Source organism: Macrobrachium rosenbergii, chromosome 8 (assembly GCF_040412425.1).
Source record: "Macrobrachium rosenbergii isolate ZJJX-2024 chromosome 8, ASM4041242v1, whole genome shotgun sequence".
Lineage (NCBI taxonomy): Eukaryota > Metazoa > Arthropoda > Malacostraca > Decapoda > Palaemonidae > Macrobrachium > Macrobrachium rosenbergii.
In genome coordinates, this window is record NC_089748.1 from 57,133,471 (window position 1) to 57,193,628 (window position 60,158).

At 40.8% G+C, this 60,158-nt stretch overlaps 1 protein-coding gene and 2 non-coding genes across 3 annotated transcripts; all 3 read right to left on the reverse strand.

Annotated features, from left to right (window-relative positions):
• Window positions 1-5,593: 5,593 nt before the first annotated feature.
• Tom70 (translocase of outer membrane 70) lies at window positions 5,594-59,325 on the reverse strand. The gene is made up of 10 exons (XM_067107861.1): window positions 59,068-59,325; window positions 52,326-52,499; window positions 40,209-40,416; window positions 18,663-18,840; window positions 16,280-16,487; window positions 15,693-15,827; window positions 15,288-15,400; window positions 15,032-15,143; window positions 10,773-10,993; window positions 5,594-7,725 (listed from the first exon to the last, which is right to left on the reverse strand). Exons 1-10 carry the CDS (start codon window positions 59,296-59,298, stop codon window positions 7,563-7,565), a joined length of 1,743 nt encoding a protein of 580 aa, XP_066963962.1. The 5' UTR covers window positions 59,299-59,325; the 3' UTR covers window positions 5,594-7,562.
• LOC136841316 (5S ribosomal RNA) lies at window positions 36,209-36,327 on the reverse strand. The gene has a single exon (XR_010853880.1). It is a non-coding gene; the product is annotated as a 5S ribosomal RNA (ribosomal RNA).
• On the reverse strand, window positions 37,834-37,941 carry LOC136841330 (U6 spliceosomal RNA). Its single transcript, XR_010853884.1, has one exon. It is a non-coding gene; the product is annotated as a U6 spliceosomal RNA (small nuclear RNA).
• Window positions 59,326-60,158: the final 833 nt, after the last annotated feature.

Here is a 60,158-nt window from a genome sequence, read left to right on the forward strand (position 1 = left end):
TTGATTGTGAAGTCTACATGCATTGTGGCCTGTCCAGCACATACTCATCCTGACTGCTGCCTGGCAGAGGAAGGAAGAAAGGGAAGAGATCTAGTTACTCACCTTTGTACCCTAGGTGAGGTACTTTTTTGTCAGAGAGAAGCTTGGAGATTACACAACCTGTTGGGCAGCCACCAGAGGACTTAAGGCCTCTGCTCTGAAGTTGAATGAGGTAATGGTAGTCTGGTGCCACGAGACAACTTACCCTTCATTACCTGTGGACTTGAAAGATCTCCGAACAGCTAGGGACGGGCAAAGACCCAGGACTTCATGAACTTGTATCCATACTATACCGATTGTTTGTCTGCTTGATTGCTCAAAAAAAAAAAAAAAAAAAAAAAAAAGGGTTTCTGGATGCCATTACCTTGTATCAGCTGGTACTACCAAGAAACCCAATTTTTGCCCAAGAGATGGGGCTCATAGTGCTACAGGGCTGGCACTCGGCACAAAAGAATTTCGCCCAGCTCCCCATTAACAAAATCTCAGATGGAGAGGACCCATTCTCAAGTCTCTTGTCAGAAACTGAGGGTGTGTGCTGCAAAGTCATGAATGAGAACAACAGGAATCACCAGGTCTATGTGGGACAGACAGGGGATAATGCAGTTTGGCAACATACCTTGGCTAGCAGAACAAGTCTTGAGGGTGAGGTCTTGGTTTGAGGCTTCTCCAAAGGGCTCTGTAGTCACCAAGTTAGACTGCATAGAATTGTATCCCACTTTGTAGGCTAAAGCTAATGAGGTAGGCAAGACTGATCTAATCAAAACTCCTCTGAGCATGGACAACTCTTCAGAGGAAAAGAGGTCCATACCCTTCAATCAAGACATGGCTTGAGGCAGAGCATTATTGTAGGGACTAAGAACAGCTTGTCCAGACAAAGTTGGATGAGTGATCTGTGATCTGCTGTGAAGTAGTTTCAACTGTAGAGACTTGTCTACTTAAAATGAAGATGGTCCACTTAATGGTAGATGGTAGTTGAGACTACCTCAGCTTGTTCTAACAAAGAAGAGTGGGCCAAAGGGGAATCTTGGGTCCCTTGACCATAAGGGCAGACTGATAGGAGCAAGCAAAGATATTCAGGTGTCCTAAGGCTGCAGGAAGGTATTTTCCAAGACAGCTTGGGGTCTGGACTGGAAGGGTCCAGGAAAGTCCTTGTGTTTTGAAAGTGACCAGTGAAACTGGTTTATGAGCTTACTCAGATAACCCTGTGTCAACTGTACCTAGAGTAAACATTCCACTTGCAGGTGAGCAAATACCATCACCAGCCCCCAAAGAAAGAGGGCACTCATTTGATGTCTGACAGAACTTCATGTGAGGGGCCCTCTGACACCTCCTCCATCTCTTATGAAGGGGGAAGAAAATATGGTCTCTCATTTGTTCACTTTATTCCATCTGCTTGTCATACTCTCCTCAAGGAGTAGTTTCAGAGAAGTACAGCCTGTACTTGATACAGTGCACTTGCACGTAGGTTAGCACTAGCAGAGAGTTCAAGCTGGTCACCTACCCTGACAAATGTAACCCCCTATTGAGAACAGAGGGAGGAAGAGAGAAAAGAAAGTTCGAGAGGAGGGAATTGAGAAGATTCAGCAGCACCAGAGACTGACTAAGCCCCTTCAGAGGAATGGATGAACATCTTTTGGCCTTCCTTCTATTGCTGCCAAATCTCTCCACTGCAAGGAGACCAGCTAGCAATCTCCTAGCACCAGTGCAGAACAAAAAAATTAATTCCACCACAGCAAGGACATAAAGCAGCAGAACACCTGTTTACAGCCTTCACACTTTTCATTGTTCACTATTCTTGTTCAGATATATGTTAAAAAACACTTGCACACACACAAATGCAGTTCAAGCAATGAGAAAAGTTCCAACTTGGTTGGTCAGAGCAAGATGTCTTAACTCAGCCATGTCCAAAGAAAAGGACCTTTGTGACAGCCGGTGATGGAGGTTTTTGCCCCTACTCACTCACCTCCCTCCATAAGTTAACTGTACCAAGTATGTGTAATTTGAGCAGCATTCTTCCTTGTTAGCAGAAGTGGGCAGAGATCAAGGGTAACAGTAAAAAAATTATTTCATGTTGTCCAAAAATTGACAGCATTAAAATAGCAATAAAAATGAAAATGATAAAAGAGCAAGGTAACATTGAAACAATCACAGCTAACACATAGAAGGAAAAATTCATTTTCAAAAGACTTGAAGATTATTCTCTGAAGGCCCAAACATACACTTAAGTTCAGCAAGCATAAAGAAAGGTAACATTCTTTACTAAAGCATGTTGTAGACACTGGAAAAGTTACAGTAACATGATCACAGCCATTCTATGCATAGGCTATAGTGTACTACACTTTGACTTTGTGAAGACTGGTTGCTGTTTATTCATTTTGTGGATTGTCATTATTAGTAGTCACCACTCTACTTACGAACATGCATAAATATGAATAGACAGGGTCACAAGTTAAAATTTTGTTCTGCACACCTATTCTGCCAGTAGGAATTTTTGCAAAGACAAGAACACGAGGAAGAAGGAGAACTTGTTCCTTTAACTCCTTCCCTGATTATCCCAAGTATTCTCATGATTAACTACTGTGTATTCTCACCATCATGAGAATAGTCACTCATACTCATAAAATATTCCTATTTACAGGCAGTCCCTGGTTTATGACGGGGTTCCGTTCCTACACCGCGTCGTAAGCCGAAAATAATCGTAAGCTGAAAAATCGTCAAGAATCCTAAGAAAATCTTACTTTTAATGCTTTGGTTGTATTGAAAACGATGTAAACTGCATTTTTATTGAGTTTTTCATGAAAAAATCTGCAAATTTTGGTTATTCTGCCATTTTATAGCCATATTTCTTCCGTCGGATCGGCGTTGTAACCCAAGAATATGCGTCGTAAACTGGGAAATAATTTCTGATGTATATATTTGAAAAGCGTCCTAACCTCGGAATGTCGTAAGCGAGACCCGTCGTAACCCGGGGACTGCCTGTATTTCTATCATCCCTATTGAAAAAATCCTAAATATTGAATGTTGCACGAATGTAAATTTTATTTTCTTTTATCTTTCTGGCATCCAGAGTAATTCTTTATAATACTGCAATACTGCATGATTTAAAATCCAGTGAAAATAGTATAATCTATGAATTTCAAGGTAACTTGGGAATGTAAACGTCAACAAAAATTATGCGCTACATATTAAAAACCAACTTACTAACAGTTCAAGATATGAACAGCCATCTGGAACATAATCTTTTGTAAGTAGGGTGGTGTCTGTATTAGATAATGTCAGCTAGGCTCCTGTGGGCACCAGAGGGGTTGGAAGACCAAGGGAGGCTGGAGATAGGGGAGATTTGTGGAAGGCCAAGCACTGGAAAGACACCTGATGATGACAAGAACATTTTTGTAATGTATGGTGCTTTTTTAATTTTGGCCAGCAACTGTCAAGCATTTCTATGGCATTATTTTGTACCAGACCACTGCCACCTTCATGTCTGATCTCACTCCCACTGCTGTAGCACTGTTGTCACATGACAACATGGTGTGATGTAGGCCATTGTTGACCGTTTTTGTTTTTGCTCTGTCAGCTCTGCATGCAAGAGGCCAACAAATCTGGTTTGACTTCTCAACCAGAACTTGCTCTCACTCAGCCCAGGTCCCCTCATATTCATAGCTTTGTCAACTTTTCCTTCTTCCAATTGCCCATGTGCAATATTGATACAAATAATTTTTATAGTGAGTAGTTTATAATATTTTTCTCTTGTTCTTTCTTTTCAAATCTTTTTCTCCTGTCCATATATTTTTATTATAATTTTTCTTTACTTTCCAAGATCTTACATTATTTACAGGAAACAGTTAGGTACTACTGGTAATCTTGTCGATCTAAGTTGTTAATCCAAGATTTTGAATTTTGTTGATGCCATCAACTTTGTTCACTATAAGGCTCTGTGCATTAACTTTCTACCCTACAAATCTATTTCAGTACTGTATAGCTCTTCCATTACTGCTTGCATCCTAAAACTTGCTTTCCACTTACTGTTGAGGTGTTGTTTTGCCACTTATGGGTAGATCAAAATCCATGTTACTTTTGTTGTGAAAACTTTGGAATGGCCTTTGCTGTGTTGTAGATGCCAGTACTCATGTTTTTAATGAAAGATATATGTATCGTTTATAAGACTGTGAATCAATACCAAAGTTTTATTATCATTGCTATTTACGCAAACATTTGTTAATATCTTTTTTTGGTTTTTCTTTTTTTCACACGTGGGTAATTCATTATGTGGGAGCAAATCAGTGGTCAGATAGGCTTTTCCCATATGAATGTCTGGCTATTTTGAATAATTGTAAATATCATTTATATGGTAAACCCATTCAACAGTTATAAATGTAACGTTTAAAATTTTAATGTACCCATTATATAGCAAAGTCAGTTGCTTCGAAGAGAAAGAGAACTCGAATGTATCTATGTTCTAGTTCATCCCATAGATCCTGCTGTCCTGATTGAGGCTAAGGGTAGCTTAATTTCTCCACTTACGAGAAATGAAGCTGCCCTTAGTCTCATTCGGGACATTGAGCGGATTAGTGAATGGTGTAGTAGTCAGTGGGGTATGAGGCTGAACTCCATTGAAACGAAAATACTGTTGATTAGCAAGTTGTTGGGACTCTTCAGAAAGAGTCTGAAGTGGTAACTATTGTAGGTGTAAGTTTTGATTCACACCTTACTTTTGAGAAACTTCTAAATGAAAGTTTCAGCAAATGCCACGAGTTAGGTATTGTAAGAAAGGCCTCATGTATGTGTGATAAAATGAGTGCAACAAGAGAACTTTCATTTCTCAGTTGATCCCTGATCCCCTTTTTCTGCCAAGAGCAACCAGACTTGCTGATCAGCAACAGTAAATGTGCCTCACTGCAGAACTATTCGGTTCCAGATGGACTGTGGAAGTGTCTCTGAGGATATCATGCAATTGGAACTTCAAAGATTCAAACAAAGATGCAATGCACTACTACCCTAACACTGCTGTTCTTGCGGTTAATACTTAATATAGATAAATTTATTTCTTTTTTAATGAGAGAGAGCTCCTTCTGGTATTTCCCTTAATTTCCTCTTACATCTTCCTAATGAACACCATATTCTTTGGAAGCTTGAATTTCAAGTCAGTGGCCCCTGTAGGCATGTTCCATATAAATAGGATTCATCTATCTACTAGTAACTTACTGGCAATAGTTAGGTATTTTTCATTCATGAGTTTTGACCATTTTAGTATTTTTATTCATGAGTTTACTCCATTTTTGGATTTTTGTGTGTATTTTAGTAAATTGTTGACATTTATTCCAGGAAGCAACTCTGAACACACTTGTAGCAGCTGAGGTTTTGTGTTGGTTCTTCATTGGAGAGTGTCTTGGCAAAGGAACGATTGTTGCCTACCAGGTTTAAGGTCTGGATTTTCATCAGACAATATATATACATGATATATGTTAACTCTTGTACAAACTGATTGATTAAAATAGTTTAATGTAACAATAGTTTCATTCTACTGTAGACTGAGCAGGTGATGGAAATACTACAATTATCTACTGTTATAAATTTAATTGGTCCTAAAAACAATTCACTGAACATTCTAGGACTAGACAAATGCAAGCATGACTTTAAAAATATTACAGCTCATGCTTGTATATAGTACAATAATATAACCCCTCAAGATTGTCCTAGGCCAGAGAACAGTAAAGTATGAGACAGTATTCAAGGAATTGCCAAAATACTTGAAATATGACATGAATAGCTATAAAAGGAAGGCTTATATTTACAATTAACAGCCCTAAAAACTTATCTACATTAAACCTGCTTAATCATGTCATACTGAAACATCCAGGTATCTGTCATTAACAGAGAATGGGGAATAAGAAGACATCATGAAATATAAATATACAAATAAAGGTTACATAAACAAAGATAACAGTAAGCCCACAATAAAAGCAGCCTTAATAAATGACTGCTAAAGACACTTTTTCAAAATCACAGCTAATAATGCCCGTATAACAGCCATCGTTTCTTTACAGAACAGACATTTACAACAACTGTATCTTGAATCACAAAATGTGCTGTAACCTAAAATTAAAATAAAAATTCACCCTATTTAACAGCAGTACAATACCATGTACAATTTGCAAACTTAGTTTCAGCACTAGGACCTCAATAGTCCAAAAATTCATGAAAACAAATACAGTCTTGTACAATCATGTCAGGACTACTAATAGACAATTTAATTTCTGTATAAACAAAAATTTCAGTTCAAGTCAACCTCCAAACTGACAATGAAAGATCACTGGTTTAAACATTCTAATGATCTTCACATTTTCTGCTACAAACTGCCTGTAGTTTTTACAAACTAAGCAATTCACTGTAATTCCACATACTGTACTGTACTTTGATGTAACAAAAGCTGCAATGCATTAATGTACATCATGTATGTATAACATTGGCACTACCTGTCTTGAATTTACTACAAGCTTTTAATGATAAAAAAACATGAATGCTGAGCCTATATGCACAAAGAACTTAACCTAACTGAGACTAGTAGTGTATGTGTGGATGCTTAAAACTATTTATGCAAATAATCATTGATGGAGTACTAATACTGTTACTTGGGAGAAAAACAGTTAAATAAAAGCTTGGGCACTCATAATGGACCTTAAGGTATCAAAATGAAAATGGGGCAAATCTAAGCTACTGCACTATTTATGATTCCATCAAATGAAAGAAATAAAAAGCACCTGAAACTTAATTTTAAAATTTGGACATATATAAAACAACAAAAATCTTTTAAGTTCACTTGTAAATACTCAAAATTTCAAACAAACTCTTATGATAACTACTTCAGCTTTTGTTTGCAACTTATTTGGAGATACTGTACATTTATCTTGCTTCCATTAAAATTCATACCTCAATGCAATTGTTATAGTGTAGAAAATAGTGAACTTCATTAAACTGGGAGGTCAAGAGCATACAGTTTAAATACAGCAATTGCACAGCAAACTTCAGTTAGCCATAATCTATATGTGAAAAACTGACAGACTTTTACTCTATTAGTCATATGAAAGGAAATGATCTCGAAAGTTGCCTGAACTATCTCCTTCAACTATGTACATTACTAACTTTAATATATACAAGTCTCCATTTACCTACTACAGTATCACACAACACTTTTAATGACATCATTTACATATTCTGTACATTTCTGTACCACAGCATTAAGGTAAATATAGATTGTATGGCTATAAAAGTGAAACCATCCTGAAAACATTATTACATGGGAATGACTTCCAAACAGCTATCTGCCAGTATTTTAACATTTTTTTTTTTATCGTATATGCCACGCATGCTTAGAAAATGTGACTCTAACATCATGAAAGTAATTGACTGTATACATTACATTTCACCTTGCAGTATAATCTGGAACAAACACAGCATACTGTATTACGATGGGATAACGTAGAAACATCAATGCACAGGTTAAAATTCCAATTTATTCCAAATCCTTAAAGCGAGCCTAAATTTGGGATATTTATTCCCATTTTTTCTACAATCTTTAACTGGGCAACAGCAGCATCTCGAAGTGAAAATAGGTGTGCCATCTCCATTTCTGTCTTGGCAAGAGGTATTGCTTTGTCAAATAACTCAACACCTCTTTTCAGGTTTCCACTGAAATTGAAAGAAAACTTGTTTTATAAAATACATATATTTCCTATTACATTATAACGTAACCTAACCCAGCATTTACATTTTTAATATTGATCACGTAAATTTTTCAATGCTGGTTATTTGATTTTCTAAATTCTCTCTCCATCTAATATCTTAGTATCTTACCTGCCTATCATCTAATTACCTTAACATCTTATTACTATATATTTACTTTTTCATTTTTCTTCTTTGTCCATTTCCCATACCTTGGGAACACTACTCAGTAAATCTGATAAATTATGAGAAAAGCTTCAGTCAATGATACTGAACATATTATGTTAAATATCAAATCATTCCTGTATGTAAAATACCTGAGGTCATGAGTAATATTAAGTATTTTTGACAAAACAAACTGTTTTACCTGTAAAGCTCAGAATTAATAATAATAGACAATCGTGCATTAACATCAACACCCTACGGGGTGCTGTCCTAAATTACAGATAAGGATTTGCTGCTTATCCTTACGGATTGAAGAGTGAATTAATTCTGTTTATGCCATAAAAAACAATACATATACGGTAATGTTGTGTTCTTTACTAATAGAAATGGTACAATGAGGAAAAAAGTATTAACATGAAAATGTTTGTTGATTTAAATAAATTTTCATAAAATATTAATGAAATAGTTTTGAGTAAATGCATAGTAATTAATCATGTCAAAATTTGTGAATTAAAAAGGGGTAAAGTCAATGTGTTCATAAACTATGTACAAACATTTAAATTTAAATAGTTTAGTACAAGATCTGGTAATCAATCTACTAATATATAAATTAAAAATAAGACTGGTTACTTGAAGAAACAAATATTAACAACTTTAAATCTTATCTTGTCACTGAATTTGAAATTACCTATTTTGATTCCTTAAACATCTACAAATATAAATGAACATAGCCTAATTTCTAGTTTCCCAACTATCTCGGTTAAAAACACCTTTCCTACAGTATGTTGAATATTAAAAAACATCTGGATCAATCATTTTAAATTACACTAAATTACCAAAGCACTGATAATTCTGACAAATCACAAACAAAATTTCATATAATCATGTTATTACTGGTAACCATGTTGTTTTGCAAGGTAACACGATTATTTACATTTGGCTCTAAATTTAGACCTGTTTCTAGACTGAATTCAGATAATATAATGAAAAGTAATACTGATGAATATTTATATAAAATGTCACTCACTCTTATACATACTGGGCAATTTACTAAATATACCTTCACTCAGCATCCCAACAAAAGGGACACCTGCACCCTAGACCTTGGGCAAGGTGCCATGGACATCAGGTGTAGAAATGATAGGAAAACAATATTCTTCAGTAGTTACTCTGATACTACAAGAAGCAGGATTGCAAAGTACGGCTCCTGAGGGAGATATACAGATGAACAGACCCCAAGGTACAAAGTGAACTGGAAGTAGCAAGCAAACCCAAAAGCCACAGCCAAGTATCAGCTTCCCCTAAATCCTTAAGGACAGGACATATCTTATGATATCCAAAAATTGCATATGAAAACTACAGGCATATACAACAGTCCTTATTGCACGCCTTGATATCTGAATGAATATTGCAGGAAAATATTCAATAGTCCCTATTGCACGCCTTGATATCTGAACGAACTTTGCAGGAAAATATTCAAAATCACTTGATTGGGCCATAAATGACTTCACGGCAACACTCACACCTCAGCTCAGTGATAAGAGGGAGAATAAGTTTCCCATGAGATTTCATGGGGGAAGGTACTACATATCCTCATCCCAGTAGATCTCAATATATTTGTCCATAAATATACTCTGGGACTGTTGCTGGATTTAGTTCTTATCTCTTATGATATTTAGTAAGCTGTAGTTGTAACTTTGTAAAATATAGTACAAAAAATTATTAGAAAGAACATGAAAGAAACTTGCTAAAATTAGTGTATTTTTACAAGTGACTTGGAAAAGAGGCCATGCACAAGGTTAGAAATGTTCACTTTCAACTTCCTGTGGCAGGTACAGAGAATTTTTGAGCATTTTTTTTTTATAATATGAGCATTTGCTATCTTCCTCTTTCCAATGATGTCATTTTTTTTTAAGTGGCAGATCTTAAAGCGTGCCTGGTTGTGGGTTTTGTTAATGTATACATAGGCAGGCCCATAAGGATTAAGGGAATCCAGTAAAACAAACTTTAAAAGCCATGGAAAAAGAATGAAGGCACTGAAGCAAAGCCCAGAGAGAATCTAGGGGTGATGGGGCCCTTTCCCCAAAAGCAGAATAACTGTTAGGCCATGGGCCTGCATCATCACCTACTTCAAGAATGGCCAGGTCAAACTTTAACTAGTAGTACCATAGATCGAAAAGCCTCGCATGAATAAAATGCCAATACCCAGGGAAAAGAATGTTAGTGCAAAAATCAGGTCCAACACCAAGGGCCAAATTCTACATTATTCCTTTGCTGTGCTCAAACATGACAGCTGTTAAAATTAATGTATGCCTTGTGCTTTACGATATGAAAAACCATATCTAGGTATCTAAAGCCAGTCTAAGTTTGTCAGCCCTGAAACCATGAAAAACACAAAATGGAGTAAGGAAATAACTGAGGTAAGTACCTGTCTAATTGTTAACTAAACTACACAAATATGAGTGTAGCAGCACCCCAATTTGACAGACGATTTGGGGGTCTGGAGTAACAAACTCTGTTGTAATAAAGACCCTATAATATAGACTGCACTTGAATATTTTCTATATATCTTAGAGAATAGATATTTAACATAGTTCCTAACCTAAACTAACCTGTGCTTTAATTCAACGTTCAATTTGAGAGATTTATCTAAAAATGTATCAAATCTAAAATGGTAACAACAAATAATACACATAATAATGTAGCTGATAATTACAAAAGTCTGCTAAGCTGAGATGTTACTTTTTGGTAGTTGATTTTTTATCTACAACATTGGGCGTGTGGACTGTGTACAGTAAAACAAATTTCTGATTAATCTAGAATTCTTTAAAACTTAAAAAGATACTTACGTCTGGACTTCAATAGTGGCTAAATTTTCATATGCTAATTCACATTTGTCATCAATTTCTAATGCTTGTGTGATGTAACTTCGTGCTTGTGGCAAGTCTCCTTTCCACTGAAGAATGAGTAATGCACGATGAACCAGTGTAGAAGGGTTGTCAGGGTCTACTTCCAGAGCCTTCGCATAATAACTATCTGCTTGCTCGTGTTCACCCTGATCACACAGCACCTACAATAGATTGTCAAGGTTAAATTTAATAAATTCTAATACCTTGGGAACTCTATAAAGCTTAAAAGAAATCTTTATTTTTTGTACTTTATGGAAGTAATACTTGATAATTCATTAAATAATGAGAACAGATGTAATGAGAACAGATGAATAACTGTAAGGCTGGGTTATCAAAAACAAAAAGCAGTTTGCTGAAAGCAGCTGGAAAACCAGTTACTAGAGAGTAAATCATAATACTTTATATTAAAATACCATCAGTAAGACAACGGAGCCCCAGACAGGGTAGAAGATCACAACAAAAATTAACAAAAAAACAGGCAATGCACTACAATGGAGAAAGTATAATTAGATTACTACAGCACAATATGGAAGTCTTCAAAGAAGTCTTAAAAGAATGGGTACGACAAAATGTTAAAATCAACATATTTCTACTTGTCTTTGTACCACAGAAGCAGACAACATGTGAAAAGGAGTGTTACACATAGTACATGTGAATCCTGTGACAGTACAAAGAGAAACAATTTAATGGGACATGCAAGAAAATGATACTCAAGGAGTAAATGTTGTCACTATATTATGATACACAATCTAGAATGAAGACTGGTGCAAAATTATATCAAAATCTGCACACATAAGCACTACAGTCTCAAACTAACTCCTTTCAGCTCCCTCCATTAACACATCGTAAGTGAGCCTCCTCACATCACTGCAACCGCCAGTACCCAAAACAAGGAGCAAATGTGGAGTTCCAAGACACACCCAAAGAGGAGGAAATCACCAAATATTATATTTATGTGTATCATTATTATTCAGTTGAAACCTATTCATATGGAACAAGCCCACACGGGCCATTGACTTGAAATTCAAGCTTCCAAAGAATATGGTGTTCATTACGAAGAAGTAAGAGGAAGTAAAGGGAAATACAGAAGGAATTAAAGGGAAATACAGAAAGAGGAGATCCCACTTATTAAAAAAAAAAATTTAATAAATAAATAGATAAAAATGTATTCAAATGAAAGAAGAACAGTATCAGAGTAGTAATGCATTGCATTTTTGCTTTAACTTAGTATTAGAGTAGCAATGCATTGCATTCTCACTTGAACTTCTGAAGTTCCAACTGCACGACATCCTCTGGGAGGCTATTCCACAGACCAACAGTGTGAGGAATAAAGGACCTCTGGAACTAAGAAGTTCGACAGCTAGGCACATTTACTGCATATTGGTGCTGTTATTCAGTGAATCTGGTCGCTCTCGGCAGATAAAGGGAATCAGGGATCAATTGTGAATGTGAAAGATCTCTGTTGAAATACAACTCATGAAAAAGTGACAAACAAGAGACCATTCGTCGATACTCCAAGTCATAACTGCTATTAGGAAACAGAAACCTACCACCACGAACCACTCCTTCTAAAAGAGATAAATCTCTGACAGAAGCAGACATCCATACCCGAGAACAGTATTCCAGTAAGGTAAGTACAAATGACTTAAAACAGGTTGCACTGATTTTATCACTGTTATAAATATATGAGGCCTTACGAACAATAACTAACTTTTGTGTGGCATTTGCTGAAACTTTCATTTGATGTTTCTCAAAAGTTAGACGAGAGTCAAAAGTTACACCTAGAATAGTTAAAGCTTCAGACTAAAGTTACACCTAGAATAGTTAAAGCTTCAGACTCAATCAGCAAAGTTCCATCCACCTGAAGGGGAGGATGGGGTGGGAAATCTGTATGACATCTGCTAATCAATAATGTTTTTGTTTTACTGGGTCCAGCCTCATACCCGACTGACTACACCACCTGATCCGGTCCATGTCCCGACTGAGGCTGGGGGGAGCTTCATTTCTCATAAGTGGAAACTTTACCACACCCACAAGTATTGCATCATCATCATACAGGACAATCTTGTTTTCCAGGCCAACAACCATATAACTTGTATAGAGTAAACCACCTGTATCTGCACTCTCATGGTTTGCGGACTTACTGATTCACGAAAAATTCACCCATTCGAGGTATTTTTCATTGAGAAATATTCACTAATTATTGTATTTTCATATTTTCATGACTAAAAGCACTTTTTATGATAAAACTATTAAAATACTTGGGTATAAGCATTTTTAGAGGTTTTTTGTGTTTGAACTATCAAAATACACAGTTCTAAGTGTTTTTTGAGGGGTTTTATGCATTCATGGGTTTTAGCTATTTGCATGGGGGGGGGGAAGATATGCATCCCCACGAAAATGGTGGGTTTACTGTACACTAAAAATAACTGTGAACCAAGAACACTGGCCTGTGTAACTCCAGACACAATAGCTCTTGGTTCACTAAAGATCCTGTCCACAGCAACTTGCTGTAAGGAAATCTTGAAGTAATCCTAAAATATATCCACCCAATCCAAGGTTCTGAAGTTTATAAATAAGTGCCTCATGATTTAGTAAAGCGAAAGCAGCACTAAAATATAACCCTGGCTGTAACAATTGCTGAAGGCAAAATACCAATCAGAAAGTAACCAGTTAATCCTAGCCCCAATCAAGCCACTTTAATCAGGGGGAAACAACATAGAATGTTTGCACTGAGCCAACCTCACAACAGACCAGCAATCAAACTAACTGTCAGAGAGAAGTGCAACATATTCAAACCTTCTTGGTGAAGGAAAGAGCCAACCTGGTGACAGCTCCATATCAAAGAAAACCTCTCAAAATGAAGAGTGATTAGAAAAGGACTGGTGCCACAAGTTAACAAAAATACTGCTGAAAACCCAATCTTCAGAAAAAAAAAGTGCCAAGACCCATCCTTGCTAGAGATAGGCCAGTCAAGGTACCTACTGAGTAACTGGAGGAGCAATAAATATACAAAAGTGAACCATTTCAAAATATTGCTTTAGGTGAAAAAGTACAATAGAAAGAAATGAATGACAGTTCAATACGAGGAAAAAACTTGATGCAGATCCTGGGAAGCACAGCACACCTCTGAGGAATTAGAATCACTCACTCTCAGCCAGTGGAGAGCAAATGAACAAGTGTGGTAGGACTTTTGTAAACTCTGAGGTCAGTGTGACTGTCCAATCACAGAGTAAAAGTACATTTTCAATACATTTATACATTTGGCATATGGAATTTTCGTGTTTTCTTAATTTATCTATTTAACTGCATACTTTTGTAGCAATTCCATGAAAAACAGAGGGTATTCAATTGTATCTTATACAAAAAAAAAAAACAAGTGGGGTGGGTTAGTGGATGGCAATGACTAAACAAATCCCTCTTTTCTTTCCACATGAGTTAATACTTGTATAGAATGCTTCCTTTTACAACTGGTTATGATGGAACACATCATTTAGTCAGGGCAGACTGTACTACTCCATTCCACTTCAAACAATACATTTCAATCAAGTTTAGAAACAGGTTTATTTGAAGAGACTTGAAAGCATAATAGTAGAATACACACTGGAATGGATGAAAACTAATAAAAAGGTAAAATGAGCAATGTAACTGGAATTCTAAGGATACTACTCCAAATCATTTAGTAATGCCTATCATGGACTGTATGATGCAAATTACAGGTACTCCTTCCCCAACCCATTCTTAAGAAAAGATCAGTGTGACAAAGCTGGACAACAAAATGCCAAGATTCATTAGCTGGAGTTTACTGAAGAGGCAATACCAAAAATCAAGAAGTTGAGAGATGTGATGTTCAGAAGCTGGAAAACAGATTTCAGGTAGTGCGGGTAAGTAATAAGAAAGAGAGAGAAACAATTAGCTCTAGAGATGGTAGATGTAAGTATGCAGGACAATCTTCAGTGGAAAGGTTACAAATAATTACACAAACTGTAAGGATGAGGACTTAGATCTGATGGAAATACATATAAAAAACTGTTAAATCTGATGTAAGTGGAGAGAATTCATCAGGTGTCTAACTCCATGCACAACAATAATCTTCACAATGATGATGGTGCATGTATAATATAGACTGTGAAACCTTACCTCTGACAACATATGAATTTAATACAAAATACATGATATATTACCAACCTTACACTTACCTGTGCATAAAGAACATAGCATTCCACACATTTAGGGAAATTCTTAATAGCTTCATCAAACTTCTTCATTACTTCATCAACTTTTGCCTTATCTCCAAGCTGGAAAGCATACCTGCAATTTTCAAAATAAAATAATCTCTTAAGTGGACACAATGTAAACTTTATATTATGAAAATTTTTTTGCACTGCCTTAACCTATCACTATTTCGTGATATACACATCTTTATCGTGACTCTTGACAAATATTTTAATTTACCTATAATCTGTGTAGCATTTCTGAACAAATGCAATAGGGAAATTAGAGTTAAGATCTACAGCTTTCTTGAAGTCTGCCATGGCAGTGTCCACTCTCCCTATGAGTAGGTTTATCTGAAATAAAGAAAAATAATTTAAAATATAAACATTTTCATATTCATTTACGTTTAACCAACATATACTCCTTACCAAGCAGGTACTATTATAAAGAGAGAAATCATTGAAAAGATCAAACAACAAGTTAATATCAACCTAAGATTATAATATCACTCACTACATGAATAAACATGGCAAATTGTATCTATTGTATGAATATGTATACTACTCATAACTCACACTGAAGACATCAATTTCTGAAATGAAATTCATACAAATAAACTTCTTGAAGAAAGTGTTAACTACATACTTGGCCTCTGTGATGGAAAACATCTGAATTAGAAGGGTCAAGAAGAGCAGCTTTGTCAAAGTCCCTCAGGCTCTCATCTACTTTCTCATGCTGCATATACAGGGAGCCTCGCTTCACTAGTGCATTTACTCTCATCTGTGGATACATTGGGATTATCAAACTATACACAAAAATATCAATGGAAATAAATATATATACAGAATAATTCTCACTATGCATTAAAAATTAAGATTTTCAGTTTTTCTCCATGGGATTCTTTCTATGTTAGAGCCTTCATGTTCATACAAGATTACTACCATGAGCCTTGCATGGAGCAATGTAAGGAGTAATCAGACTTCTTTCCAATGATCCACCGGGCCAAACTACACTGTTAGCTTATCAATTCCCTTACTCTTTTTCATTTGAATGGAAACCTTGGCTTCACCTACTCATTTTGACCTTGAATTTCACAATTAATCCTTAACAGTATACACCAATTACCTTACCTACTACTGAATGGTATTACAGCGCCATATTTCAAGAATACAAGAGTTCATACACAAACATGTGCAATATACTTTCATATGAAAAATTCTGTGTATTCTTACCTTTAGAGGAGCAGATTCAATGTTAATTAAGTCTGTTAGATCAGCCATAGCCTTCTTTGATTCACCTCGGAGCTGGTACAATGTTGCTCGCAACAAAAGGCTCTCCACTTTGTATGGGGTGAGTGGATTGGCCAACTCATTTGTACAGCAATCAATTATTGCACCATAATTTCCTTCTTGTAAGTGCTGTCTGGCTTTAAGATATCCACTGAAGATAAAAAAAAAAATGTAACTTCAGTATTAATCACTATAATTTCCCACATTTGCACAGGATAGAGTTCAATGCAGCAGACTTCCAGTTTAAAATATGAAAACCTTCAAGTTCAATTATGAAATGTAATTTTAACTTTTAACATATGAAACTAATTCCACTGTAACCTCAAGATCACAGCAATAAAAAGCAAATAATATGAAAACTAGGCTATATTCACATAAAATAAGGTATTACCTCTGTACTTTTAGTTAGCTTGTTCCAATACTAACCTAAGATCATGCAATTATCATATTTAGATTGAGATGGCTAATGTTAACAGGTCCAAAAGTGAATTTATGTTCATTTCCCAGCTGATATGCACGTACAAGTTAATTCTCAATTTTGTATAAAAACTGAAACAAAGTATTTTTCTAAAACAAATTTGATTTTCTGATTGAAACCCACCATCTGTATAACTACCTCATTTGTAAGTTTGGAATTCCTAAAACTCCATTCCTGAATAGCAATTAGACAGTCCACTAGGTAGGTGGCAGCAGACCTCAGGTTCCATGAAGGTTACAACCCTGCTCTTTGAATATTTCAAGTGTAACTCCAAGAAGCAAGTAGGGTGTGTAGTGAGATATCTTTTGTAAATGATGGGTTTGCCATAAAAAAATTTAATGACATTTCTTTGCTGTACAAACCCAGAATTTATACAATTGCATGAAAAGCAATTAAATAATGAAGTCCAGGGTTCAAGATAAACCCTACATTAGCTGACCAGAACAATAGGTCATGAAGAGAACTCATGGGCTTGATGATGGCAAAGAACCCAGTATTCTGAAGGACAAGAAGCTGAAAATCTACAGTCAAAACCTAATATACAAAGGCTGATTAAGCCTCCTTATCCACAATGCCACCTCCCCATCAAGAGTGTGCAGCATAAAATGCACCAACCATCTTTTATCTTTATGACCTCCATCTTTCTACCAAAGTTTCTCCTAAATGCATTTTCTCTCTCTCCTGACAATCTTCCTGACAACCCTCGCAGGGATATTCCAGTCTCCTTATCTGCTGCTCCTTCTTTTTCTCGTATTCCTTCCTCATCACTGACGATTATACATTCAACAGATGTCCCTTTCCTGGTCAGAACCATAATGAAGGTTTCATGTTTCCTCCAATACAGTTTCTTGCTATAGTTAATGCATCTATTAATGAGTAAATCATGAGCTCACAATCCGCCACTCTACCTGAGCCCTTCTGCTTCAGGTCATATGTTGAAGTCCCTATTCTTTTTTGTTTTTGATGACTTCTGTTTAAACTACAGTACTCCTGTATACACTGCCTTCCATGTGCATTGAGCGTCTTCATGAATACTATTGGTCTTCAGCACCATCCTTCCCCATGTACTTGACTATCATGTGTACCCAGCTGCCCCCTACATTAACAGCTGAATCTATATACTATACTCAGCTTTAGCATGCTTGGGATCCACTCAAAATCTAACTGGGTGAAGGGTTATTGCTCCACCCTTTGTTCAGTCTTCCTTCAACATGGTGTGACTAGATTTGATTCACATGGAGTGACGTTGTTTATGATTAATGAGTTCGTACAAAAATGTATGTGAATATAAAAATACCGTATATAAAACTTTGACCCCTGCTGTAGCACTTTTGACTCCTGGGACCATGATGTGGAAAAAAATATGCATCCACACGATATAATGATGATTTCCCATCTGTTCAACACTCTTTAGCTCTGGTCTTCTTAAGAAAAGTATCGAATATTCCTCCAACATATTTCCTACTTAAAACTTTGGAGCCCTACTGTAGCTCCATCCTAGCCATGTAGGTAATTTACTGAACTTACATGAATCTGCATGGTTTTCAAGAAAGTTTTATGCTCAATCTCAAAACTTCTTTAATAAAACTTTTTAAATGACGTAGCCTTATTTTTTTATATTTCCTAATGACTTCCAACTGGAAGGCAGTGTGATCTCCTTTTAAACAAACTTGAATTCCCTTTACCTCAAAATGTTGTGTTAAGTTTGCTGTAACTGATTCAGTGGTTCTGGAAAAGTAACTGAAACTGTGAACAGTGTACACCAGACATACAGTACATACAGACAAACAAACAAATGCTGGACAAATACTTTAATGGAAAGACTCATGCCACCCGTTCGGTACTTACTTGTTAGAAATATTTTTCTCTGGTGGATGTTCAGCTTCATCAACATCTCCCTCCTTCTCCTTATCCACAGAATTGAATATGGGATCTTCTGCGAAAGACTCAAAGAACGTCTTAATGAAATGCTTCGAGGGCATAACTGGTTCTCGTTTCTCCATGGCTTCCTTTGCGTGTATTCGGCCTATAAAATTCAAATACATTGCAATAATTACTCATCATATGTCAGCCAACATTCAAAACTCTATATCAAACTTCACCTCTAATCACATATGCTGAACCATGCACTCTTAAGGAAAAGTGACAGCCCATCAGAGACTTTGAAATGAATATGTAAGTTCATTTACTTTACTAACAAAACTTTCACCTAATATAACTACTTCATACAATAATCTTACAATTTAATAACCATAAAAAAATAATTTATAAAAATGCCATCAGGCTTGATTCGCTACCCATGAAATGTATTGATAATGACTGAATATACGAGTTACACAGGTTTTCATTTCAAGGATATAATCGCAGCACATAACTTTTATGAAAATGTAAATTCAAACTTTATTTGGAAATATGAAGAGATGGCATCCAATGAAAAACAGGACTCAAACTGAAATTGAAAAAAAAAAGGGGGGGCACTTTACATGGTTATCTGCTCAAAAATTCTTGTTGCACATCTGGGAATTAATAATGTAACTGTATGATACTAAAGGCTGTCATTAATGCAAAAGCTACTGTATTCCTAACAAATGTTCTAAATTTAAGTGTGATTTGAACCTTGTCAGTTCTAGTTTCCTTCCACTAGATCTAGTTTGGTTATTACTCAAGGTAAATATATACCTGTAGTCTACAGTATTTGTACTTTGAATAAATATTTTTTGAATAATTCTAGCAGCTGACCTCTTATTCAACACTTTCCTAGACAGTACAAGTTTAAGTATTCTAGAGTCCTTTGATATCCATTGTGTCTAATTAATGGTATTAGTTTAGTTACCCATTTGTACAGCATCTAATCTTCTGAGGTCTTTCCTGTTGGATGTTGCTCCAAATCACAGTGCAGCAGATCTAACTAGGCTATTATACAATTAGTAAGGTCTCCTTATTCATAGTGGTAACTGATCCAATGAACCCTAGTGTTTCTAAGGATTTCTAGTGATATGACGCCTAATTCCTCCTCGATGACATTTTCATTTTCTTACAAAGTAGTTCATATTCTTGTTTGAATGACCTATTTATATAATAGTTGGTTTCTAATTGGCATGCCATTTACCATTTACTGACCATTTCCCTATTATCTCCTGCCTTCTTGTAACTGTTATGCTGCTGACTCATTATCATGACTGATACCCATTTTTGTGTCATCAGCAAAATTACTCATTTTGCTAATCAGCTCTATATCCAGATCCTTTATACAGATAATGAAGAGCAAAGAACCCCAAAAAAACTAGGAGGAAAGCAACTCATGACTTTTTGACATCTAGATGTCCTATTGACAACAGCTCTCTTGTCTCCAGTTACTTAGCCAGTCATCTATCAAAAATTATATTTCATCTGTGATACTTTTGCCATTAGTCTCCTATGTGGTACCTTATATCATATATAATAAAAGTGTCCTGGAAGAAGTCTCACAGGGTTTTGGCCCTCCCATACAAGATAGTATAGTACTAGCTTTACAGTATTAGACAGTCTGATTCTAAATGTTGTCTTTTATAATAACTTCCAGTATCACTCCCACAAATGAAATCAGGATAACGAGCCTAAAATTCACTGGTTTCGAGCCATTCTTGAATGCTTGAGTAACGTTTTTCAGTATGACAGGGAAAATGATGTTTTTATAATAAAATAAAGTTTTATATATACTTACCAAATAATTACATAGCTATAGTTTCTACTTTACACGGAAGCTCAAAATTCAAAAATCGTGGTAGCGCTCTTTTGTTTTGGGTGTAGGTAGACTGCCCCACCCACTTTCGGGCAAGAACAGGTACAACATAGGTAAAGACCTCAATTTGTTTATGCTCTATATCTATGAGAGGGGAGGAGGGAGGGCTCTGATCATGTAATTATTTGGTAAGTATATATAAAACTTTATTTTACTATAAAAATGTCATTTTTATATAAGTAACTTACAAAATGCAGTAATTACATAGCTGAGTCCCACACTGAATGGAGGTGGGATGAATGGACATTACAGGTAACTATAAAACTTTATTTTACTATAAAATGTCATTAACTTACAAAATGGTTCTGACCACACTGAATGGAGGTGGGATCGACATTAGAAAGTCGATCTCGTCATTAGGTAAGTTGACCAACCACATATGTACATATATTCTGTACCTACCATATATTATCCATCATATATTATATCCGAAGTATGTACTGTATACTGTACTGTCTTTTTTTTAGCATACTGAATAAATTTAATCATGTTTGAGCTGTCTTTTTATCCTTTTTACCATATTCAAACACACATACATGTACATGTACGTATTTTTTGTTTACATTTTCAGACAACTGACTAGCCTACATATACATTTTGTATTATCCCAAAAATGTGCATGTATAGTACCTATTATTAAGTTTAAAATATGAAATCTTATCATGCTTGAACTCCTTGATTAATACTTACTTTTATTACTGTATTTAACATTTTTATTGTAGGCATTCAAACCATCTGTCTGGTCTGTTTACATTTTCTTATCCGCCATTTGCATTGCCAATCGGCTACACGTATGACATATTATTTACTTTTATTTATTTATAGGTTTGAATTCAATATATAATTTGTTTCTTTTTGAAGACATCTTTGATTGGGGTTTGGAGCAAACAAACAATGTCTTTTGGTAATAATGTATGCGGCCGTAACGAAACAAACACACTGAACGCTGCCAAAAGCTGAGCATCTCTCGGATATGAGCGCGCTGCCGGTAGTGGGAAAAAGTATCGTACGCGCGCTCAACGTATTTTAGCAAAATATAAAATTAAATATTATTATATATTATTATATTGTCGTAGCCGTCGTAAAGTCGGTCGGTCGTAAGTCGCATAGGTCGTAAGTCGACGACTACCTGTATACTACCCAAAACATAACTCTGATATGGAGAAGGATCTGGAATAGAAAATTAGCTAGCATCCTGAAATGCTTGTTGTAACCTTAGCTGGAGAAGGAGCAACGGCAGACAGGTACTGCCTCTGGTCGAAGCTCCTCTCGACCTGTAGCGGTGTGCCAGTAGAACCAAGGGTCGCCCCTACTTGAGTGGATGCTTTGCAACGTAGGAGTTTATCGCAGGTTGCCAAAGCTTACAATCCAAAAAACACATAAATAAATATGTGTATATATGCCCTTGCCCTGGGCGCAGTAAAACACAAACAATGACCAGATAAAATATAACCTACATCACCACAGAATTTTAACCAAAACCATAAAAACACAGGTTGGTGACACTCACAACTCAGTGCTCACCAGTCTTCCCAAGAAATGCAATTATTCATGGAGAGTGGATAGAGGAAAAGATCGCGATCCTCCTATGCTTCATTCCCCAATCCTTTTGCTCTGACAAGCTCCCTGACAGTCTGAAGCCCGTCAGAGCGAGAGTGGATAACCCCAGATAGAATCTGTGAAAATACGGCTGTTTGAGATTTCTCTCCTGAAGAAGTAGTCTTGGGAAATCCGTCAGTATGCTTAGGAGATCTGGAAACCACTCCTTGTGCGGCCAAAAGGGAGTGACTAGGGTCATCGACACGTTACTGTGAGTGCCAAACTTCTTCAATGCCTCCCTTAACATGCTGAAGGGAGGGAAGGCGTATACGTCGAGATCCAACCAATCCTGCAGCATGGCATTAGTAGCCCATGCCTGAGGATCCAGAACAGGGGAACAATACAGAGGAAGACAATGGTTCCTTAACATCGCAAACAGGTCTATCGACGGCTTTCCCCACAGTTTCCACAGGTTGGTGCACACCTGTGAATTGAGTGTCCACTCCGTCAGTAGAACCTGCTTGCCACAACTCAATTCATCCACCAGGACGTTCATTTCCCCTGGATGAAGCGGGTCACAACCCGGGTCTCGTTGCTTAGTGCCCACAGAAGAAAATCCTTGGCCGTTTCTGCCTGTAATTCTTTTACACTGATGTGGAGGTTCTTTTTGGTTGGAGACCACATTCCTGAAACCTCCATGCCAAGAAGAGCCCCCCAACCCAGATCTGAAGCGTCTGAGTATAATGTTAAGTCGGGGCTCAGTGGAGACAGAGACTTTCCTGTCGCAAACCTGTCCTTCACCAGCCACCAACGAAGGTCCTCTTTGATTTCGGGGGTGATGTTGACGATGAACAAATCTGTGAATGACTTCCTTTGCCAATTGGCCTTGAGGTAAAACTGCAGCACCCTTGTGCGCAACCTGCCCAATGGAAAAAACTTCTCGATGGAAGAGAGGGTTCCCAGAAGACTCATCCATGCGTTGGCTGAGCAGGAAGGGCGAGATATGAAGTCTTGGACTTTTCTGAGACAATTCTGAATCCTTTGTTGGGACGGAAAAACCTGAAAACTCAGAGAGTCTATCACTATCCCCAAATTTAGAATAGACTGAATCAGCACTAGCTGAAACTTCTTGAAATTTATTAATAGTCCTAGATCTTAAGCAAGTCAAAGTGTCTTCTGAAGGTCCTCCGTACACTGACATCTTGAGGGGGGGCATAGGACCCAGCTGTCGAGGTACAGAGAGTTGTTTATCCCCATAAGATGTAACCATTTTGCTAGGGGGGCGAGTACTCGAGTAAAAACTTGAGGAGCCATGGAGAGACCGAAGCACAGTGACCGAAACTAAAAGACTCTGTCCTGGAACACGGACCTCAGATGCTTCCTGGAATCCGGGTGAACTGGAACGTGGAAGTACGCATCCTGCATGTCAATCCTGACCATCCAGTCTCCCTGGTGGATGGCTGACAAGACTGACTGGTTCATTTCCATTCTGAACTTCGTTGTCTGAATAAAGAAGTTCAGGGCACTGATGTCCAGGACAGGTCTCCATACTCCCGATGGCATGGGAACCACAAAGAGGCGGTTGTAGAACCCCTTCGTGTACATCCTCGACCGCTTTCAAGGCTTTCTTCTCAAGTAGAGCCGACACTTCCCGAGACAGGGCCAGAAACCTCTCCGAGCCTACTGAGTAGGCCGTTAAGGGGATCGGCCGGTTTCCCACTTTTTTAATGACAGGTTGTTGATATATAGGGGTTTGTTAAAGGATATTGTGTGGAACTTCTGGGGAAAAAAATTTTTGTTCAGTGACCTTAGGTTTTGTAACGCCAGAGCATTTTTCGGCCAAAAATGGCCATTTTCAAAATGCATCTCCTCCTTTGCTTTTTGGTTTTAAGGGATGAGATTTGAACCATGTATAAAACACATATGGACCTTCGATATAAAGCCGGGGATTTTTGATTTTTCAATTATTTTTCGAGATATGAATTTTTTTTTTTTTATGAAATTTTCCTGGAAAAATTACAGAAAAAATTGCCAAAAATCAGAAACTCAAAATATTAAAATCCCCTCGGCTTTGTTTTAATCTACCATGTTTCCCATGTTATATTTAAAATTTCATTTAGATTGGTCCAATACTTAGGGAGGAGATGCATTTTAAAGGCGAAAAACTTATGTTTTGAGAAACAGGCCTTCAAAGTTTTAGTTACATAAAAAAAGTAAAAGGGACTTCAAAGACTGTGTTACAATTAATTCTATGGTTTTAATCTTTATTTTTGGGTATTAATTAATGCAAAATGATTATAAATAAGAATATTAATTGATTATTTATGTACCTAAGACACATTCTTATAAATTTTAGGTTCCTGGTCCCCCCCTGTCTGATCTTGCTGCAAGGTATTATCTAGGGTATCATAGTTGCCTACACTTTTTTATTAGTGTCTCGAATCCATCCCTTGCCAAATGGATCCTGGGAATTACTTTACATTCACAATTAGGGATTCGTGATTCAAGTAATTCATCAAGTCTTGCTTCACTTATTATGATCATTTTATTTTCAGGATCGTCTATAATATCAGCCTCCGAGCTACTGCTTTCTTCTTCTAAAATATCTTTGCCCTTTGGTAGTGACGAACAAATAAAGAGGCGTTTAGGGGTGGATGTGGTTGGTCTCTGGTCAGCAGAGATCGCTGCCTGCGCCGTTTGATGGGCGACAGCTATCTCTCTCCGTCGCTCCATTCCCCTCTATGGCACTAATTTCTTGAACTCTTTCTTCTACTTCTCGCCTGGACTTTTCCACTTGGCTTTTCCGCATTCTAGAAGCATGAAGTGAACTCTTGGACCTTTTAGGCACGGTGAAAAACAAAAACACCGCAGAAAATACAGAGTTCAGTCAAGGCTAGCGAGCATGAAAACGTGTCCTTCTAGCTTGAAGTTTATAGGCAACTCTCGGCCACAGTCGGCGTCATGGTATGACCTGTGCGTTGTCATGGCTAGGAATAACTAAAAAGGTGCTGAGTAGGATATTATTGACATTATACATTTCATTTCAAAGGAAGTTTTCAGAATATATATCGCAAAAACTATACCAGACTAAATCATTTCAATGCTACTGGTGTTTTATGGGTATATAGTTATTGTTACATTTTAGGCCATAACTAGAGAAATACAGCAAATTTTAGCATAATATTTCGTGGACACATTCTTGAACCTATATAATGCCATAGAATTTTTTCAGCAAATCGAATTTTTTAAAGATCTTTGGGGTTTTTTAGGCGGCCGATCCCCTTAAGCTGATGGGAGAGGTTACTAAGGGAGGTTTCTTCCTGAAAGGGACTGCATAGCCCTCTTTTAAGACCTTTACTACCCACGTCTCTACATTCCTGTTCTTCCACTCAGTCAAAAAATGAAGAAGTATTGCTCCCACTGGAACACAGAGGACAGATAACTCACTTTCAAGGTGCTGACTTGGTGACAGGTTTCTTGATGGGTCTGGAAGTTCAGAGGTTGGATCTAGGTTGCAACTAGAATCGACCTCTATTACCTCGAAAGGGCTGTTGTTGCAAAGGCAAAGACATCCTAGCAGATGTGGCAGTTGCAGCGGCTCGTGCAAGAAACCTAGTCCTCTTGGTGGACTGAGCGAGAAGGTCCATGTCAATTTCTTCTGGAGTTCTGCTGATACGCATTCCAGAGTGTCCTGTGGGAATAAACTATTCTTGTCTAGGGGGGCAAAAAGAAGAGATGGAGTAACTCCCTTTGTGGTAAACGCGCACCTCAAGCCTCATTTCTTTAGAACTCCTGTGGTGAAGATGATAGCCAACTCTTGCACGCCAACTCTGACTGCTCTACCAGCACAAGCCAGGACTCCCAACCAGTCCCACGTGAAGTTTTCTTGAAGAGTAGTGCAGTCTTCTATCTCCTTAGCTAGCGCCCCACCAGTCCAATCCAGAAAACTTAAGACCTCGAAGTCTTTAAAAATTTCCATAACAAGGTGGTCGAGCTCCGGTGCAATAGAGAGAATTCTGGCTGAGGAGAAACCAGAGAGCCAAGAAGCATCTATGATACTGGAAAAATCCCCTTGAGAAGAGGCAGAGACTCCCAAGGAAGGTGCTTCTCCAGTTGCATACAACAGATGCTTCTCCCATATGAAGCAAGAGGGAGGTGTACGAAAAACCGCTTTCCAGACATCTCTCTTTTCCGAGGGAGGTGTACGAAAAACCGCTTTCCAGACATCTCTCTTTTCCGATAACCAGTCGTCAATACGGGCAAAAACTTTTCTTGACGATAAAGACAAAACCATGCGAGGTAGCCTGGCAGTTCCTGCAGGTTGTCATATCAAAAAGGCGGGTCTTCCACAACTGAAGGAAACTCACCTGAAGTATCAGGTACTGGAAGCTCTACCTGTGGGACCGCATACTTGCTGGAAGGTGGATGAACATCAAAGGAAAAGTTGGAGGACTGGAAGTGGGAGAAAAAGCCGTCACAGGTGTTGAAGGGATAGGCAAAGCAGCGATATCAACTCCTGGAGAATTAACTGAAATAGCGGAAGCCCTAGCTCCAGCCCTAGCCGTACCCTTCCTCAGTCGGTCATGTTGCAATTTATCTAAGTTGGTCTGCAAAGTCTTCCTCTTCCCCTTATCCCACTCCTTACATTCTTCACAATTAAGATCACGCAACCATATTTGTTCCCTACAAGAACTACAGACAGTATGAGTCATATTTTGCTGAAGTGAGTCTAGTCCTGCAGTCTTTGCATAATTAGACTAAAAGTCCAAATCAGGAAAGTCACTACTGAAAAAATATAACTGAATTCTAGCTAAGCTAAATAATAGCTGAGCACTACCCACCATCTGGTGAAAATGAATGAAGAGCTGCTAATAACCAGTGTTAAGTCATTAGTCAGCAGAAACGAATTGAGCTCTTTAGCTATGTTGTACCTATTCTTCCCCGAAAGTGGGAGGGGCAGTCTACCTACACCCAAAACAAAAGAGCACTGCTGAAAGTTTTGAATTTTGAGCTGCCACATAAAGTAGAAACTATAGCTATGTAATTATTTGGTAAGTTACTTATATAAAACAGAACACTTTTACATTTCGCTTAATTAGATACCCATTCCTATCAATTTCTGTGCTCCTTATACTTCCACATTTTCTCGGATCATTCATATGTTATTTTACTATAAATAGAAAACTGTTTTCACTTATTACCTACCTTCGCATTTTCTTTGAACATTCACACTGATATTTTACTATAAATATGATATTTTAATGATAAAATAAAGTTTGTTCATACTTACCTGGCAGATATATATATAGCTGTATTCTCTGATAGTCCGACAGAATTTCAAAAATTAAGACACGCAGTGGGAGATCAGGTGGTTAGTACCCATTCCCGCCGCTGGGAGGCGGGTATCAGAACCATTCCCATTTTCTATTCAGATTTTCTAGTGCCACTGTCTCCTGAGGGAGGTGGGTGGGCACTATGATATATATATCTGCCAGGTAAGTATGAACAAACTTTATTTTATCATTAAAATATCATTTTGTTCATGAGACTTACCTGTCAGATATATATATAGCTGAATACCACCATTGGAGGTGGGTACAGACAGAATAGGATTTAGGAAACACAATACATGTAGGTGAATGATACCTTGGTTCCTTACCTGTTAGCATAGCTGACTTCGTGATTACTGTCACCCAAGTCCGCTTCTGCTTAACTAGAGTCTCCAGCAAGGAAGTGACCTGTATAGCTGGTGAGTTCTAGATGATCTGTCAACAGGGGCGTGACCAGGATGTGACTAGACCATATTGACCATACAATGAGGGCAAACGAAGTAAAAAACAACCACCTGACCAAGCCTAACTAAGTTAGGATATCACAACTAAAGCTAACGAGTGGGAAGTCCGCCTCTGGCGGTCGACCCAACAACCATAAAAAACACTTTCTAACCATTTTCTATAGGATAGGATGAGTGTCATTCCCTGCCCCCAGGAATGTATCTGCGGAAACGTATGGTCCTAGCGAGAAGCAGTTCTCATATGTCGTCTTCACATCTCTCAGGTAGTGTGAAGCGAACACAGAGTTGCTACGCCAAAATGTGGCACCCAGAATGTTACTGAGTGTCATATTCTTCTGAAAAGCCACTGAAGTTGCAACCGCCCTCACCTCGTGAGCATTGACTTTCAGAAGTTTAAAATCAGTGTCTTGACAGCATAAATGGGCTTCTTTAATCGTGTCCCTCAGGAAGAATGCCAGAGCATTCTTCGACATAGGTAAGTCCGGTCTCTTCACTGAACACCATAAATTATCCGAGGGGCCTCGACTTTCCTTCGTTTTGTCTAAGTAGACTTTGAGAGCCCTAACAGGGCAAAGGACTCTCTCTGGCTCTTGAACCAGAATCTCAGCCATACCCTTGATTTCGAAGCTCTTGGGCCAAGGGTTAGACGGGTTCTTTTTCGCTAAAAAGTAGGACTTAAAGAACAAACTGCGTTATGTCCTTTAAAGCCTATATGTCTACTGAAGGCTTGAAGTTCACTAACCCTCTTCGCAGTTGCTAGAGCGGTTAGAAAAAAGTCTTTCTGGTAATGTTCCTCAATGTCGCAGAATGAAGAGGCTCAAAGGACTGGACATCAGGAACCGTAACACTACATCTAAATTCCAAGAAGGAGTCCTTTGCCGAGGCACCTTCGAGGTTTCAATGATCTAAATAGATCATGAAGGTCTTTGTTGTTAGTCAGGTCCAGGTTTCTATGCCTAAAAACGGATGATAGCATACTCCTATATCCCTTGATAGTCAGGACTGCTAGTTTGACTTCACTCCTCAGAAACAAGAGGAAGTCTGCTATCTGACTCACAGAGGTCGTGGTAGAGGAAATGCCCTTCTTTCTACACCATCTCCTAAACACGGTCCACTTGGATTGGTACAAATTACTGGAAGAGAATCTTCTGGCTCTGGCAATAGCTCTCGCCACTGGTCTAGAAAAACCTCTCGCTCTGGCCAGCTTTCTCGATAGTCTGAATGCAGTCAGACTCAGAGCGGGAGGTTTTTGTGGTACCTCTCGAAGTGGGGCTGTCTGAGTAGATCGACTCTCATGGGCAGTGTTCTCGGAAAGTCCACTAGGAAGGACATGACCTCTGTGAACCACTCCTCGAAGGCCAAAACGGGCGATCAACGTCATCCTCGTCCCTTCCGACGACGCAAACTTCCTGATGACTTCTCCCGAGGATTTTGAACGGGGAAAGGCATACACGTCCATCCCCGTCCAATCCCAGAGAAGAGCATCTACTGAGATCGCTCCTGGGTCGAGTACAGGGAGCAGTAAAGAGGAAGTCTCTTCGTCTTGGAAGTTGCAAAGAGATCTACCAAGGGGCGTCCCCATAGCTTCCACAGTCCCTGACACACCTCTTGGTGCAGGGTCCACTCAGTCGGTAGCAGTTGTTGTTGCCGACTTAGAAGATCCGCACGGACGTTCTCTACACCTGCAATGAACCTCGTGAGGATCGTAATATTCCGGGCCTGTGCCCACAGAAGGATGTCCTTTGCTAAAGCGAACAGGGACCGAGAGTGAGTTCCTCCGTTTCTTTAGGTAAGCCAGGGCCGTGGTGTTGTCCGAGTTGATCTGGACTACTCGGTTCGTGACACTCCCCCTCGAAGAAAAGTAGGGCCAACTGAATCGCCCCAATTCTTTGAGGTTTATGTGCCAGGACACCTGTTCCCCTCTCCAGGTGCCTGACACTTCTTCCCCCCTAGTGTTGCTCCCCATCCCGATGTGGACGCGTCGGAAAACAACACTAAGTCAGGGTTCTGAAGTTTGAGAGAAAAGCCTTCTGCCAACTTTGATGGATCGAGCCAACACCACCTTAGGTGATCCTTCACCTTTGGCGAGATCTTCAGAGAAACTTCCAGATTCTCCTTGTCCTGCCAGTTCTCTGCAAGGAAGAATTGAAGCGGTCTGAGATGCAGTCTCCCCAGGGAAACAAACTTCTCCAGCGATGAAATGGTCCCCAGCAGACTCATCCATTCCCTCACCGAGTATGTTTCTTTCCGCAGGAAGGCTGAAACTTTGTCTAAGCACTGTTGTTGTCTTTCTTGTGACGGAAAAGCTCAAAAAGCCACTGAATCCATCTGAATCCCCAGATAAACGATGGACTGAGTCGGGGTCAGATGGGACTTTTCGAAATTCACCAGAAGTCCTAGGGACTTCGTCAAGTTCAAAGTCGTGTGAAGATCCTCCAGACACCGGCATTGACGAGGCTCGAATGAGCCAATCGTCCAAATAAAGTGAGACTCTTATTCCTGCAAGGTGAAGCCATCTCGCAACATTCCTCATTAAAACCGTGAAGACCATAGGGGCTGTGCTGAGCCCAAAGCAGAGAGCCCTGAACTGATAAACCTGTCCCCGCAGGACAAATCTCAGGTACTTCCTTGATAGAGGATGTATAGGGACGTGAAAGTAGGCGTCCTGGAGATCGAGAGAAACCATCCAGTCGCCTGGTCTTAAGGCTCCCATAACCGACTGGGACGTCTCCATTTTGAACTTTTCTTTCAGAACGAAATGGTTCAACCTGCTGACGTCCAGGACTGGTCTCCATCCTCCTGACCGCTTCGGGACCAGAAACAACCTGTTGTAAAAGCCCGGGGATTGTAAATCTGAGACCTGTTCCACAGCTCTCTTCTCGAGCATTTGCTTGAGCAGGTCGAAAAGGAATCTGTTGCTTCTCCTGCTGATAGGATGGCGACAGATCCTTGGGCTTCGTGCATAACGGAGGTAAGACGAGGAATGGGATCTTGTATCCTTTTCGATGACTTGAGGGACCAGTTGTCCGTCCCTCTCTCTCTCCAGGCTCTTGCAAAGGAAAGAAGCCTGGCTCCAACTGGTGTCTGAAGGTCCACAGAGTCACTTCTTGCCCCTGGGCTTAGAAGGGGCTCTACCTCTGGAGAGACCTCTTCCTCGAAAGGACGATTTTGAAGAGGCTCCTCCACGAAAGGGCTTCTGAATCTTGGAAGCCTGCCCAAGGGAAGAAGTCGAAGGGACTGCTGGATGTCTAGAAGACTGGGCCAGGAGGTCCTGAGTAGCCTTCTTTTGCAAAGTGGTGGCAGTATCCTTGACTAAGGACTGGGGAAAGATGGCTAGACATCGGAGCTAACAGCAACTCTGCCCTCTGAGAAGGAGAGACCGACTTCGCAGTGAAGTTGCAGTAAATGGCTCTTCTTTAAAAGCCCCGTACAGAAGTGGGCAGCCAGCTCTTCGGAGCCATCCCTAACAGCCTTGTCCATGCAAGATAGGACGCTGAACAAATCTCCCAGACTAATGGAGTCAGGGCTACGAGCCTGCAAGTCCAGGACTCCCAGGCACCAGTCCAGAAAGTTGAAAACTTCCAATGTCCTGAAGAGGCCTTTCAGATGGTGATCGGTCTCAGACAACGTCCAGGACACCTTCGCTGACGAAAGGAGAGACCTTCTGGGGGCATCCACAAGGCTGGCGAAGTCCCCTTGAGAAGAGGAAGGAACTCTCCAACCAACCTCCTCTCCCGTCTCGTACCAAATCCCCGCTTTTCCACTCAATCTTGACAGAGGTAGGGCGAAAGAAGTCTTGCACTGGGCCTTCCTGGAGTCCATCCACTCCTGAACCTTCTTAAAGGCCCTCTTCGTAGAGAGAGACGTGGCCATTTTCACAAAACCTGAAGTCTTTTGCGATTTAGACGAGGTTAGCTGCGAAGGGGGAGGGCGAGGAGCAGAAGGTTGAAACTTGTCCCCAAACAAGTCCGTCAGCAACCTTGTCAAGACTTGGTAGTAGGAAGAAGCTGAAGAAGACGAGGACTGATCCTCAACTGCAGGTTCCGATGCACTAGACAGCTCTCCTTCTTCAACAGGAGCAACAGAAGAGACTAGGGAGAAACACGGGAGGTCAAAGCCCTTTGCAGACCAACACGCAAAAGGGACTTCTGCTTGGAAGAAGTCCGAGAGGGGTCGCGAAAATCTCGGCAAGAAGAGTCTTGACGAGCGTCCTGACGAGCGTCCTGACGAGCGTCCTGACGAGCGTCCCGATGAGGACGAGCAGCATGGGAGGCGTCTTGCCGAGAGCAGCATGAGGAGCGTCATGCTTAGCAGCATGAGAAGCATCATGGCGAGAAGCCAGAGGAGCGTCGCGAACGAGGGGCGTCAAGCCCAGCAGCATGGAGAGCTTCAGAAAGAGGGAATTGGCGATCCCTGCTGAGACCAGTAAAGCGCTGAGCCAAAGGACTTCTAGAGGGCGGCGAAGCATGAGAAGACGACGAACGCGAGAAGGAGAAGGAGAAGGGGATGGTTTGGACCTCTTGATCGGGCAGCGGGAATCCTTCCGCGGACGACGACACGTATCAGTCTCCTTCTGGGCCATTAAGGGAAGCCAATTGCCTCTGCATGTCTAGCAGAAGCTTACGAGTAGGGAGAAGTCTCCTCCTCAGGAGAAGGGCTGATCCTGTGAGAAGACGAGGGGCGAGGGACGCCTTCTTCCTTCTCACAGGGAAGCAAAAGCTCTCTTCCTGGAGCGACCGGGGCGCTCAAAAGCGTCATCATCCGATGACGTCCTGGTCCTCTTCTGCGGCGGGATGGCGTCAAAATTCTCCGGAGAAGAGCGAAGAGCGTCACGAGAAAAGGGACGTGAAGCGCCCCTCTTTGAAGCTCTCTTCAAAGGGCGAGAGTCCTCCCGAGTTCCACCCCCGACGCGGGAGGAAGATTCGGGGGACAAGAAGCAATCGCCAGGATTCGTGCCCGAGCACGATCCTTGGCAGCCTGGGAAGCGTCAACAGGACCTGCCGAAGGGACGCCAGATCGGTGGGGGGTCCGCGTAACCCTCTTGCGGCTTTCGACTTGCCCACTCCCTGAGTCCTGGGAGTCCGGCAGAGGTCCAGGCCTAGAGGCATTATAGGGCCGATCTGACGCCCCCTCCACAACACTAGGGGACAGACACTATCACTGCACTTCACAGCACTTTGAAGAGCGAGCATCTTAGCTTCCAAGTTACGATAATGGAAGACATAATAACCGACAGGGCATCACCTTCCGCAGACACAACCTCGGGGCCGGGGCAACACCACAGGGTTAGGAAAAGCATTACGTCACAGGGGGTTAGCAGGTGAAAAACACTACCCTGACTCCTACTCACTGAAACACTTCTGGAGGAAGACCTCCTGATCCTATCCCACTCTAACTTTCTCACATAGGAATCATAAGTCCTCCAACTAGCATCAGGCAAAGATTCACACTCCTTGCATCGATCATTCAATAAACAAACATGCCCCCTACACTTCGAGCATACAGTGTGAGGATCTACCGAAATTTTCGGTAGCCTCACCTTACAGTCTTGCACACAGCAAACTCTATAACTAGAACAACTAGATTCAGACATCTTAATCCAAGGAAAAAACAAAGCCAAATCCAAAACAGTCCACAATTGCGTATGCCTAGCCACAAGTCCAAGTCAAAAAACCAAAAGTCAAACAAATACTTAAGTGACAACCAAGTTTACGAAATCCAAGACGGAGGTACTGAAAACAGGTGTTGACAGTACCGGCGACAGAGAAAATCTGAATAGAAAATGGGAATGGTTCCTGATACCCGCCTCCCAGCAGCGGGAATGGGTACTAACCACCTGATCTCCCACTGCGTGTGTCGTAAGTTTTGAAATTCTGTCGGACTATCAGAGAATACAGCTATATATATATCTGACAGGTAAGTCTCATGAACAAAATACTAATATTTAATAGACAACTATTTCACTTTTTGCCCAAGCATTTTTACCTTATCTCTACTATGTTTTGGCATATTACTTAAGCTTTTAAATGAAAATCTAACACTAATAAATCTTTATTGGATTGAATACCAGTTAAAGGCTTTGTTACTTAGATTAGTTATCTCAATCTCTTTTCTCCTACTTAAATATTCTGTAAAAAAATATATATCCACATCTTCACAAAACCTATAATTTTTGTGGTGTCTTTTACTGGGTGCCCTTCATTCCACAAGAATTCTTTTTTGCACCATTAAAAACATTATATAAGGCTGTCAACATTAGGAATTGCTTATAAACCATCATATCTACACAGACATAGTGATATTGTTACATGATTCAGATTAAGCATTAAGAACCACAATAGATCATGAACTAACACGTAACCAGGATTTAAACTGTTCTCTGAGCTAGGAATGAGCTTCTGACAAGTGCTCATATATGACAAGTGACATGAACCTCACAAGTTAACTGGCACTTGTGTTGTACATGAAAAGCAAATCTGCTGCTGGGCAAGAAAACTTGACAAATAAACTGACCCACGAAAATTTCCATAATTTCAAAGCCAAATACAAAGTCAAATTCAGGTAAAAAACATAAGTTTATCTAGACATATGCAACATTGACAAAACAAAGCTTATGCTGACTGTCAAGGATACACAAGGAAAAATATGAAATATGAAAGTGGGAAAAGTGTATGGGTGTCAACAGGGTTGCTCAATGCACCTTTAATTCGCTTATAACTTTGGAATACACAATAATTACTGGAGCATACGATAATTACTATATCTTAGTAAATACTGTACAATCAGACTGTCGATCAGGCTAGGATAGACACGATAATGTAGTTGTTTGCTTTGATTTTTAGTAACTTTCTTGATGTGCTTGGGATTACTGCAATTATAAACTGTTAACAGAAGGATAAAACTGATTTCCTACACTTTTAATGAATATATAACAATGAAGTATTTCTGTGTTCTGATGCTAATTTTTGATAGTCTGAAAGCAGTCAGGTTCAGAGCGGGAGATTCAAAGATATCTCATTTGAAGTGGGTTTGTATGAGCAGGTCTGCTCTCATCAGGAAGGGGTCCTCGAACGTCTACCAACCAGAAGAGAAACTCCGAGAACCAGTGGTTGAAGGCCAAAACGTGGGGATGAGAGTCATCCCTCGTCCTTGTGAGGCCGCGAACTTGCGTATGACTTCTCCCAGAATTTAGAACGGGAAAAAAATGATAAACATCTATTCCCATCCAATCCCAGGGAAGAGCATCTATCGCAACTGCCCGGGTCGAGTACAGATGAGCTTCATAGAGGAGCCTCGCTGTTCTTGAGGTCGTGAAAAATCCACAAGATGGCGACCCCAAAATTTCCAAAATCTTGGCAAACCTCCTGATGAAGGGTCCATTCCTTCAGCAGGAGTTGATGGCGCTAACAGAGCAGGTCTGCTCGAACATTTTCGACCCCTGCAACAAAAAACTTGTGAGAATCGAAATGTTGCGAGCATAGGCTCAAAGAATAATCTCTCTTGCAAGGCTGAACAGGGAACAAGTAGAATTGTCCGAGTTTGCTAGAACTACACGATTGCAAACTTGGACCTCAAGAATTGGAGAGCTAAAAGATAGCCGCCAAATCTTTGAAGTTGATGCCAGGACACCTGTTCCTCTCTCCAGGTTCCTAACACTTCCTCTCCCTCTAGTGTTGCCCCAACCTGTTGACGACCTGTCGGAAAAAACAACACTAGGTTGGGGTTCAGAAGCTTGAGGGAGATCCCTTTTCTGCAATTTCAAGTTGGATCGAGCCACCACTACAGATCCTCTCTTATATAAGGAAGAATTCTCAATTCCTCTTTCAAGTCTTCCTTGCTTTGCCAGTTCTCCAACAGAAAGAACTGAAGAGGCCTGAGATGCAGACTCCCCAGAAAACAAACTTCTCCAGTGAGGAAATGGTCCCCAGCAGACTCATTCCTTCCCTCACCTAGCATGTTTCCTTTTCCAAGAAGGCCGAGACTTTTTCGTACATAGAAGTTGCCGTTCTTGCGACGGAGACGCTATAAAAGCCGCTGAATACATCTGAATTCCCAGACACAATGGACAGTGAGGGGATCAGCTGCGACTTCTCCACAGACCAGAAGTCCCAGGGACTTCACGAGTTGCAGAGTCAACTGAAGGTCCTCCAGATACCTTCGCTTCGACGACGCTCAAATCAACCAGTCGTCCAAGCAGAGTGAGATCCTGACGTGCGACAGGTGCAACTGCATCGCAACGTTTTTCATGAGACGTGTAAACACCCTCGGAGCAAAATGTGACGCCAACAGCATCTGGTGTTCCCAGGCAGTCACCCATCCAAGTACTGACCAGACCTAACGTTGCTTAACTTCGCTGATCGGACGAGAAGCGGTGTTTTCAACGTGGTATGGCCGTTGTGCAGAGTCCAAAGCAGAGCCCTGAACTGGGACGTCTAGTCCCCAAGACAACCTGAGATACTTCATCGAACGTGGATGAATTGGGGCGTGAAGATAAGTATCTTGGAGATCCAAAGATACCAAGCAATCCCCGGGATGAAGGGCTCCTAGTATTGACTGCGAGGTCTCCATCTTGAACTTTTCCTTCCGGACCAAGTTGTTCGACCTGTTGACGTCCAAGACGGGTCTCCAGCCTACTGAAAGTTTTGGGACTAGAAACAATCTGTAGTAAAAGCCATTAGGGGGAACACCGAGTCAAGACCTGTTCCACTGCTCTCCGCCTCTAACATCTGTTCGAGCAGGTCAAACAATTTTCTGTTTGACAGGAAGGCAGTTGGGAAACAAAAAACAAAGGAGGAGGAGACAGGAAGGGAAACAAGTAACCTCTCTCTAACAGTAGGAGGGACCAAACGTCTGCCCCTCACTCTTTCCAGGCTTGTGCAAAATGAAGCCTGGTTGCTAAGGGAGTCTGGAGATGAAAGGAGTCACTTGCTACCTCTCTTGAAGTGACATTCCTTCGGGAAAAAACTCTCTCGTGGTGCGGGTTCTCGTGTTGCTTCCCATGGAAGCCCCTTTGTTTGTAGGCAAAAATTTAGCTTTCGTTTACTTTTGTATCATTGAGATCGTGCAATCGTTATGAAGGAGATGCAGTTTGAATGTCGATAACTTTAGTTTTGAGAAAAACGATATTTTTGTTTCTGTGTATTTATTTGCTTGCTGTTACACAGTTTGATGTTTTTATGACATATTGAAAAGCCAAAAATAGACCTGCAAAGTAATATAACTTCGCTAAATGAAGCTAAATGAAGCAGTGTCAAAACACGGCTCAGGTTGGGCAGCGCGACATTCTTACTTAGTCAAGCTCTGAGCTGCTACTGACTGACTGCCACTGACTGCCCTGCGGCATTCCTGTCTTTCGCTGATGCGTACTAGGTCCACAGGGTTGCCATAGATCGCATTAGATATTATTATTTCCTAGCTAAAAGGAAATTACCACGATATACTGACAATATCATTACATTATACGAAAAATGTAATTTTGACTATGATAGGGTTACTGTTTTGTTTATAACTCCTAACTGTGGCGAACTTTTAAATAAAACTTTCTGAGAAGATAGTCAGGATATGTATGATGCCATATATAAAATATCCCAGAAAATTTGATTTCCGATTTTTTTCCAAACGCTTCCCTTAAGACTAAGACAACTACGAAGGTGGAGAGAGAGGAGCTGAAGGTTGAAAAGTCTCAGGAAACAGATCCTCAAGAAAAAGCCAGAGTCTGATAATCAGAGGAAGAAGAAGACAAAAAGAAGTTTCTCTTCATACAAAGGCTGTGACGAAAGAGGATGTTCTTCCGCAGCTGGCGGGTCTTGAGTGAGTGGTGAAAGTAGTTCCGATTCGCCGACACGTAAGTGGGAACTCCCGCGAACTAAAAAGTGTCGTCAACTAGAGTAATGATAGTAAACATAAAAAATGTGGAACGCTTTCACGATTAGCGTGTCATCCTTGCGCAGGGGGCCATGCTAATCTTCTCTGTATCGTTCCAATATTAGTATATGTACTGCCGAAGCAAGTACTGGCTAAATTAAGAAGGCCATCAGATGTTGAAGCGGGTAGTAGTGCGACATGATGAACAACTGGAGAAGGCGTCAACACAAGACTTGAAGCTATACGGCGGAAAGCGTGGAGCTAGCCGGCGTCATGGCGTGACGCGCGAGAGGCTCCGTGGCAAGTAACAGAAGAGAGTCACAGCGTGGCGCGCGGAAACATCATGGCTAAGCGCCGCGCCGGCTTTCAAGGTGAGGCGCGCGTGAAGCGTGAGAAGCGCACAAAGAGCAAGACGCGCTCCTGGCGCGAGACAGCGAAAAGTCCAACACCTCAAATCGGGAAGACGAATAGGAAGCCACTAAACACTTCTCTAGACGATTTTTAGAAGCCCCAAAACATCTAGCAGACGAGGAAGACGAAGCAGGAGACGAAGGTGAAAGTCTGTACCTCTTAACAGGCAGATTCGAATCTTGAAAGGTTCATGAGAGCATCCAGCTGTTGTTGCAAACCCAACAAAATCTTACGCATTGGAGAAGCAACTCTCTCGGGGAGAAGGGCTGAACCTGAGAGAAGGAAAGGGGCGAGAGACGTATACTTCCTTCCACAGGGGAAGAAGCTCTAGCCTTTGCCTTAGCACGACAGGGGGTCGAGAAGCGTCATCATTTGAAAAACACTTTATTCTCTTCTGCAGAGGAATATCCACGCAACTTTCGGGAAGAGTACAAACGTCTAGAGGAAGAGGGCGTGAAGCGTCCTCTCCTCTAAGCTTCTCTTAAGAGGGCGAGAGTCCAACCGAGCTCCAACCCCGAGGCGGGAGGACGTGTCGGAGGACGAAGCAATCCTTCAGGATGCGTGCCTGAGCACGATCCCTGGCAGCCTAGGTAGCGTCATCAGGACCTGCCGAAGGGACACCAGATCGGTGGGAAGCCCCCGTAACCCTCATGCGGCTTTTCGACATGCCCCCTCCCTGGTCCTGGGAGTTCGACAGAGGTCCAGGCCTAGAGGCATTATAGGGCCGATCTGACGCCCCCTCCACAACACTAGGGGCACTAACACTAACATGCGTTTGAATTGCATTCACTTTAGTTTCAAGAGCACGCATTGACTCCCACGATAGAGCCAGGGAATTACCTTCTGCAGCAACAAACTACAGGGTTAGAACTAAAATTTACTACAGGGTTACTAGTAGGAGAAAACCTGACTGTCCATCTAAGGATGCACTCTAGGAGGAAGATTTCCTCAGCCTATCACGCTCCAATTTAAGCATATAGGCTTCATATTTCTTCCACTCACCCTCAGACAATCCCACACATTCATTACCGATTATCATAGAGCATTGAACACCCTTACATAAAGTGTGAGGAACTATCAAAGTCTTCGATAGCCTCACCTTACATTCACCCAAGCTACAGACTCAATAGCTAGAGGTAAGACATCTTAATTATAAGAAAAGTCAAAAGCAAACTCAAAAACGGTCCACAAAGAGCGTATGCCAAGTCACAGATCCAGTCGAATACCAAAAAACAACCAAAATACTTAAGTGACAACAAATTTCGAAATCCAAATGGCGGAGGAACTGACAACAGGTGTTGACAGTCCGGCGACAGAAAAATCTGAATAGAAAATGGAATGGTTCTGATACCGCCTCCCAGCGGCGGAATGGGTACTAACCACCTGCCCGGCCACTGCGTGTACGCAAGCAGTTTTGAAATTCTGTCGGACTTCGGAGAATACAGCTATATATATATATCTGGCAGGTAAGTCTCATGAACAAATATTGTTTTAAAACATCACTTTCACCCAGACTACTAAAATATTTTTCTGATTAGGTATGCTGCTCCTTTCCTGATTCAATGAAATGGGCTCAATATGCTGAATTTTTATAAAACATTATATTACTATTGCAATTCCATTACCATTATTATTATAAATATATATGATGACAGCTGAGTGGGTTTTCTTAGCCTAAAAGCATCTGTGTTGCTTTGCTGCGAGTGTGTGATGGTATTATGTAATTACAGTACAGCATCACATTTTTTAGGATGTCTCACATATGCAGATTTTCAAAGATGGGTTTCATTGTATGAATGTGTTTTGTATATTGGCACATTTTACAATTCTGAGCCTACCTCACATACAGTACTAAGAATTTTGCATTTCAGGAATCTGCATATCAATAAAGCAGTCTGTACACATACATACACAAATAAATATATGTAACTGAGTTTGTAAAAAAAAAAAATATTTGTCTTATAAAACCTCAATATCAGGTAATATAATAAAATTCAAAACTTACCAAGTTCCTTAAGTACTCGATCCACATTAACAAGTGTTCCCTGATTTTGGAATGACTCGACAATGCATACAGCCGTTAAATCTTCTAGTGCCTGCTCTAAATCTTTCAACACTTCACATGCTTTTGCTCTTCTTTGCAATGCCTTAACATACTTTCCATTAAGTTCTAAAGCTGCAGTACAATCACGAAGAACACACTCCCAGTTTTTCTGTAAAGTAGAACAGATTAGCCAAGGTTACATAAAGATAACACAACTAATATATATATATACAAAAAGGGATTTTGACAAAGGAAAAATCTATTTCTGGGGGAAGACCTGTGTCACCCAGTGAAATGGTTCCATTTTGCACATTGCTAGGTATAAGAATTGCTACATATACCAGAGAAAAAGCTATCTAGAATGCCGGGGTTACCACCCCCGGAGCGATCACCTAATCGGTGTCGGTATACACTAGGGGTGAGCGTACACCACTATTACAGGCCTTCGTCCAACAGATCTCTCTATTCTCAAAGTCCCAAATTGGGTGTGCCGTCATAATGCCCGCTCACCCACTAAGCGTCATCACGATACCGCAACGTCATCCCAAAATTAGCACCCACCAAGCTTGGTATATCACCCGGGTGGGAAAGAAGTGCAGGGATGGGTCACTGGGTGACACAGGTCTTCCCCCAGAAATAGATTTTTCCTTTGTTAAAATCCCTTTTCTGGGCTCAACCTGTGTCACCCAGTGAAATAGTAACAGAGAATCAGCCATACAAGAGCTTGGTGGTACGCCTCAAAGAATACTTAATGGAGCTAAATAAAACTTAGAGAAAACTTCACTGTGTTTTAATACTGCCAAATTATAAGATCAACCACAATTTCAAAACTAAGAGGCACACAGTTAAAATTATAAAATTAACCAAACCAAGACACTTAAGGCTAACAAAATAAGACTAACAACAAGGTAACTGCGGTATATGAATGGGTCAGGCTGTGAAGCAGAGCTGACCTAAGGCTAGACGCAGGGCAAGCAGGCGAGGCAGAAAGGCTAGAGACTATACCACAGGTAAACGAGGATAACAAATCAAAAGGACAAGGCACAGTCATAAATTAATCATGAGCTGGACCAGGAGGAACAATACTTCCTGTAGCAACTGTGGAATATTTAAGACCCTCTAGAGACTAAGATAGTGGCGTTTAAATACTGTTAGTGATTTCCAGCCCGTATAATTTTAAGGTAAACAAAATTCATATTATGGAAACAGTTAGTTGAGGTGGCCACCGCACGAACATCATGAACCCGAGGTACTGATTCCGGGTTTGCTTGTTTAATGAAATAAAGAATTTGTTGCCTGATGGCCTTTAGGGAAATATTACCTCCATTTTCCCTAACAAAAAGGGGCCTTGAAGTTCTTTTAGATGTTCTATTTAAATAGGCTCTTAAAGCATTGACTGGACATAAAGACAGATCCTGTGGAAGAGGAATAATCTTCCAAGGAGACCATCTATTCTGTGGATCTTCGTCCTTTGCTAGAAAACTGGGGTCCGGAAATAACAGAACTTCACCTGACGGGAGGAAATCAACATGATTGGGCTCTCTAGAAAGAGCAGACAGTTCAGAAATTCTAGCTCCTGAGGCCAGACTTACTAAGAATAATTTTTATCTTAACAGACTCGGGTATGAACATAAACCGTTATCAGTGTCTGATACCAATTTAAGTACGTCATTTAAGTACCAGGAGACCGTGTGTGGACGGGTTTAGGGAATTGTGTGAAAAACAGGAGTCTGTAAGATTAATATTAAAACCATGAAAAAATATTTTCTTAAGGCAGATTTTGTTGCAGTAACAGTACTAGTGGCCAATCCTTTCTCGAACAGTGATCTGAAGAAATAGATCGCTAGATTCGTGGTCATTTCATGAGCTGTCTGGGTAGATTCTATCTAATCTGATTCTATGAATAATGTATTAAGAGGGTCAATGTTAGCGCCTTTTTGTGCTGCAAATTTCATGAAGCCCATAAGGATAGGGCATTCAGAATTCTTGAGGAAGCTGACACAGTTGGAGTTTGTACTACTTGTGTCAATTGTGGGTTGGGGATATGTTTGTGCGTGAGCTTCAACTCTAGTAGTAAAGGAAACCAACTGCCCATTGGCCAGTTGGGTGCCACTAGTGCTACTTGACCTTTGAATGATCCCAGTTTGTGTAAAACTTTCATTAACAAATTTATTGGTGGGAACAGATAGATCCTTTGTCACCTGTTCCAGTCGATTGACATTGCATTTGTGGGATAAGCAAACAGGTCTACCTGGAGACCTGGTACCTGAAGGCAAATCCACCCGAACGACTCCTTGTCCAAGGACCACTCCGACTCCAGCGGGGTTGTCCTGGACAGTGAATCTGCAATGACAATCCAAACACCTGCCAGGTGGGTGGCTGACAGGTGCCAACAATTTTTCCTTGCTAGGGAGAAAAATTGCAAACATCACTTGATTGATATGGCACGACTTGGAGCCTCCTCTGTTCAGGCAATGTACTACTACTGTATTGTCCAGGACCAGCCTGATGTGAACCTGTCTGGCTGGCCAAAGTATCTTTAATGTTAGAAACACTGCCACTGCCCCTAAGATGTTGATATGGAACTGATGGAACACTGTCGACCACATTCCTTGAACTTTCTTGTGTTGGGAATACCCTTCCCAACCGCTCAGGGAGGCGTCTGTATGGATCACGAGTGAAGGAGGGGGAAACTGGAGAGGTACTGATCCCGACAAACTCTTGACTATTGACCAAGGTCGAAGCCTTTTCCTCAATACCTGTGGGATAAGAGACAGCTTGTCTCTGTTCCTCCTGTTGGCTTGTTTCCGCCATACTCTGTTTATATCCTTCAGTTTGGCTTTCAGCAGCAAGTCTGTTACTGAAGCTAACTGAAGAGAGCCCAGAATTCTCTCCTGGGTACGACGAGAGGCATTTTTGTTTTGAGGAACTGTCTGGTAGCTTCGGCTATTTCTTTCCTTTTTGCTGGTGGCAGTGACAGTTTGTGTGTGCTTAGGTCCCAATGGATTCCTAACCACTGAAATCGAGCTGCTGGAACTAGGCGTGATTTCTATCTGTTTATTTGGAAACCCAGGTACTCCAAGAAGTTGATTACTATATAAGTTGCTCTTTGACATTGGATGCCCAAATTATCCAGTCATCCAGATACACGGCCAGCATGATCCCTTGGGTCCGCAGCTCTTTGACTACTGTCTCTGCCAGTTTGGTAAATATTTTGGGCGCTATGTTGAGCCCGAATGGCATGACTCTGAATGAGTATGCTTGTTTTCCTAGTCTAAACCCCAAGTAAGGGGAGAAGTTTCTCGCAACTGGGACGTGATAATATGCGTCTGTAAGATCTATAGAGGTGGTGACGGCCCCACGAGGAAGTAGGGTCCGCACCAGCGAGACTGTAAGCATGCGAAACTTGTCGCATTGAATAAACGAATTGAGACGGGACAGGTCCAGAATCACTCATTGTTTGTCTGAGTCCTTCTTCGGAATACTGAACAGACGGCCTTGAAATTTCAAGTGTCTGACTTTCTTTATTGCATTCTTTTGCAGAAGTTCTACTGCAAAGTCCTGTAAGTCTTGGGATGGGTGTTGATGGAATCTGACTGGAGAAGGAGGTCCTTTGCTCCAGCTCCATCCCAGACCTTTTGAGATTATGCTGTGGGACCACGGGCTGAAGGTCCAACGGTCCCTGAAGAGATATAATCTCCCGCCTACCTGGGGTGTCTCATTGATTGGGGGAGGTATTACTTCCTCTGATTCGACGGCCTCCTCTTCCATGTGAGAGGGACCTGGATGCTGCGCTACCTCTGTAGGAAGGCTCCAGCCCTGCTTCCCCTCGCATGTCTATTGTAGCCTCGAAATGTCCCACGGCTCTCAAACGAGGCGTTGAAAGCTGGGGACGTCATGAACTGCTGCTGAGGTTGCGCCTTAGATGTAGAAGGCTTGCCGACCTGTGAGACCGGTACCCCTTGAAGCACTGTTGGAGCTTGAGGTCTCTTAAAGCCCTGGAATCTCCTGAACCTTTTCCTTTCTTTAGGTTGAGGTCCGGAGGTCTCAGAGAATTTCCTCTTGAAAGGAAGGCCCCAACGAGAGCGGAGACTTTGGTTCAGTTTAGTGGCCTCCGCCATAACATTATTGACCTCACCCTTTGGAAAAAGGTTAGGTCCCCAGATAGAACTACTCACCAGCCTATTGGGCTCATGCCTGATGGTGGCCTCTGCGAAGATGTGTTTCCCGCAGTTCTATCTGGCTATCACAAGTCATAAAGATCCGATTGGAAGGAAGCCTATAAGGATTTCATGAGGACTGAAACAGAGGCACGTCATTATAAGCTAATGCCGTTACCTCTGAGATGGTGACTGAGTGCAGGGAGCGACTCAACCTGCACCTGGCCTCAAATTCAGCTTTGAGCAGAGCTTCCGGAATTCTAGGAAGATGCTCGCTGAATAGGGTGGAGGCACACTCGGGGTCGAGTTTCCCCACCATAAAGGTTGCCGGAGCTCCCAACCAACACTCCGAGTCTCCGGGGAAGAGAAGAGAAGTAGAATCCGTTTCCCAGAGTTGAGGCATAGGCTTGCCATCTAGCCCCGTATGAAGGGTCAATTTCGTAATCTTAGTAGTGCAAGGGGTAGGAATGGCGTCAGCAACGGAGAACAACGTAAAACTTCCCTTGAAGGGGGTAAGCTTCGTGTTCCCGCACTCCCAACTTGTGAGAGCGCACAACAGGGTGGATTGAGCTTGGTCCCTCGGGAAGATAACTGTCTCTTTAGGGACCTTATCAGACCTAACCCAGGCTTCTTCCGTTAACCTGGCAAAACCTGGAATGGGGGACTAGGTCGCTGGAAAGAACTCCAGTTCCTTCAGACGACGAGTGCCTAAACCTTCGATGGTCAATGTGCCATTATGCAGGGGGGCATATAAGGCCAGTCGCCATGGATTTCCCTTATCAAAGGGGGGCAGTTTGGAGGCATCCGGAACAACATGGGATTGACGTGCTGCTCCGGATTGGATGAATCCGGAGAGCAAGCTTTCCTGAACCTGCACCTTTTGTGCCAATGGCTGCACTGACTCTCCGGAAGGCTGTAAGCTTGTGACCAGATCCTTTAGCCTAGCTTCTACCTTTGAGTCGATTTTCTGCATTAGCAGATCGACAAAGGCCTCAGAAACAAATCCAAGTTGTGGAGACTTAGGTTTTGAATCTCTGGACCTCGACCCCTTATAAGGGGAGTATTTTTGTGGGCGCCACCGGTTTGGGGGCGGTGGACGACAGAGGAGCTGGCGGATTAGACCTTTGAGGTTTAGAGGACTTTGTTAAGTCCTTCTTTTTCTGAGATTTCACCTTGGGCATAACAGACCGAGATCTGTCCCCAAGGTTAGCTGGTTTGGAAATCCCTGGAAGGAAGCTGATCATGACAGAGAACCAGTGATTTTTCATCGCCTTGGGAGAGGCGCGAACTCGCGACATCTGAGCGGCATGCCACGACACTAGCGACCATACCAGCGGACCAGCAGGAAGAAGAAAAAGGAATTAAATAAAGAATTAACCAAACTAACCTCGCCTGCCTCACTTACTACCCTACCTTCTACCTGATGGGTTTCTACACTCATGGGCTCCAGGTGGATGTTAATAACCGCCACATCCACTGCCACCTCTCCGCACAGGGAGACGTCTTGGGAGGGTTGCGTTTCCAATCTGATCTTATCAATGATTGGGGCGACCAACTCCCTTGGTAATGCGGCGGAGATCCGAGCACCAGGGTAGAGGAGATTACAGATCTCCTCCGAGAGCACGTAGGGGTTGCCGGACGCAACATTCCTCCTAAATCCGCCGACCCAGGTCTTCAGGGTCGACAGCGCAGAGGTACGGATTAACGGGTTAGACTGGAAAAGAAGGTAGGATTTACCGAAATATACTCCTCATTTTGTATGTTTCTAAATGAGGCATCAATACCGAAAGAGGCTAAAGGTTAGCAAGCTCTCATCACTTACAGACTCATCGGACACCAGTTCGCAGAGAGTGTAACAGAATTCACAGCCGTCTGGGTGCCAAACGGTCACATCCCCAACCTGCAATGCACAGCTGGAGTGTGAGCAGCACACTTCGTGTCCGCACGATTGCCGGAGAACGGCCGGACACCCTGGTTCCTGACAACGTACCATCTGTAAGTGGATTGATGTTATATGAGTATTATTAAAGCAAGAGTCGCCGGAATAGGTCCGGCGACGAGAGAATACTTTAACTTAGCTTAGAAGATGATACAAGCGAAACAAGGCAAAACCCCTCCGGGACTGATCCCAGCAGCAAATTCTAAACTATTGCTTAAACTGACGAATGTTCTAACTTGTTATATAAACAGGTACTCTATGACATTCCGCCGTAAATAGTCACTGAAAACTCATTGTGTCTTATATTTATGGGGATGGTGTCACCATGGCGGAGTAGGGGGGGGGGGATGTATGGCCCCTTACCGACCAGCCAGGGCGGAAACCAGATATTGGAAACCGCCAACAACCGTGACCCGTACCACCGGGGTGGTTAAATGAATAAGAACAACGAAAAATCAGACTAGACCGGCGGGGAAGTAAATACAGTGAACCCTCGCTACTTCGCGGTTCGACTATCGCGGATTCTGCGACTTCAGCGGATTTTTTCCATTACGTATGTATATTATAAGAGAAAATATATAGCGGATTTTCGGAAATTTCAAAAATAGTCGCGATATATGAGGACCCAAATATTTCATTAATTCCATTAATAATTATTAATATCTGCTAGTACTGTTGGTTCATTGCATTATGACATATAATTCAGTACAAAATGAAATTAAACAAAAAGAGAATGTGATCATACGATAATTCATTATAGTACTAGTAAAATTAAACTGAACATGAAACGCTAATCAGATGCAGTCTGACATTGTCATATTTGAATGGTGTAAGGCTGCTGATGGCTACATATATACTAATTATAAAATACAAATGTAATGAATGTGCATCTTTTCCATGAATCTTTTGTACTGCATCCAATAATATTGTTTGTTGCAAAAATCACATCTCGAATAAACCTATACTACTACAACAAAAAAGCATAAAATAGCGTAAAGTATATTTGAATTTGAAACTAGCATGTAAGATGGGCTGTGATTGGTTCCATTGGTGATAGAGACGAATCAGCTCCCAAGTTTTGTAATCTCGCCTGTGATTGGTGTTTTGACCGTTTCTCCGACCGCAGCAGCTTCCCTTGTCTCTGACCCGCAGCATCTTCTCGCGGCCCGCCGTTTCCGCTCTCTCGGTAGATAGATGCTGTTTACATTACCAGTGCTGTGCGTGACAGTGTGTGTTTGAAGTTGAACTTTTTTTAACTTTGTTTAACCCCTACAATGGCTCCCAAGCGTTCTGCTTCTGTAAGGCTGGTACTGAGCCTAAACGCCAACGGAAAATGATGGCGATTGCTGAGAAGGTGACACTTTCGATATGTTGAAGGAAGGGGAGGCGTTCTGGCGGCGTGGCCGCCATTTTGGAGTGAACGAATCCACCGTTTCGCTACATTAAGAAGGATGAGGTGAAGATTAGGAAGACGGCTGCCATCACCTTTAGCATAAAATGATCGTCCGTATGGAAGGTGCTTTGTCAATCTGGATTGCCGACTGCCGGAAGAAGAAAATAGCCTTGGATACGAACACCATCCGAACCAAGGCTTTGAGGTTGTATGAGAATTTCGCGGCAAAGGAACCTCAAGATGATGGCGACCACGCTGAAGAAGAAGAGGAAGACGACGAAGATGATGTAGATGAACCTCAAGCAGGGACATCCACTGATTCCCAGCCTCAGACACGACGTTTTACCGCCAGCAAAGGGATGGTTCGCCAAGTTTCAGAAACGCCGGCCTGAAAAGCGTTTCCCTGCATGGCGAGGCTGCTTCGCCGACACGGTCGCTGCTGAAACTTACGTGAATGAGACGTTCAAGAATATTATCGCTGAAGGTGGATACAAGCCCGAACAAGTCTTTAATATGGACGAGACGGGTTTGTTTTGGAAGACAATGCCATTGCGAACTTTCCTGTTCAAAGAAGAAGCCAAAGCCTCTGGCTTTAAAGCATTCAAAGATCGTGTTACCCTCGTGATGTGTGGCAATGCTGCAGGATTTTTGCTAAAGCCAGGGCTTATTTATAAGTTGAAAAACCCTCGTGCTTTGAAAAATAAAAATAAGAATCTCCTTCCCGTGTATTGGATGCATAATCCAAAAGCATGGATTACTGAAGATGCTGACCTCCAACTGGTTCCACCAGTGTTTTATCCCACAAGTCAGTAAATATCTCTTAGAGAAGGGCTTGCCATTTAAGATCCTTCTCCTGTTGGATAACGCTGGTGGACACGCGACTGATCTTTCGCATGAGGGCATTCAGGTTGAGTTCCTGCCACCCAACACAACGTCCTTAATTCAACCGATGGACCAGGGGGTTATCAGGGCGTTCAAGGCCCTCTACACGAAGAATACCTTGGCGGACCTCGTTGCGTGTGTGGATGCCGCCAAGAAGATGAGGATGAAACATTCAATTTGAAGGCGTACTGGCGGCATTACACAATTGCCACGTGGCTTCAGAACATCCAGAAGGCACTGCAAGAAATGAAACCTGCTACCGTTAACGCGAGCTGGAGAGAAGTTGTGGTCCGAGATTGTTTCTGACGACGAGGATTTAACCTGCCGAGATTCAACACTCTGCAGTACGGAAATCTGTGCAGTTGGCTGCGATAATTGGAGGTGACGGGTTTGGCGACATGACGACGGAAGACGTTGACGAGTTGTTGGACTGCCATTCCCAGCCGCTAACTGACACAGACCTCGAAGACCTGACAAAATCAGCCAGTGAGGAAGAAAATGAACCACAGGAAGAGACCCAAGAAGTTGTCGAAGAAACAGGCTTAACATTAGATCGGCTTGCCAAGCTCTGCAACCTAGCGAAGGAGCTGAAAGAATTGTCACAAGAATGGGACGAGGATATGGTTCGTTCTCTGCAGTTCTGCAACAAAATCGATGAAGACATGACTCCCTACAGGATGCTCTTCGATCGAAAAAGAAGCAGCGGCAGCAAACTTCCGATCACAATGTTCTTCCAGCCTCGCAAAAAGAGCCAGTTCCTCCTGCTACTATGCCTTGGAAGAAATTGAAGAAGTGTCTCAGGAAGAAGTTGAAGAGGTGTCCCAGGAAAAGACACCTCAGTCTGAAGAGACGTAAAATACAATCATTGGCTGCACAGTAGAAGACATCATCAGCTTCATCATCATCATTTCTACTGTGCAGCAAATTCATCGCCATCATCATTCAAGTTTTTCTTCAACTTCTTTCATGGTGGGTACAGTAACAATCTTTATTTCTTTATATACTTTAATATTCTAACATTTTAATATTAGTGCCTGCATTAAGTGTTCTGTACATTAAAGGGTGGTTTGTTAACAGTACATACGAGGCCTTTATTGTAACTTCCAACTCTATCGTGGTGAGTAAAATACTGTACAATTGTACAGTACGCACCATAACAATCTTTCTATTTTTTTATGTTCACTTACTGTTTTATTGCTTATCATTTGTGCCTGTGTACTGTATGTACGTATTGTAGATATCTGTACATTACTGTAAAGGGTGGTTTGTTAACAGTACTATGTAAAGGGAGGGTTTTAAAAGTCTGAATACATGTTAAATAAATACTGTAAATATGGTGTCCCTACTTCGCGGATTTTCAGCTATCGCGGCCAGTTCTGGAACCTATCTACCGCGATAAACGAGGGTTCACTGTACTAACATACCATAACTGTTATCATGCAATCACGGAACAATGTTCGACGCTCCAGCTACTAATTAGTAAAACCATTAGAAGCGAGCTAACGAAACACCGCCCGTATGGGAAAGGTAGAAAGTGACGGAAACCCGGCGAATTGCGACCGGTCGGGTGGGTAGCACCTTCCAGACGCCGACTATAACCACATAACGGGGTGCCGAACGCGAAGTTTAACGGCTTCCCTCTTACGAGGATAATGCTCAGGTGACGTCACCAATTTCTAATCAATAAGGCAAAAGGAAGGTAACTAGGCTACATACACGAGAATATGGGGTTAATGATCGTAGCCTAGTCTCCAAAAACCAAGCTTCTTGGACCAGTCAGGAAGGCCAGGGTTAATGCCACTGGTGTGGGGAGAGAAGGACCTACGTCCTAGCTCAGCCACTGGCGTGGGGAGAGAAGGACCTATGTCCTAGCTCAGCCACTGGTGTGGGGAGAGAAGGACCTACGTCCTAGCTCAGCCACTGGTGTGGGGAGAGAAGGACCTATGTCCTAGCTCAGCCACTGGTGTGGGGAGAGAAGGACCTACGTCCTAGCTCAGCCACTGGTGTGGGGAGAGAAGGACCTACGTCCTAGCTCAGCCACTGGTGTGGGGAGAGAAGGACCTACGTCCTAGCTCAGCCACCCTTCACAAAACTGGAACAACTTGGACAGTAGGAAATTAAAAAGTGAGGATCCCTCAAGCTAAAGGAACTCGTATACTAGACTAACCTCACCTCCCAAACCTAATGGACTGGTCGGGAGAGTTAGGTAGCCTGAACATCGTGTAAGAGCACTGTCATGCCTAGCCTAGGTAGGTTAGGCTAGCTAAGAACCTTAATTAGAAATGAAACTACCAAGTATATAAACAAACAAAATATCATATGAAACATTCGTGAAATGGGGTAGCCTAGGATTAAACATATCTAATACCAATATGAATACAAAGTTGACTCGACGACAGGGAGGGCCAAAGAATATGCATTATCTTCGGTAACATTTGGGTAAACGTAAGGTACCCAAAATGGCCTCCCTGATGCCGAATTGTATGCAAAACTTAATCTAAGAATATATATGTCATCCTTGCTTGTACATAACAGCTAACATCATGAATAAATAATTTACGCCAACGAGAAGGAACCAGTTCGCTGGAGGAGAAGGGAGACTGATAAAAGGACCCAAATTCTATTGTCAGAAAATGGGGACCTAATCATGATAAAAGGCAAATGACGAGACCTCATTCAATCATTTCCAAATAAGCTCCAAACTAGAAATTCAATCATTTATCAAAAAAGGTGAGATTGAAGGTCGAAAACGAGCAGAGGCAAACATACAGCACACGCCTGGACATGACGCAGCGCTGTTGTATTTAGGTAAACAATATTTACGTAAACCTAAAATACGATGCCTCTGCGAAAATAATCCAACCAGAATTAGTACTCAACTTAGATGGTGAGAAAATCTCAGTGGAAGACATGATGAGCTGCCAAAATAGAGAACACAATCACCACAAAAATTTTTACGTGTTCTCGTTGCAGTGCTAAATTTGGAATGACGTTGCGGTATCGTGATGACGCTTAGTGGGTGAGCGGGCGTTATAACGGCACACCCAATTTGGGACTTTGAGAATAGAGAGATCTGTTGGATGAAGGCCTGTGATAGTGGTGTACGCTCACCCCTAGTGTATACCGACACTGATTAGGTGATCGCTCCGGGGGTGGTAACCCCGGCATTCTAGATAGCTTTTTCTCTGGTATATGTAGCAATTCTTATACCTAGAAATGTGGAAAATGGAACCATTTCACTGGGTGACACAGGTCGAGCCCAGAAAAGTATAGTGTATAAGTGATTTAGCTCCCCATTTATTTTGTCCAAAGATAAAAATAACTGATTTCTTGTTTGAACATGGCTCTGCTTATAAAGGAGAATAGTTGAGTGGTGAAGACCTCCTCATCTAGTTTGTACAATTAATAACATGGTTTCTGCAGGATAGTTTTAATTCTCTCAATTTAAAACAGGCTAAACATCACTAACAATCTATTCAAGATAAGAGTGATGAACTGTGGCATTAACTGGGAAAATTACAACAATTATTGCTTATTCAGCAATAAATCCAGTTAGTTAAATATCACATCAACTCATTTTATAATATTTATAAATCTTGACATTTATTAATCTTAATTCTAAGCAACTAAAGTAAAAAAAAAAATATATATTGTACCTGCAAGAACACACACAACAAATGGCCCATGAAAAAAATTCAACTAACCTGCTGTTCATACGCTGCAGCTCTGTTTTGGTAGAATGTTGACAAGTCTACTGTATTTTCTGGAGGACAAGTTTCTATTGCCTCATCATAGCATTTTATAGCCTCTGCAAATTTGCCTCCCTTGAAGTATTTATTACCTTTATTCTTACATGCTTGTGCTTTTTCTAGAGGTGTCTGAAAGATAAGAAGTTTATTTCAAACAGGTGAAGTATAATACTGAAAGGACTGGTGTCATTACAGTTCTTGAAAGTCAGTCCTTGAAAATGGTCTATCTTCCCTTTGATGTTTTATTTGTTGTGTGTATATGTTGCAGTGTGAGAACGTGTGCCTATGTGGTGTTTTTTATCCTAATCCTTCGGTCCAGCCCTATAAGAGCTGAAAGTCCGCTCAGTGGTCTGGTTAAACTACTTTAATACTACTAATTACAAGCTGTAAATTCTAATTACTGGACTGTACCTTAACAAAGCAAAATTGTAAATGAAAATATGGGTCACAAAAAATATATATGAAAATTATCTGCATGTTTGCATAAAAAATTGATTTTTAAAAATTGGCTCCATGCAGACTTTTGTGGTTTTCAATAAGTTGCAGAGTTCCTCACTGGACAGGTTGATATCGTTCTCGGCTAGCACTCTGCTAGGCCCGCGTTTGATTCTCTGACCAGCCAATGAAGAATTAGAGAAATTTATTTCTGGTGACAGAAATTCATTTCTCGTTATAATGTGGTTCGGATTCCACAATAAGCTGTAGGTCCGTTGCTAGGTAACCAATTGGTTCTTAGCCACGTAAAATAAATCTAATCCTTCGGGCCAGCCCTAGGAGAGCTGTTAATCAGCTCAGTGGTGTGGTTAAACTAAGGTACACTTTTTTTTTTTAATAAGTTGCTCTGGTATGAGTAACATGAATTTTGCAAACAGCTACTTAACCACTGGAATCAAAGATGGAGAAAGACTAAACGTACTGTTGAGCATTCCATGACTACCATTTTACTAACCTTTTGTCAATAGATTTTTAAAACTACACATATCTTATACATAAAATCCATATAATGAACATAAAATCGAGAGAAAACAAAAGCTTGTATAACTAAAAAATTTAAACAAATACTAAATTCTACAAATACAAAAATATCTTCACAAATAAATGTGCATTAATAAATAAGACAACGTAAGTTCACAAACTTGTGTACCTCCTTTATCAAAAATAAGATACTGCTTATTCAAAAATCATTAAAGTGGAAACATTCTACATCTTAAAACCAGTGGAAGTTTAGGGTCATTCTCTGCATAGTCCAGGTCGGCTGCAATTGGGAAGGGCAGAAAAGTGGGCAATATTTCTTTAAGTAATGGGCTTTGCATGCAAGAATTTACAGCAAGGTCTAAGTATCATGTTGTGATCTTTGTGTTTGCTTTTGGAATGACGAATGGAGGAGGGAGGTATTAAACAATCCACTTCTTACTGTGACAGGCGGTCACTTCATTTAATCTTCCATACATGAGGAAATGGCAGCACCGCTCAAAAAAAATAACAAAGCTACCAGATTATTACAGTTTTTTCTGAAAAGTTTGAATGGCATTAAGAAAATAAGGCAGCAGTGCAATCACCTTTGAGTCTCAACCTTTTGTAGCCAGACTATAGGTTAGGCTACTCTACACCCTAATTTTACACTCATTTTATTCCTTCCCCTGAAAAAAAAAAAAAAAAAAATGAAAGAAAAAGTTTCATGCTTAGGTCCCATGCCCCGTTATCATTAGATATGGAGTGGGAGTTGTTGTGGGGTTCAACTGGAAATGAACAGACAACACAATTTATCAGATACACGAAAAATTATCATAAACTGTTACTGATTTATAAACTGACAGCCAAATGTGTGAGAAGAAGATAAACAAAACCTGCAAATATTATTTTTGGTCTTTTTTGTGATAATCCAGAAACAGAAATGTACTGAAAAGCACTAGTTTCATCGGGATGCAATACGATAGCTTCATCATCCCACAGAAATTCACATTTTCCATTACAATGACATTTCCAAATTGGTTGAAAATTTATACAATTTATGTCCTATTTCTTCTCAAAACAATACTTAGTCCATGGATACATAGGCAAGAACAATGCACTGATCCATCATTGTGTTAACTTACTTTAGACAATTCAACACAAATACTGTATATACATCCTAAGACATATTTCAGCAGGGATACATCCTGCCCTTAACCTGGCTGGAAGGGCAGGATCACTGCATCCCCTTGACCCCCAAACCATGATAGTATGCACAGCAGAATGATGAGTGCACAACTATTCAGGCCAATAACCAAATGAAAAGTATCTGGACCACATATTTCTTCCTTAACACTACATACTAACAAGAGAAAAACTAGACAATATGAGTCAGACCAACTTTATCATGTGCACTGCACCTACCACTGAAATTGCCTAGCAAGCCATATTGATATAAGACTTGCACAATTTAGTATCAATCTTGGAAAAATTAATATATCCTAAAACTTAGGGTCATGGATGTAGCTAAACTGTTCACAAGAAATTAAGAACTGGTTCACTGAGCTATTGTTTATTGCAGAACCACTCACCTAAATGATGAAATTCAAAATGGATTAGTACATGCCCACTCACACTGGCCAATGAAGAATTAGAGGAATTTGTTTCTGGTGATAGAAATTCATTTCTCGTCATAATGTGGTTCGGATTCCACAATAAGCTGTAAGTCCCGTTGCTAGGTAACCAGTTAGTTCTTAGCCACGTGAAATAAATCTAATCCTTTGGGCCAGCCCTAGGAGAGCTGTTATTCAGCTCAGTGGTCTGGTTAAACTACTGTAAGGTATAGGGATAGTACATGCCTAGATCTTTCTGGCACATCAAAAATTTATTTCTATTGGCTAAATATAAGGCTCGGGCCAACAACAAATAACCTCAGCAATCAGCAAGCTATATAACATGCATAAAAAAAGTAGGGACAGAGCAATCCATGGTAACTGTTTAGGTCACCGACAAACTCAAAAAAAGGGGAAAAAAAAAAAAGTCAATATCCTCAACACTGAGTAAAGATCATTTTGGAAGTTTTAGAACAAACTAAAGAACTCTTTTCTATACCATTTGTTGACTGGAGGATTGCATCAGATACAGGCTAGCCACTGGCAGTCTTCTACATGAATTTGGTCACTGCTCTTTGTACTAACCCCATTTTATAATGAATACACAGTAGTCATTTTGCAAATACTGAACAGTATTTACTTTTCTATAGATTTCTGCATCTGCTATATCAAAAAAATGGAGTCTATGCAGACCTGGGAAAGGGGCATACATATTTTGCTAAAACTGGCCAATCGACCTTACAAATATAGAATTTGTGAGAATTACAGTATATCTAAAATGACCAGTGAACAATTAACCTGTCCAAATTCCTTGTGTAGCTAAATACAAAAATTTACTCTTCTTACCCTATAAAATTCAAAATCACTGAAATCTCTCGACTCATTTGGTTCCAACCAGGCACACTTACATGTTGTAAGAGTAAGTTCCTGACAGTTGGTGGTAGGTAACCAAATTTCATACTGGTACTGAATCTCCTGGTGGAAGTGGACAAGCACAGGCATCCCAGTTCCAAAAATGAAAGAAATGTACATGCTGACCACTCTCTAGATACAGTTTTCAGACACAACACATTGAAAAATAGCCACCATATATATTTTTCCTCATACTTTTTTTGGTAGCAATGTTCTTTTCAGGACAGCCACTGTGGCTATATAAAATTAGTATATACATTGGGGTCATGCTGGCTGATGCAACTCAGGTTACCGTTAAGGGTATAGTGGCTAAAGAAATACAGTAAACCCCCGTATATGTGGGGGATGCGCTCCAGAACCCACCCCCCCTGCCGGAATAGTTAAAATCCGCAAATACTTAGAAGGCCTCCCCCTCTCTAAAAATGTTTATAACTGCCTACGTATTAATCTTTGAAATAATGTTATTAATATTTCAAAGTCATCTTGACCATTAGTACCCTTAAAAATATACACATACGTTATTTCTAACCCTGAGAGAGAGAGAGAGAGAGAGAGAGAGAGAGAGAGAGAGAGAGAGAGAGAGAGAGAGAGAGAGTGTGTGTGTGTGTGTGTGTGTGTGTTTAATCCCTTGAGGAATGTTAATCCAGTTCTCTTCACAAAATTTACATGTTATTTTTTCCTGAGAGAGAGAGAGAGAGAGAGAGAGAGAGAGAGAGAGAGAGAGAGAGAGAGAGAGAAACTGAACGAAGGAAGAAAAGAAGAGAAACTGATTTGGTCATGTTGTGGCAACATCTAAAGTAATTTGACATATTTGACGGGTTCACCCTCCCCCGTCAGCTCGAAGATTCAGGAAAAACGACTGGGGGTGAAATTTGTTTAAAATTTTTCATTTACTTACTATAGAAATGCATAAATATTGTAATTACAGTATATTATTATTGTTAATACTTGAAAATTGGTACTTGGTATTAGGTAAATTTACCCACAACCCAGTTGCTGGTTGACTTAGGGCATTGTGCCCATACCTGCCCAGGGGGGCAAAGGCCCCCTGGACCCCCCACCATTTAACCCAGTAACTCAAATGCTTGGATAAGTTTGTCGCGTTGTTCCAATCTGCGGGACTAAAGATCTGTTTGAACGTGCTTTGGCACTGGCTATGACCTAACCACACAGACCAAACCCCAACCTAATCTAGAATATTGTATCCTGACCTAACCAAACACAACCCAACCTCACCTTACTTAGGGTGGTGTGCCCTGACCTGGCTGGGGGGCTTCGCCCTCCTGGACCCCAGCTGTTGTATATAACCCAGTAATAACTCAAACATGTGGAACAGCCTAGGCTACCCATTAATGGTAATAGGTCCAAACCATCATTATTCATTGGGCAATGTTAACTACAAAGCAAGAGAACTGCACCGCTTACTTTACTCAATATCACCGCTGTCCGACCATGAGGGTACCAGCCTAGGCTTCTTTGAAGCGATCAGGAGTTCACATGAATTGGAAGTGCTAGGTCCGGGTCTTATTGTTTTCGGCCGGGAAATTAAATGAGAGATGGGGGTGTCGGGCAGCTTTTGAGCAGATAAGTCACGTTTTATTAAATCCAGAAATGCCCGAAATGGACACGGAACAAATTCTAAATATCGCTCAGGAGTTAAATTTGTCAGTGGACACAATGTTATCATGACACTACATCTCGGCAATCAAAGACGAAAAGAAAGGGTGACTGCAAGTCAGGGTGCAGGTCTATGAATCATATCGATCAGACATTCTGATTGGTTAGACATATTTAATCCGTAGCCCAAGGGAATGACCTGGATTAATGGGGCATATGATTGGATTGAATTAAATTTCCCACGATCAAGTCAGGGCAACTTACGGCAGCAGCCTTAGGAACTACAGGGTGAGTGGAGCACCACACTATGGCCATCTTAAGAATATGGGAGAGTGGTGCTGCGTGGCACCATTCACGTCAGCTGGGTACTAGAAAAAGTTACGTTCCACTGAAAAAGTTGTCTATCGGCAAATTCAAGCAAACTGGCCAGGTAAGTTACTTTATGGGTAGATTTCGACATGCTGAACAACTTTTATTCTATGTAATTTTTCATTTGGAGTCACTGTTAATGAGCTACAGGAGCATCCCGAGGATAGACAAACTACCATTTTTTTTATAGAATAGGATGTATCTAATGCAGTACTGGTGAGATAACTTGATAAATTTACTGGTGTTCATGCCTTAGGGGCTGATGGTACTTTTATATTTTCAGTCATTTTTGAGACAGCTTACATCATGCTGTACATATGAAGTAAGGCTATACAACACTTGGTATATTACAATATGCTTGTAATTACAAGATAGGCTAGTCTATTACCTGGTTATGTATTAGCCTGGATTAAACAGTAAAATTTTACTATAGGCTAAACCATTATTGCATTTTGGACTTGAAAATATAATTTTCTTATGTTTAAATGTGTTCTCTGAATGTTTCTGGGGTTCATTTTGTTCACAAATGACCTAACCAACCAACTCTAACCTGGGGTACCCAGTTCTTACCTTAGTGCATTTTGTTTGAAAACATTCCATAAACTTTTCTAAATCTGAATGGAGACTGGGCATATCAATGGGATTAAGGCCCTTGTATTTCACTCATTTTGTGTTTTCCATACCCAAAAACCCTACTTTATTAATGTGGTCCCTAGAATTGTAGAGTAGCCTTATACAGGTGGGTGTCCATTAGGCAACCTATAAAAGAACGCATTTGCTAACAAAACGAAACTCACAAACATTCACAACATACATTAAAACATAGGAAAATAATGTTATCAAGTCCAAAAAATAATGCCAGCTAGCCATTTTTATTTTGGATTTTCAAAAAGTCCAAAATGCAACTAACTGTTTAAAGTCCTTATTTTTCTCTGCTATTAGGCACGAAGGTTATGTATTGAGAAGAAATTTTGTTTTGATGTGATTTACCCAAGAAAATATAAATTATCAGGAGGTGGCTGAGTCTAACGAAAAATAACCCAAAATGCAATAACAGGTCAAACAATACTAAAAGGCCTTTCAACTAAGTAAATCAGGCTCCCTTAGCCTACCATAGGCTAAGCCTCTGTCTACAACATTTTTAAGCAGGAATAATGGACACCATCCTAGACAATGGCTCTTGCCTAGGAAATCAAATCACAACATAAGGTAAGCTAATCCTCTCGTGACCGTACCATGTTAGCCGTGTCAACAGGAGAGGATTCTTCCTTGGGGCTGCTTGACGACACACTGTCCACGCTATCTGTCTTCTTCGACTGTGTCTTACTTTGCTTTCCCTTCTTCGGGATATCTCTGATCACGTAGTAATAAACTGCCGCACTGGCGGCTAAAGCGCCCCCAACTGCCAATGCTATCTGCCATTTTGGTATTCCGGTGTCGTCAGTTGTGTACTTGGAAAGCGCCATGTTTACGATCAGTACACATTGATTTGATGATCATCTTTTGGTTTCCGTGTCCCCTCCTCAAGAGTGGTAAATTATTTAATTAATTACAGTAAATGTGTGAGGAGTGTATAATTAAAAAAATATTTAGTGTGCTATAATTTATTATAAATAACTGAGAGGGACAAAACTGAGTCGAAGCACCTTATTAAAAGCTGTATCCCCTAACGAACATATGATGTATGGTACTGTTTATTACATCAAAATCAAACTAAATTGTCGTACATAATCAGTTCTCAAATATCAATTAAATGTCGAGTAGAATTATGTGCTAGTATTATAAATTATGAGAAATATTGTTTTACATGATGAAAAATATAATAGATCTCCAAAAGATAGAACTACAAGCAAATGGCAATTGATCTATATTTCACCTGGCATGTCAAAACTATCCTTTTTTTTGGATAGTCTAGTAGTACGATTAGAAAAAGAATCGAAATGAAACCATGGTCTATTGAATGCGTTTGACATGAGAGATACTGTAATGTAATGAAATTATAATGTTCATACGGCTCCACAAAGATGGGTGAGATGTTTGGGAACCAAGAAGCTTTATCTTTGAGGTGCTAAATAAAAAAATATTGAGGGCCTCTCTCTCTCAGAGAAACTCTCAGTTTGGTCTCTCTCTCTCTCTCTCTCTCTCTCTCTCTGTGTGTGTGTGTGTGTGTGTGTGAGAGACCCTGACCCAAAAGTTTCAGGATCCAAGAATCAGTTTGTTTAAATGAAAATTAAGAGAATAGGAAAAACTGCAAGTGGCTATATTGATGAAAAGCTTATTGCGTAAATGAGCAACGAGGTAATTATGGTACACTGGAATATGAAAA

Coding starts and splice junctions, on each gene's coding strand:
- Tom70 (XM_067107861.1), bottom strand. CDS start 59,298: ATGGCGCTTTCCAAGTACACAACTGACGACACCGGAATACCAAAATGG. Junction 15,401..15,692: donor TTTTCCATCACAGAGGCCAA/GTATGTAGTTAA, acceptor TCTTTATTTCAG/ATAAACCTACTCATAGGGAG. Junction 15,144..15,287: donor AAATGCTACACAGATTATAG/GTAAATTAAAAT, acceptor TGAAAATTGCAG/GTATGCTTTCCAGCTTGGAG.